This window comes from Neoarius graeffei, chromosome 8 (assembly GCF_027579695.1).
Source record: "Neoarius graeffei isolate fNeoGra1 chromosome 8, fNeoGra1.pri, whole genome shotgun sequence".
Lineage (NCBI taxonomy): Eukaryota > Metazoa > Chordata > Actinopteri > Siluriformes > Ariidae > Neoarius > Neoarius graeffei.
In genome coordinates, this window is record NC_083576.1 from 8,289,898 (window position 1) to 8,347,886 (window position 57,989).

The 57,989-nt window shown below is 42.9% G+C and overlaps 4 protein-coding genes across 5 annotated transcripts; 1 reads left to right on the top strand and 3 right to left on the bottom strand.

Moving 5' to 3' along the window:
- Positions 1-8,535: 8,535 nt before the first annotated feature.
- On the bottom strand, positions 8,536-14,187 carry LOC132890421 (uncharacterized). Its single transcript, XM_060927242.1, has 6 exons — positions 14,109-14,187; positions 13,504-13,845; positions 11,728-12,063; positions 9,469-9,582; positions 9,028-9,071; positions 8,536-8,908 (listed from the first exon to the last, which is right to left on the bottom strand). Exons 1-6 carry the CDS (start codon positions 14,179-14,181, stop codon positions 8,777-8,779), a joined length of 1,041 nt encoding a protein of 346 aa, XP_060783225.1. The 5' UTR covers positions 14,182-14,187; the 3' UTR covers positions 8,536-8,776.
- A 7,337-nt stretch (positions 14,188-21,524) lies between these two features.
- On the bottom strand, positions 21,525-30,510 carry LOC132890420 (uncharacterized). The gene is made up of 6 exons (XM_060927241.1): positions 30,420-30,510; positions 29,824-30,165; positions 28,018-28,353; positions 27,642-27,755; positions 22,033-22,076; positions 21,525-21,913 (listed from the first exon to the last, which is right to left on the bottom strand). Exons 1-6 carry the CDS (start codon positions 30,490-30,492, stop codon positions 21,782-21,784), a joined length of 1,041 nt encoding a protein of 346 aa, XP_060783224.1. The 5' UTR covers positions 30,493-30,510; the 3' UTR covers positions 21,525-21,781.
- Positions 30,511-36,616: 6,106 nt separating this feature from the next.
- Positions 36,617-43,045, bottom strand: LOC132890014 (uncharacterized). 2 transcript variants are annotated; one of them, XM_060926815.1, is made up of 7 exons: positions 41,394-43,045; positions 40,885-41,158; positions 40,430-40,774; positions 37,653-37,988; positions 37,277-37,390; positions 36,972-37,015; positions 36,617-36,852 (listed from the first exon to the last, which is right to left on the bottom strand). In XM_060926815.1, the coding sequence occupies exons 2-7, from the start codon at positions 40,991-40,993 to the stop codon at positions 36,721-36,723; spliced, it is 1,080 nt and encodes a 359-aa protein (XP_060782798.1). In that variant the 5' UTR covers positions 40,994-41,158; positions 41,394-43,045; the 3' UTR covers positions 36,617-36,720. The 2 variants fall into 2 exon arrangements, with proteins under 2 accessions (XP_060782798.1, XP_060782799.1); XM_060926816.1 differs by having other exon boundaries at positions 36,777-36,808.
- Positions 43,046-49,045: 6,000 nt separating this feature from the next.
- Positions 49,046-57,105, top strand: LOC132890017 (uncharacterized). Its single transcript, XM_060926818.1, has 6 exons — positions 49,046-49,108; positions 49,564-49,917; positions 54,623-54,958; positions 55,323-55,433; positions 56,414-56,457; positions 56,576-57,105. The coding sequence occupies exons 1-6, from the start codon at positions 49,063-49,065 to the stop codon at positions 56,705-56,707; spliced, it is 1,023 nt and encodes a 340-aa protein (XP_060782801.1). The 5' UTR covers positions 49,046-49,062; the 3' UTR covers positions 56,708-57,105.
- Positions 57,106-57,989: the final 884 nt, after the last annotated feature.

Genomic DNA, 57,989 nt, shown 5'->3' on the forward strand with positions numbered 1-57,989 from the left:
AAGCAGTGGTCATTGGTAAGTGGAGGATTTCCAGAAATCTTGAGAAGTAGTCTGACACGACAAGGTAAGTATGTTTTTTGTTTTCACACAAGTCAACAGCAAGTCTCTTCCAGGGCCAGTCGGGTAGAGGAGTTGAGATGAGGGGCTCTTTCCGCTGAGTAGGTTTCAACTCATGGCAGACCTGACATGACTGGACTTTCTGCTTGATTTCCCCTGAGATGCCAGGCCACCATACAGACGCATGGGCGCGCTCCCTGCATTTGGTCAGACCCTGGTGTCCGTCGTGAATGCGGTCCAGTGTGTCCTGTCTCAGCATGTCTGGAATCACCATTCGACTTCCTCTGGTGACAATGCCATTGAATTCAGACAGTTCATTCTTTATAGGAAAGTACTCATGTACAGCTGTTGGTACATTCCCTATGTACTCTGGCCACCCTGCTTTGATGTACTGCAACACTAGCTGTAGATTGGGGTCAGCCGCTGTGGCTATTTTAATGGCCTCCAGCCTGTTTGAGGTAGCCAGCATGTTGTCCACAATGGCGGCTATGTAGCACACCACCTCGCTGTGAGAGTCGCTCTCCTCTTGCTTGCACTGTAGTGGACTGCGTGACAGTGTATCCGCCACAGTCAACGTCTTTCCTGGCGCATATTCTGCAATTGGTTTGAATCTCATGAGCCTCATGAGTAGCCTTTGGCATCTTATTGGCACATTGTCCAAGTCTTTTTTGTTCATCAGGGGAACCAGGGGCTTATGGTCTGTGACAAGCTTGAAGTCTTCCAGACCACACAGGTACTTTTCGAATCTCTCACAGGTCCACACACTCGGCAAGCACTCCTTCTCAATCTGTGCATATCTGGTTTCTGCATCAGACAGTCGTTGAGAGCAGTATGCCACAGGTTTCCAGTCATTATCATGCAGCTGTAGCAGCACTCCGCCAATGCCATAACTGCTGGTGTCAGCTGAGACAGCAGTTGGTCTGTTCACATCATAGAACTTCAGGACTGGAGAGGTAGAGAGGTGTTCTTTGATCTTTTGAAACACCTCCTACTGGGCATGGTCCCACACCCAGGCTGACTTGGACTTGAGCAATTCATACAATGGCTGGCCTATTGTTGACAGGTTGGGTATGAATTTTCCCAGATAATTAAACATCCCCAGCACTCGTCTCAGCTCCTGGATGTTGTGTGGTGCTGGTAGCTCTCGGATGGCTCTGACTTTGTCAGGGTCGGGTCTCACCCCTGACTCGTTGATGACCAGGCCCAGGAAATGAAGCGTGTTTTGTCTGAACTTGCACTTCTCTCTGTTAAGCTTCAGACCGGCTGACTCGATTCTTTCCAGCACTTTGCTGAGGCACTGGTCGTGCTGTTCTGGCGTCTGTCCATACACCAGCACGTCGTCCATGAAGATAGCCACACCATCGAGGCCGCTGAGAGTCTCTGTCATTTTGCATTGGAAAATTTCAGGAGCACTTGTGATGCCAAACGGGAGCCTTTTGAAAGCGTACCTCCCAAAGGGCGTAATGAACGTGGTTAGCTTGCTACTTTCGGAGTGCAGAGGAATCTACCAAAATCCAGAGGCTGCATCAAGTAAGGTGAATGTTGTTGCACCACTGAGTTTTGCAGTAATCTCCTCTGCAGTAGGAAGGATGTATCTCTCTCTCCTTACAGCTTCGTTCAACCTCTTTAAATCCACGCAGATGTGCACCTTTCCATTCTTCCTTGGAACAGGCACCATGGGTGCACACCAGTCTGTAGGTTCTGTTACTGGCTCTATGATTTCATTCTCCTCCATTCATTTTAGTTCCTCCTGAACTTTTTGCAAAAGAGGTAAGGGAACTCGGCGAGAAGTGTGCACTGCGTATGGCTGAGCGTTCTCCTTTAACTTGATTTTAACTGGATCTGTTGTAAGAGTCCCATGCTCACCAAATGCCTTGTGAACTTCCTCAATGCGCTTCACCAGTCCATCATCATTGCAGTGTCTCTGCCGAGCAGGCTGTTTGCTGTCTGGCCGCTGATGACATACACTGGAAAGGAGTATGGCTTGCCTTTGTATTCGAGGTTGGCCATGAATTTCCCCAGACAGTCCAACTGACCGCCAGGGCTGCACAGTGTGACGTTGGAGGGCTCCAATTTCTTCTCTGGGACTAATTTGTTGAATGTCTCCACTCCCATTACATTTGTATCGGCGCCCGTATCAATCTTGAATTTGACCGGTGTTGCTCCAATTGTAAACTGTACTGTCCATAGTTCATCATTTTTCTTTGTGTTTGAAACTGCACCCAGGAAGAATTGTGTCTCCTCTGTCTCCTCAGTTACTTCTCTAACTGCTTTGCTGCGACATTTCCTTTCCCAGTGGCCCACTTTCCCACAATTATTGCATGTAGAATTCTTGGCTGGGCACATTTCAGGATATTTGTGTCTCAATTTCCCACATCTGCTACATTTTGCATCTCATTTCTGTCCATTTTCTTTTCGTTTAGGCTGCCATCTTGGCTTCCCTTTGCCTGATGCTATCCTGCATATCTCCTGCACTGAGAAGCATGCTTCCCCTTGCTGGTGCACCTGCAATGCTACCTCTTCAGACTGGCGAACTGTTTGCACTGTTTGGGCTAGTGTAAGATCAGCCTCCAACTGCAGCTTACGTGATAGTTCTTTATCAAGGATGCCCACAACAATACGGGCACGAATGTGTTCCTCTCTCTTTGCACTGAAGTCACAGTGTTCTGACATCTCATACAGCGCTCTGATAAACATTTCAGCCTTTTCCCTGGGCCAATGCGTTCTCTGGTAGAAGCAAGTGCGCTCGTGGATCACGTTTCGCTTGGGAAAGAAGTACTCGTCATATTTTCCTAATACTATGTCAAAGTCCTCTTCATCCCCCACCTCAGTGAAAGAGAATGACTTGAAAATGCTCTCGGCCTCAGAGACCATAGCATATATCAGCGAACTGACCTGTACTTATCCACCTTCTTTGTTCAATTTTGTAGCCAGACGAAACCATTGAAAACATTGCTTCCAGTCAGCCCACTCATTCTGATGATCGAAACTGAAATTCTCCAGTGGATTAAACTTGGCCATCTCCTGAACAAAGCGAAGTGTCCGTCAAAACTTCTGACACCATGTAAATAATCCAATTTCCACTCAAGGGTGTATTCCACAGTAGAATATTATATTGATGAATTCACTGGAACACATACAACACAGTTTGCTCACTCGAGGCACGCATTTGAATCTCACTCTGGTTATACTCAACAACTACACATGCGCAGTGGTGCTGAATTCCCTTAAAGCTGTATCACACCATTTATGGCACATGTAATCACATTATATGACACCTTCCACCCCCTGACTGCACCTAAAAATCCTGTCCATAAAAATTATGAACAGAATCTGAGACGAAGGGCAGCGCTGGTGGAGTCCAACACCCACCAAGAACACGTCTGGCTTACTGCCAGCAATGGGAACCAAGCTCTCACTCCATTCATAAAGGGACCTAATTGCCCATATCAGAGGGTCCGGCACCCCATTCTCCTGGAGCATGTCACACAAGCCTCCCTGAGGGACATGGTCGTATGTGTTTTCCAAGTCCACAAAGCACATGTGGACTGGTTGCACAAATGTCCATGAACTCTCCAGTATTCTTGAGAGGTTAAAGAATTGGTCCACTATTCCACAGCCAGGACAAAAAATGCACAGTTCCTCTTGAATCCAAGGTTTTACAAACAGACAAATTCTCCTTTCCAGTATCCTGACATAGACCTTCCCAGGGAGGCTGAGGAGTGTGATCCGCCTAAAGTTGAAGCACACCCTCCAGTCCCCGTCCTAAAGATGGGAACCACCACCCCACTCTGCCAATCCAGAGGTATTGTCCGTAACCTCCACACAATGTTGAAGAGGCGTGTCAACAAAGACAGCCCAACAATATCCAAAGCCTTTGGTTACTCAGGATGAATCTCGTCCACTCCTGGAGCCCTGATGCTGAAGAGTGTTTTACTGACCATAGCGACCTCAGCTCTAGTTGTGGACAAGTACTCCCTGAGTCCTTCAAATCTGCCTCCTCTAAAGAAGGTATGTCAGATGAGTTCAGAAGGTCCTCAAATTATTCCTTCTATCTGCTGACTATATCCCGAGTTGAGGTCAACAGCACTCCATCCCTGCTGTAAACAGCATGCACAAAGCACTTCTTTCTTCTTCTGAGTTGTCTGACATTTTGACAGAATCTCTTCGAGGCCAACCAAAAGTCTTTTTTATGGCCTCCTACCACATCTGAATTTTTGCTTCCACAACTGCTGCAGCCACACTCTGCTTGGCCTGTCAGTACCTGTCAGCGACTTCAGAGGTTCCACAACTTCCACAAGTTTCACAAACTTTCCCTCTATGGCAGGAAAGGAGTCTGAGCTGGTGCAGGAGGCAGAGAGAGGTTCCAGCTGGATATAGACAGGCTCACTCACATCAATGGACAGTACAGGCTCCAGAACGAAACTGCTGGAAACAGTCTAGACTCTATTCTAGAGTTGCCATCAGTGAGAGGTGGCAAGCAGGTGTGGGTTTACATATAGCCCCCCAGTCTGATGCCAGTACATTGGCATTCACCCTGGTGGATGAGAGAGTTGTCTCTCTGAGGCTTCAAGTTGGGGCACATGCTCTGACTGGTGTCTGCTTCTGCACTGAACACCAGTTCGGAGGATTTGGCCTTCTTGGAGGCCTTGGGTAGAGTGCTGGAAGGCACCCCTTTGGATGACTATCATTCTGCTCAGTGACTTTAACACTCACATGGGCAATGACAGTGAAACCTTGAAGGGTGTGTTTGGGAGGAACAGCCCACCCATCTGAACCCAAGTGGTGCTCTGTTATTGGACTTCTGTGCTAAGCATAGTCTGTCCATAACAACCACCATTTTCAAGCATTAGGTTGTTCATAAGTACACTGGGTACAAGAGCACTCGAGATTTTAGGTCAATGATTGATTTTGTCATCATATCATTAGACGTGCAGCAGTATGTCTTGGACACTTGGGAGAAGAGAGGAGTTGAGCTGTCAACTGATCCCCTGGGAGTGAGTTGGATCAGTTGGCAAGGAAAGCTACTGGACAGACCTGGCAAACCCAAACATCTAGTGCAGGTTGTCCTGGGAACATTTAGCATTGCTCCTTGTCAAAGAGATCTTCAACTTGTACCTTCAGCAGAACTTCTCCTGCATTCTGAAAGAGGCTGGGGACATTGAGTCCAAATGGACCATGTTCCATATCTCCACTGCTGAAGTGGCTGTATGAAATTGTGTTAGCAAAGCTATTGGTGCCAGTCATTGTGGCAAACCCTGAACCCAGTGGTTCAGACATGTTCAAACATCTCATCTTATTATCTCTAGCCACTTTATCCTGTTATAGAGGGTCACAGACAAGCTGGAGCCTATCCCAGCTGACTATGGGCAAAAGGCGGGGTACACCCTGTACAAGTCGCCAGGTCATCACAGGGCTGACACATAGACACAGACAACCATTCACACTCACATTCACACCTATGGTCAATTTAGAGTCACCAGTTAACCTAACCTGCATGTCTTTGGACTGTGGGGGAAACCGGAGCACCCAGAGGAAACCCACGCAGAGAACATGCAAACTCCGCACAGAAAGGCCCTCACCAGCCACGGGGCTCAAACCCGGACCTTCTTGCTGTGAGGCGACGGCGCTAACTACTACACCACCATACCGCCCCATGTTCAAGCATATTAACACAAACATGCATTAATATCCCGGTAACCACACATTCCCTGCATCTGGAAGATTTGCATGTGTAAGCAGATTGAAATTTTTATTGAAATATCAAGGTGTTCTTATTAAACCAGAGACCTTCAAAATTTGTGACTCAGAGACATATTCCAGATGAGCACACATCATGTAGACATCCCAGAGATGGACATGTATGTTTGCTTACAGTCATACCAATACACATTTAAATACTAATGTCATGATAAATTCATCTCAGCTCATTATCTGTAGCCGCTTTATCCTGTTCTACAGGGTTGCAGGCAAGCGGGAGCCTATCCCAGCTGATTACGGGTGAAAGGAGGGGTACACCCTGGACAAGTCGCCAGGTGATCACAGGGCATCATGATAAATTCCCATCTCATCTCATTATCTCTAGCCGCTTCATCCTTCTACAGGGTCGCAGGCAAGCTGGAGCCTATCCCAGCTGACTACGGGCGAAAGGCGGGGTACACCCTGGACAAGTCGCCAGGTCATCACAGGGCTGACACATAGACACAGACAACCATTCACACTCACGCCTATGGTCAATTTAGAGTCAGAAGTTAACCTAACCTGCATGTCTTTGGACTGTGGGGGAAACCGGAGCACCCGGAGGAAACCCACGCGGACACGGGGAGAACATGCAAACTCCACACAGAAAGGCCCTCGCCGGCCCCGGGGCTCGAACCCTGGACCTTCTTGCTGTGAGGCGACAGCGCTAACCACTACACCACCATGCCGCCCTCATGATAAATTATTTTATGATATATAAAATCCATTGTAAAAGAGTCCAGGTGCTAAACTGGACTGCCTGCAGCCCAGACCTGTCTCCCATTGAGGATATTTGGCACATTATGAAGAGCAAAATATAAGAAAGGGAACCCCAATCTGCTTAGCAACAGAAATTGTTTATCAGGCAAGAATGGGAGAACATTTCACTGCAATTGGTCTCCTCAACTCCAAAACATTTCCAGAGTGTTGTTAAAAGTAGAGGTGATGAAAACCATTGGTGCTAAAGAAGGCAGCTGGACTTGCTTGAAATTCTTGAAGATGTTTCACCTCTCATCCAAAGGGCTTCTTCAGTTCTGTATGACTAGTGGGGAGTTCCAGGTATTGTATTTATCCTCTAGTGGATGAAAAGCAACCCTAAGGAGACTCGTTGAGGTCGCATGGGTCGTTGAGTCATCCTGTAGGTGTAGGTCACTGGGTGCCAGGTGTGAACAGTGTCAGCAGCCTAGAGAGTCATTAGGGTAGTCTGTGGGTCATTGGCTCTCTCTATCATCATGTGCGTCATTGAAGTCATCTGAGTTTTGGTGTGGATGTGTATTCAGTTTTCTGGGAATTGTGCCAAGGACTGCATTGTAGGTGGCTGATAAATGGTGTCTCAGACCACCTCATTTGTTCAGTGATGTTTCAAAAGATGTTTCAAAAAAGTTGGGACAGGGGTATGTTTACCACTGTGATGCATCACCTCCATGTCTGTGAAGGTTCCCAGTCATCCAGGTCATGGTAAACTGTTGGTGCTAAAGAAGGCAACTGTACTTGCTTGAAATTCTTGAAGACATTTCACCTCACACTCTAAAGACATCTTCAGTTCTGTCTGACCAGTTCTATCACTGAACAGAGGAGGTGGTCTGAGACACCACTTATCAGCCACCTACAGTGCAGTCCTTGACACATTTCCCTTAAAACTGAATACACATCCACCCCAAAACTCAGCTGACTTCAATGATTCACATGATGGCAGAGAGAGCCAACGACCCACAGATCACCCTAAGAACTCTCTAGGCTGCTAACACCATTCACACCCGGTCTCCAGTAACCTACCTTCAACATGACTCAACAGCCCAGGTGACCTCAATGACTCTCCTTAGGGTTGCTTTTCATTCACTAGAGGATAAATACCTGGAACTCCCCACTAATCAGACAGAACTGAAAAAGCCTTTTGGACGAGAGGTGAAATGTCTTCAAGAATTTCAAGCAAGTCCAGTGCTTTCTTTAGCACCAATGGTTTACTGTGACTTGGATGATGGAGAACCTTCACAGACATAGAAGTGATGCATCACAGTGGTAAACATACCCCTGTCCCAATATTTTTTGAAACGTGTTATTGGCATCAAATTCAAAATTCCTTACTTTTTAAAGTTCATGTTTTAGCCATCATCATCATGATTGATGCTGATTATTTATAGGGGTGGAACTCTTGTACAAGCCCTTCGGGCTTCATTCCGTCCTTGCACGATTGTTCTTATGAGTGCTAAATAAATAAACCTAAACCTAAAATTAGCATTTTGATTTTCAAAAAACAGTACAATTAAAAATATATGTATGTATAATGTGTGCATTTTATGTCAGTCTCACTCCACCCATTTTCCAGTATGTCACAAAGTGAAATAATTGCATATACTCAGAAAGGTCAGCGAAAAAAAAAAAGGGTTGAAATGCAATCAACTTGAACTTCAACTTGAACACAATGGAGGTGTGATGCTCTCCAAATAGGAAAACAATGGCAAAGTGAGTGCTGAAAGATTCTTTTAGTCTTCTTCACATTGATGGAAAGGTTCAAGTTAAGTGATATTTAGATTCAACAGCACTGGCAGTAATGAAGCCTGGTTGTGTGTCATGGAACTGAACCCAGTTATTAATTAAACTTCATAGATTGTGAAACATTGGGGTGGGATTAGGATTTGGATAATGTTTTTCCTTTGGAAAATGAAATATTTTTGTTTTTAATGTGTTTTGTGTTTATTCAGGTTGCATTTGTTTTATTTTTGATTTATTTTGGTGATATGAAACAGTGAAGTGTGACAATTACACAAAAACAGAAGAAAGGGGGTAAATGCTTTCTCATGTCACTCCGAGACAGAACCAGTGTCCCAGTGTTTCAGTAATTTTGAAATTTCTTGATGATTCAGCTTTCAGCTTAAATTCAGTTTGAACAATTATTAATCATTCACAAAAACATATATCTACAGTCAAAATGAAACCTGATAACAGAATTAATAACATTGAATCAGATCAGAGATCAAATCTAAGTTACAGAATTATGTTGTACATCAGTATATATAGTATCTTGAGGTTGTTGTTTCTTTACTCTTCCTCTTTTGGCTCTCCTCTCACTGAAATGTAAGGCAGCGTAATTCAGCTCCACAGTGTCACAGTCCTGGAGGGATATGAGATTATTAGACTTTAGAATTATTCCACTTTTAATGCAAAAATGTGAAACTAATTACTTGTCTGTCTGCAGCATCATGTACGTATTCACATATCCTGAATATTTACCTGATTGAGGGTCTTGTCTGTCACAGAACCGTGTTTTAATCTCACTGTCGAGAAGAAAATGCAACACCAGTTTATCGCTGATAGATAACAGGAACTAACTTGTTTTGTGGATGTTCCACAGCATTTAATGTAACTATAATAAAGGAATAAAAAGTACAAAAAGTTGTTTTTATCAGTGAAAAAGGTAAATGTTGCAAATTGCTGTAGTATTAGAGGAATAAAACACTCAGGACACGATATTAGTGGGAAAACGTTGGGGCGATACCATGAACTCTGCTTTGTACGAGATATGTATGTTTAATAAACAGGAACTTGGTGTTTAAGATAACAATATAATAACTAATAAACTGGAGACTCATTGTATATAATGGAAATAATATAATTTTAAAATAACTTTAGAATTGTATAATAAGTTTAAGAAAATCTATAATGCAGACTCACCTCTGTTTCTTCCTTTACAGGTTATGATAAAGATCAAAGCAAAGTTCACAACCACACACACTCCCAAAGCTCCAGCGAGACAGATCACTACAGGATCCACGGCAGATTTCTCTGCTACACAGGAAATATCACAGGATTAAATATTGGCTCAGTATTTACTTCGATGCTAAACAAACTAATTTCTTCAGATAATTGAAAATGAGAGAGAATAATAATTTAAGATGTAGGTTTTGTTAAAAATTGAAATATCTGGAATGAAAAAACATCGAGAGGAATCAGCTGAGGCGGCTCGGGCATCTCTTTCGGATGTCTCCCTGGGGAGGTGTTCCAAGCATGTCCCCCCGGGAGGAGGCCCTGGGGAAGACCCAGGACACGCTGGAGGGACTATGTCTCTCGGCTGGCCTGGGAACACCTCGGTATTCTTCCTGAGGAGCTGGCCGAGGTGTCTGGGGAAAGGGAAGTTTGGGCTTCCATGCTCAGATTGCTGCCTCCGCGACCCGGTCCCGGATAAGCGGAAGAAGACGAGAGGAGACGAGAAAACATTGTGCCAAGTCTTATCGGATGGCCGGATACAAGTACATAGACATACAACCCCGATTCCAAAAAAAGTTGGGACAAATTACAAATTGTAAATAAGAACGGAATGCAATAATTTACAAATCTCAAAAACTGATATTGTATTCACAATAGAACACAGACAACATATAAAATGTCAAAAGTGAGACATTTTGAAATTTCATGCCAAATATTGGCTCATTTGAAATTTCATGACAGCAACACATCTCAAAAAAGTTGGGACAGGGGCAATAAGAGGCTGGAAAAGTTAAAGGTACAAAAAAGGAACAGCTGGAGGACCAAATTGCAACTCATTAGGTCAATTGGCAATAGGTCATTAACATGACTGGGTATAAAAAGAGCATCTTGGAGTGGCAGTGGCTCTGAGAAGTGAAAATGGGAAGAGGATCACCAATCCCCCTAATTCTGCACCGACAAATAGTGGAGCAATATCAGAAAGGAGTTCGACAGTGTAAAATTGCAAAGAGTTTGAACATATCATCATCTACAGTGCATAATATCATCAAAAGATTCAGAGAATCTGGAAGAATCTCTGTGCGTAAGGGTCAAGGCCGGAAAACCATACTGGGTGCCCGTGATCTTCGGGCCCTTAGACGGCACTGCATCACATACAGGCATGCTTCTGTATTGGAAATCACAAAATGGGCTCAGGAATATTTCCAGAGAACATTATCTGTGAACACAATTCACCGTGCCATCCGCCGTTGCCAGCTAAAACTCTATAGTTCAAAGAAGATGCCATATCTAAACACGATCCAGAAGCGCTGACGTCTTCTCTGGGCCAAGGCTCATTCAAAATGGACTGTGGCAAAGTGGAAAACTGTTCTGTGGTCAGACGAATCAAAATTTGAAGTTCTTTATGGAAATCAGGGACGCCGTGTCATTCGGACTAAAGAGGAGAAGGACGACCCAAGTTGTTATCAGTGCTCAGTTCAGAAGTCTGCATCTCTGATGGTATGGGGTTGCATTAGTGCATGTGGCATGGGCAGCTTACACATCCTGAAAGACACCATCAATTCTGAAAGGTATATCCAGGTTCTAGAGCAACATATGCTCCCATCCAGACGACGTCTCTTTCAGGGAAGACCTTGCATTTTCCAACATGACAATGCCAAACCACATACTGCATCAATTACAGCATCATGGCTGCGTAGAAGAAGGGTCCGGGTACTGAACTGGCCAGCCTGCAGTCCAGATCTTTCACCCATAGAAAACATTTGGCGCATCATAAAACGGAAGATATGACAAAAAAGACCTAAGACAGTTGAGCAACTAGAATCCTACATTAGACAAGAATGGGTTAACATTCCTATCCCTAAACTTGAGCAACTTGTCTCCTCAGTCCCAAGATGTTTACAGACTGTTGTAAAGAGAAAGGGGATGTCTCACAGTGGTAAACATGGCCTTGTCCCAACTTTTTTGAGATGTGTTGTCATCATGAAATTTAAAATCAACTAATTTTTCGCTTTAAATGATACATTTTCTCAGTTTAAACATTTGATATGTCATCTATGCTCTATTCTGAATAAAATATGGAATTTTTAAACTTCCACATCATTGCATTCCATTTTAATTTACAATTTGTACTTTGTCCCAACTTTTTGGAATAAGGGTTGTATATTAGATAGACAAATAATTATAATGCACTCTGGCATATCACTAAAACATGACGTGTGTTCTTACCCAAATGTACTCGAGTCCCGTTCCCAAAAATGATCTTCCCACACACGGCCACAGCGCAGTAGTAAGTTCCAGTATCATTGATGCTGAGGATGTTCTTGGAGAAGTCGTACACACAGGTGTGTGTAGAAGAGCCGCTCTCACACTGACGGCTGCTGTTGTGATGAGTGTAAATGATTTGAGGATGGGATTGTGGTGAAGCAGCTCTGAACCAGAGCACTTGGTGTTCTGCTGCTCTGCTCTCAGAGAGAACCGAGCACTGCAGAGTCACTGACGCTCCTGCAGGAACCGAGTCCAACACGCCGCTCTGGATCACTGACACTTTTACATCTCCATCACCTGTTCAGTGTGATAGAGATGGAGTGAGAGCTGAGTGTAATGTAATGTGCAGTCCAGAAAGCACCTGTTCTCAGTTACAGCATTTTATACCACAGTTGATCAGTCAGAATGCTTTGATTAATTTTCTATAACAGCAGCTCTGACAGTAGTGCAGCTGCAAATCACTGGATTATACAGGAGTAAGAAATTTTTTCTCATGCATGATCATTTTCGAGTTAAAAAAAGCTTTAAGATTTCAAATTTCGTAAAGTCTTCAGGATAGAGGAGTTTACATACTCTGGGTTCTCTTTGACATGAAAGGCAGCTGTTTTTTTTTTGTCTTATTAACTTCTCCAGAGGGGTGAAAGAGAGGTGGGTGAGGGAACGGCTGTTTATCGATGATAAAACATACTGTAATTGAGAACAAAAGTTAACTTGTTTTGAAGATTTTTGGACATAAAACTCTCCATGTCTGACATCATCACACCAACAGGTCATTGATTTTCCTATTAGAGCATGGCACAATGTTTTTATCGTTCATTTATTTCAACCATGAAGCAAAAAAATAAATAAATAACACAAATACAACCATATAACGATCTGTAATGAGAGACACTAACTTTGGTGGAAGAAATGAATCTAACATGGCACTGTTTACAATGCAAATACAGTAGCAGTCAAAAGTTTGTACACCCTTAGTCTACTCATTCATAGTTGTTTTTTTTTTTTTCTACTTTGTCAAACAACACTGGAGACATCAAAACTATCAAATTACAGCTGGAACATATGGAATTATGTGGTAAACAAAAAAGTGTTTAAAAAACAAAATTTGATATTTTAGATTCTTCAAATTATCCAGAGTTTACCTTGATGACACTTTGCACGCTCTTGGCGATATCTTAACCAGCTTCATGAGGTGGAACGTTTTTCAGTTACCAGATGAGTTTCTTGCTTTCTCAATGTGTTTGAGATCAAACAGTTAATAATAAATAATAAAAATGCAGTAAATAGCCCTATTCCACTCCACAACTGGTGTGTAATCCATATTATGTCAAGAACTGAACAAAGAAGTGAAGAGAAATGACATCCATCATGACTTTAAGACACGAAATGACTTTTAATGAATTAAAGTAAAGAACAAACCTTGAATTAGAAGGTGTGTCCAAACTTTTGACTGATACTGTATATAGTTTCACTGTGCGATGAATTAAATAGAGAGTTCATTGGTACACATACTGGATGTTGAAATTTGACACTATGTTTTCAACAGGTTAGAAAATGTTATGTCATAAAAATGGAGAATACATAAACATAAAATTTCTCATCTCGTACAACATTTAATTACTTACAGTCCAGTGATCATTAATGAAACAGGGGAAAAGATTCGGTGAGATCAAATTGGCTTAAAATGTATGCCTTTTTTATTATTTATTTGGTTTCAAAATAAATTAAAATTCTTACCTTTCACTGATAAAAAAGTTCCATTTCCAAACCTTGTTAAAAAATTTTTAAGTCCACAGTAATACATGGCTTCATCTGATACTTCCACTTTGGCAATTTTCAAATGGCAGCTCATTTTTTCTTTCTCGATACTGAATCTCGGTGACTTGAACTCATCTTCATAACTGGGTTCATGGATTAATGTGAGCATTACACGAGGCTCATGTCCTACTTTTTGCTTGTACCAAACAAAGGGTTGACTTGGATCATCTTTTAGGCTAAAGCAGTGTAGAGTCACGGTATCACCAACATCAGCAGTAATCATTGAGTTTGGTTGATTGATGCCATTTTCCTGTGCAGAAACTGTTGGGAGGAGAAAAAAAAACATGCATAAATGTACCAAAGGTTTATATTCTGTATGATACACAGGGGTAATAATAAAATGTTGCAAAATTATTCTAGCAAGAATGTTTTCTAGCAAGAAATAATAACCAAATAAACTGGCAGTTCAGTATATAATCCTATAAAACAGCCTGAACAATGATTTATTTACATTGTTATTATATTTGCATCAGTAATCCTCATTACAGTAACCTGCATTTGATCAGAAAACCATCCACACTTACCAATTTTATTAAAAAGCACCACTGTAATCCACACCCATGTCATCATCTTCAGTCTGAGCTCTGTGTACAACATGTCTCCTCTTGCTGCACTGGAAGATGGTCAAATTGATCACATGTCACTTTGTACCAAAGGTTTATGGTGTGAAACTCTGACATCACAGAATTTTCCACATATGGTCAAGACTAAAAAAGCTCACTGCAGAAGAAACCTTGCTGTGGCCTCAACTCACACCTTTCTGAAGCTTTCTTCAAACAGGAACTTAAACTCTTCAAAACTGACATCAAAAACTAAAAAAGCAGGAAATTAGGTTGATGAATTTTTTTGAAAATGTGTGTGTGTGTGTGTGTGTGTGTGTGTGTGTGTGTGTGTGTGTGTGTGTGTGTGTGTGAGTCTGTTTAAAAAATTGCAACCTCAAATCAGAAAAAATTGTGACAGTTTGTTGAAATTGAAATTACAACTGAAAATACTGATTTTGGAAATAACCTTTGACGTGTATTGGACTTAAAACAATATAGCAGCATATTTTTAATGCTTTACGTCATGAACTGTATTTTTTGTTTGTTTGTTTTGTATTGTTTTTAAATAAACACTTTTTCCAGTTTTGATTCTTCAGGTTATCTGGGACTTTTTAGTGGAAGACTATATACCTGTCCTGAAAAAGAGTGAGTGGCAGGAGATTGGCATTGATTTCCAGCAGAGGTGGAACTTCTCCAATTGCAGAGATGCAGCTGACAACAACCTCATTGTAATACAGGCTTCTGCCTCATCCAGGTCCCTGTTTCTCAATTACAAAGGCACCTTCTCCATCATAATGCTTGTTACTGTTGATGCAAGATACTGGCTCAGGGTGGTGGATGGAGGTCCCTATGTGAGAAACAGGCACATTCACCCTCTGTCATTTTGGAATGAATCTCCAGGCAGGGTGTGTGGATCTCCTGGCAGATAGTCTTCTTCCCAGTGCTGAACATCTTGGGCCAGTCCCACTTGTTTCTGTCAGAGATGAGGCCTTACCATTGGAGAAAGTCCCCTGATATCCATTTCCAGGATGTCAGGTCACAGTGCCAGTAAATGTTCAACTACCACTTTTCCTGAGCCAGGAAGCTTGTACAGAATGTTTTCAATATCAGAGACTATGGCCTCTGATTTGGAGGTTCTGATTCTCATCCCAGCCACTTCACACATGGCTGCAAACTGTCCCAGAGCATGCTGGATGTCACAGCTTGATGCAGCCAAGAGGACCACATCATCTGCAAAAAACAATCACACATTCCTGACATCCCCAAACCTGACACCTTCCACCCCCTGACTGCACCGAGAAATCCTGTCCATAAAAATTATGAACAGAATCTGAGACAAAGGGCAGCGCTGGTGGAGTCCAACACCCACCAAGAACACCTCTGGCTTACTGCCAGCAATGGGAACAAAGCTCTCACTCCATTCATACAGGGGCCTAATTGCCCATATCAGAGGGTCCGGTACCCCATTCTCCTGGACCATGTCACACAAGGCTCCCTGAGGGACATGGTCATATGTGTTTTCCAAGTCCACAAAGCACATGTGGACTGGTTGCACAAACTCCCATGAACTCTCCAATATTCTTGAGAGGTTAAAGAGTTGGTTCACTATTCCCCACTAAGTCCACTTGGTTGGTCCACTAAGGCCCTGATGCTGAGGAGTTTTTTTAATGACCTTAGCGACCTTAGCTCTAGTTGTGGACAAGTACTCCCTGAGTCCTTCAACTCTGCCTCCTCTAAAGAAGGTATGTCAGACAAGTTCAGAAGATCCTCAAATTATTCCTTCTATCTGCTGACTATATCCTGAGTTAAGGTCAACAGCACTCCATCCCTGCTGTAAACAGCATGCACAAAGCATTTCTTTCCCCTCCTGAGTTGCCTGACATTTTGACAGAATCTCTTTGAGGCCAACCAAAAGTCTTTTTTAATGGCCTCACCAAACTCCTACCACACCTGAATTTGTGCTTCCACAACTGCTGCAGCCATGCTCTGCTTGGCCTGTCAGTACCTGTCAGCTACTTCAGGGGTTCCACAACTTCCACAAGTTTCACAAACTTTCCCTCTATGGCAGGAAAGGAGTCGGAGCTGGTGCGGGAGGCAGAGAGAGGTTCCAGCTGGATATAGACAGGCTCACATCAATGGACAGTACAGGCTCCAGAATGAAACTGCTGGAATCAGGCTAGACTCTATTCTAGAGTAGCCATCAGTGAAAGGTGGCAAGCAGGTGTGGGTTTTCGCATAGCCCCCCAGTCTGATGCCAGTACATTGGCATTCACCCTGGTGGATGAAAGAGTTGCCTCCCTGAGGCTTCAAGTTGGGGCACATGCTCTGACTGGTGTCTGTGCTTCTGCACTGAACATCAGTCCGGAGGATTTGGCCTTCTTGGAGGCCTTGGGTGGGGTGCTGGAAGGCACTCCTTTGGATGACTATCATTCTGCTCAGTGACTTTAACACTCACATGGGTAATGGCAGTGAAACCTGGAAGGGAGTGTTTGGGAGGAACAGCCCACCCATCTGAACCCAAGTGGTGCTCTGTTATTAGACTTCTGTGCTAAGCATAGTCTGTCCATAACAAACACCATTTTCGAGCATTAGGTTGTTCATAAGTACACTGGGTACCAGAGCACTCTAGGTTTTAGGTAAATGATTGATTTTGTCACCATATCATTCGACCTGCAGCAGTAAGTCTTGGACACTTGGGAGAAGAGAGGAGCTGAGCTGTCAACTGATCCCCTGGGAGTGAGTTGTATCAGTCAGCAGGGAAAGCTACTGGACAGACCTGGCAAACCCAAACGTCTAGTGCAGGTTGTGCTGGGAACATTTAGCATCGCTCCTTGTCAGAGAGATCTTCAACTTTTACCTTTGGCAGAACTTCTCCTGCATTCTGAAAGAGGCCGGGGACATTGAGTCCAAATGGACCATGTTCCATATCTCCACTGCTGAAGTGGCTGTATGAAATTGTGGTAGTAAGGCTATTGGTGCCAGTCATTGTGGCAAACCCTGAACCCAGTGGTTCAGACATGTTCAAACATATTAATAAAAACATGCATTAATATCCCTGTAAGCACACATTCTGTGCATCTGGAAGATTTGCATGTGTAGGCAGATTGAACTTTTTTATTGAAATATCAAAGTGTTATTGGTAAACCATAGACATTCAAAATTTGTGACTCAGAGACATATTCCAGATGAGCATGCATCATGTAGACACCCCAGAGATGGACATGTAAATTTGCTTACAGTCATACCAATACACATTTAAATACTAATGTCATCATATATTATGTTATAATCTATAAAATCCATTGCAAAAGAGTCCAGGTGCTAAACTGGCCTGCCTGCAGCCCAGACCTGTCTCCCATTGAGAATATTTGGCACATTATGAAGAGCAAAATATAAGAAAGGGAAGCCCAATCTGCTTAGCAACAGAAATTGTTTATCAGGCAAGAATGGGAGAACATTTCACTTTCAAAACTACAGCAATTGGTCTCCTCAGCTCCAAAACATTTCCAGAGTGTTGTTAAAAGTAGAGGTGATGAAAACCATTGGTGCTAAAGAAGGCAACTGGATTTGATTGAAATTCTTGAAGACGTTTCACCTCTCATCCACAGGGCTTCTTCAGTTCTGTATGACTAGTGGGGAGTTCCAGGTACTGTATTTATCCTCTAGTGGATCAAAAGCAACCCTAAGGAGACTCGTTGAGATCGCATGGGTCGTTGAGTCATCCTGTAGGTTTAGGTCACTGGGGGCCAGGTGTGAACAGTGTTAGCAGCATACAGAGTCATAACAGTAGTCTGTGGGTCATTGGCTGTCTCTACCATCATGTGAGTCATTAAAGTCATCTGAGTTTTGGTGTGAATGTGTATTCAGTTTTCTGGGAATTGTGCCAAGGACTGCATTGTAGGTGGCTGATAAATGGTGTCTCAGACCACCTCCTCTGTTCAGTGATGTTTCAAAAGATGTTTCAAAAAAGTTGGGACAGGGGTATGTTTACCACTGTGATTCATCACCTCTATGTCTGTTATGGTTCCCAGTCATCCAGGTCATGGTAAACTGTTGGTGCTAAAGAAGGCAACTGGACTTGCTTGAAATTCTTGAAGACATTTCACCTCTCACTCAAAAGGCTTCTTTCAGTTCTGTCTGACCAGTTCTATCACTGAACAGAGGAGGTGGTCTGAGACACCACTTATCAGTGCAGTCCTTGACACATTTCCCTGAAAACTGAATACACATCCACACCAAAAACTCAGCTGACTTCAATGACTGACATGATGGCAGAGAGAGCCAATGACCCTAAGACCCTAAGATCACCCTAAGAACTCTCTAGGCTGCGAACACCATTCACACCCGGCCTCCAGTGACCTACCTTCGGCATGACTCAACAGCCCAGGTGACCTCAATGACTCTCCTTAGGGTTGCTTTTGATTCACTAGAGGATAAATATCTGGAACTCCCCACTAATCAGACAGAACTGAAAAAGCCTTTTGGACGAGAGGTGAAATATCTTCAAGAATTTCAAGCAAGTCCAGTTGCCTTCTTTAGCACCAATGGTTTACTGTGACCTGGATGATGGAGAACCTTCACAGACGTAGAGGTGATGCATCACAGTGGTAAACATACCCCTGTCCCAACATTTTTGAAACATGTTACTGGCATCAAATTCAAAATTCCTTACATTTTAAAGTTCATTTGTTAGCCATCATCATCATGATTGATGCTGATTATTAATAGGGGTGGAACTCTTGTACAAGCCCTTTGGGCTTCATTCCCTCCTTGCACCATTGTTCTTATGAGTGTTAAATAAATAAACCTAAACCTAAAATGTGCATTTTGTTTTTCAAAAAATAGTACAATTACAAATATATGTATGTATAATGTTTGCATTTTATGCCAGTGTCACTCCACCCATGTTCCAGTCGGTCACACAGTAAAGTCTTTGGATATACTCAGAAAGGTCAGTGAAAAAAAACCCAAAAGGGTTGAAATGCAATCAACTTGAAGTTTTTAAATGCCTGGTTTAAACACTACACTATTCTTAGGTCAGAATGGAGGTGTGATGCTCTCCAAATAGGAAAACAATGGCAAAGTCAGTGTCGAAAGATTATTTTCGTCTTCTTTTCATAATAATAATAATAATAATAATAATAATAATAATAAATTTTATTTGGCAGCGCCTTTCACAGCACTCAAGGACACTTTACACATAAAAAAAATAAATGAAATTACAACAAATATGCAGATTTAAAAAGATGAGTTTTGACTCTTGATTTAAACTGGGATAAAGAAACAATGTTACGGATGTCTGGTGGAAGAGAGTTCCAGAGCTGGGGAGCAGAGCGGCTGAAAGCTTTGTTCCCCATGGTGCTGAGGCGGGCGGATAGCATAGAGAGGTGAAGGGAGGAGGAAGACTGGAGGGAACAAGAGGGGGTGCTAATGCGGAGGAGATCAATGAGATAAGGGGGGGGTGAGGTTGTGGATAGCTTTGAATGTATAAAGAAGGATTTTGAACGTGATACGAAAATTGACTGGGAGCCAGTGGAGCTGCTGGAGGACGGGAGTGATGTGATGAAAGGAGGGGGTTCGGGTGATGATATGGGCTGCAGAGTTTTGGACCAGTTGGAGCTTATGGAGGAATTTGTGGGGAACACCGAAAAGGAGTGAATTACAGTAATCAATACGTGAGGTGACAAGGGTGTGAACTAGAATGGCAGTGGTGTGAGGAGTGAGAGAGGGGAGGAGACAATTAATGTTGTGTAGATGGAAATATGCAGACCGAGTGATGTTATTGATGTGGGAGTGGAAAGAAAGTGAGCTATCGAGGATGACACCCAGACTCTTAACCTGTGGGGAGGGGGACACTCTGGAGCTGTCTATGGTGAGGGAAAAACTGTCAACTTTAGATAGGGAGGATTCGGTGCCAGTAATAAGAAATTCAGTTTTATCACTGTTTAATTTGAGGAAGTTTGCGGTGAACCAGGATTTGATTTCAGAAAGGCAGTGGGTGAGGGAGGAGGGAGGGAGAGTGGAGTTCGGTTTACTGGAAAGATAGAGCTGGGTGTCATCTGCGAAGCAGTGAAAGTGGATACCATATTTACAGAAATATTGCTGAGGGGGAGGAGGTATATGATGAAGAGGAGGGGCCCCAGGACAGAGCCCTGAGGCACACCTGAAGTAACGGGGGAGGACTGTGAAGTAAAGGACTTGAGCTGAATGAACTGAGTGCAGCCGTTGAGGTAAGAGTGAAACCAGAGAAGGGGAGTGTGAGTGATGCCAGTGGAAGAAAGTCTACTGAGGAGGATGGGGTCAGAAATGGTGTCGAAGGCCGCACTCAGATCAAGGAGGGTGAGGATGGAAATCAAATCAGAGTCAGATGCCATGAGGAGGTCATCTGTAATCTTTATCAGGGCTGTCTCTGTGCTGTGGTGGGGACAGAAACTGGACTGGAATTGTTCATATAGGCTATTTTGGGTAAGATGGGTGTGGAGCTGAGAAGCAACAGTTTTCTCTAAAATTTTGGAGATGAAAGGAAGATGAGAAATGGGGCAAAGATTATTAAAGTTATTAGGATCTGAACCAGACTTCTTCAGGATGGGGCTGATGGCTGCAGATTTGAAGAGAGTGGGGACAATTCCAGAGGACAGTGAGAAGTGGATAATAGCTGATATAAGGGTGAGCAGAGAGGGGAGGCAGGATCTGACCAGAACTGTAGGGAGGGGATCCAGTTGACATGTAGAAGGCTTGGACTTGATGATGAGCTCGGATATTACTGAGGGACGAGGGAGTTCAAAGGTGGAAAATGAATGACAAAGCAAAAGAAATTCAGAGGAGGGGAGGGGTGAGGTTGTGGAACCAAGATGCTGGTGGATTTTCATGACCTTTACATTGAAGAACCAGAGGAGAGAATTACAGGTGTCTGTGGAGTAGAAGTGGGGGGGTAAGGAGTCAGGGGGTGGATGATGCTGTTAAAGACGGAAAAGAGAGTCTTTGTGTCGCCTGCATTAGAGCAGATAAGTCCAGAGTAGTATTGTGATTTAGCATGAGAGATGGAGTCCTAATAAAGAGATAGCTGAGCAGTATACATGTCTTCGTGGATGGTAAGACCAGATTTCCTGTAGAGTCTTTCAAGCTGTCGATTTTTGGATTTCATGGGACGGAGATTGGGAGTGAACCAGGGAGTGAACCAGGGAGCAGGAAAGGTTCAAGTTAAGTGATATTTAGGTTCAACAGCACTGGCAGTAATCAAGCCAGGGTGTGTGTGTTGTGTAACAGAATGCAGTTATGTATTAAATTTGGTTGATTGAGAAACTTGGGGGCGGGCTGATTAGGATTTGAATAACTTTGTTCCTTTGGAAAATAAATAAATGAATTCAAAAACTGCATTTTGTGTTTATTCAGGTTGCATTTGTTTTATTTTCAGATATGTTTTGGTGATATGAAGCAGTTAAGTATGAGAATTACAAAAAAACAGAAGAAAGGGGGAAAAATGCTTTCTCATGTCACTCCGAGACAGAACCAGTGTTCCAGTGTTTCAGTGATTTTGAAACTTCTAGATCATTCAGCTTAAATTCAGTCTGAACAATCATTAATCATTAACAAAAACAGTCAAAATGAAACCTGATAACAGAATTAATAACATTGAATCAGATCAGAGATCAAATCTAAATTACAGAATTATGTTGCACATCAGAATATATAGTATCTTGAGGTTGTTGTTTCTTTACTCTTCCTCTTTTGGCTCTCCTCTCACTGAAATGTAAGGCAGCGTAATTCAGCTCCACAGTGTCACAGTCCTGGAGGGATATGAGATTATTAGACTTTAGAATTATTCCACTTTTAATGCAAAAATGTGAAACTAATTACTTGTCTGTTTACAGCATCATGTATGTATTCACATATCCTGAATATTTACCTGATTGAGGGTCTTGTCTGCCACAGAACCATGTTTTAATCTCACTGTCGAGAAGAAAATGCAACAACAGTTTATCACTGATAGATAACAGGAACTAACTTGTTTTGTGGATAACACAAAAGTAATTAATTACTGTTTATATTAAAATGGTATACAATGCCAATTTGTTGTATATAACTGTGGCAGTGGGGGCGTGTTCAAGCTTCAGTCTGTGACCAGAGGGCGGAGTCAGGGAAGGTAAGTGGCAGAATCACTACACCTGATGTCAATTAACCTGTGTTTGTGTGTCTTCCCAGCGACCACGACCTATATAAGGAGAGAGAGAGCAGAGGAAGTGAGCTCTCTCCCCAACCAGACGACTTGTGTGTGTGTGCGCGAGCGTGCATGGCTGGGAGAGTGGATTATTGCATCTGAAAAGAGCAAAATAAAACAGTTTTGAACTTTATTCTGGCCTGCCGTCTTTCTGTGCTCCTCCACCTCTTATGAACTGCTACAGTGGTGCCGAAACCCGGGACCGGGCAGAGGAAAAGAACAGCTCCATGGAGTCCTCCCCCTTCGCTGACCTGGTCCACACCCTCGCCACGGCCCAGCAGAGCCAGCACCAGGCGCTAGTCACCCTCCGGAAGGAGCAAGAGCACTGGTTCGAGGCCCTGGTGTTGGCGCAGCAGGAAGATCGACAGGCGTTCCGGCACCTCCTCGCGTCGGCGGGGTCCACCACCTCCACCACCGCGGGCCCTTCTCCCCTCACCCTAACTAAGATGGGCCAGCATGACAACCCCAAGGCCTTCCTCATGCTCTTCGAGCAGGCAGCAGAGGCCTCGGGCTGGCCGGTGGAACAGCGCGCAGAGCGCCTCCTCCCCCTGCTAACGGGCGAGGCGCAGCTGGCCTATGCGGACCTTCGCCAGGCCGTCCTCCAGCAGGTGGGGCGCACCCCCGAACAGCAGCGACAGCATTTCTGCACTCTGCGTCTGGAGGAAGTCGGCCGGCCGTTCGCGTTTGGCCAGCAGCTCCAGGATGCCTGCTGGCGGTGGTTGAGGTTCGGCAACCACAAAGCCAAGGGAATCATCGATCAGGTGGTGCTGGAGCAGTTCATTGCCCGCCTACTAGAGGGGACTGCAGAGTGGGTCGAGTGCCACCGCCCAGCGTCACTGGATCAGGCCATCGAGTTGGCAGAGGACCATTTGGCGGCTGTTCCAACGACAGGACAGCAGACATCCTCTTCTTCCCTCTCCTCTCTCTCTCTCTATCCCCTCCTGTGTCTCATCCTTGCCTCGTTTCCCCACCTCAGAGGTGGGGGCCAGCCCCACCCCAGCCAGCCCGTCGCACCCATGGTGCCCTCACGTTTTTCCCCTTCTGTGTCTGTCTCTTCCCCCTCCCAGGTGAGTGAGCCCCAGAGCGCCGGTGCAGAGAGGAAGCCCGGGCTGGTTTGCTGGCACTGCAGGGAGCTGGGCCACCTCCAACAGCAGTGCTCAGCAATGGAAGTGGGCATGGTGGTTCGGATCCCCGATGCGCCAGGAGCCGTCCTCAATCGGGCCGGAGCATATCGCATACCGGTGAGTATCCAAGGGGATACATATCAGGTGTTGGTGGACTCTGGCTGTAATCAGACCTCAATTCACCAAAGCCTGGTGCAAGACGAGGCATTGGGGGAGCACAGGGGGTGAAGGTGTTGTGTGTGTGCACGGGGATGTTCACAGCTACCCTTTAGTGTCGGTCCACATTTTTTTCAGAGGGGAAAAATTTAGAGTAAAGGCGGCAGTTAATCCTCGCCTCACCCACTCAATAATTTTGGGGACTGATTGGCCGGGATTCGGGGAGTTAATGATCCATTTAGTGAAGAGTGGGTCCTGCCATAGTTCAGCAGGGGGAAGTCCCGGTGTCGCATTGGCGGGAGCAGCTGTCATAGAGCCATCTACGTCATCTCCACGCCAGAGTGAGGAGCCGCAGGCTCCTCCTCCCTCTCTCGGGGAATCCCTCGCGGATTTTCCGTTAGAGCAATCACGAGATGAGACTCTGCGCCATGCGTTTGACCAAGGGAGAGTAATCGATGGTCAAACGCTCCAGCCAAACGCCACCCCGTCCTTCCCCTATTTTTCTATTATGAAGGATAGGTTATACCGAGTGACGCAGGACACTCAGACTAAAGAGCAAGTCACACAGCTTTTGATTCCAAAGAGCCGCCGGCTATTCCAGGCAGCTCACTTTAATCCCATGGCTGGACACTTAGGGTAGGATAAGACACTAGCCTGACTAATGGCCCGGTTCTATTGGCCAGGGATTCGCGGCGATGTCCGTAGGTGGTGTACGGCGTGCTGCGAATGCCAGTTAGTAAATCCAGCGGCCATTCCAAAAGTGCCTTTGCACCCTCTCCCATTAATTGAGACCCCGTTCAAGAGAATTGGGATGGATCTCGTCGGGCCATTAGATTGGTCAACACGAGGGTACTGCTTTATTTTAGTTCTGGTGGACTATGCAACGCGATACCCAGAAGCAGTGCCTCTTCGCAATATCTCAGCATGCAGTGTTGCAGAAGCACTCTTCTGCATCATCTCCCAAGTTGGAATCCTGAAAGAGATTCTGACTGACCAAGGCACCTTGTTTATGTCACGCACACTGAGCGAACTGTATGGATTATTAGGAATTAAGCCCATCTGCACCAGCGTTTATCACCCACAAACAGACAGTTTAGTTGAATGGTTCAATTGCACCCCTCAAAAATATAATTAAAAAATTCGTTAGTGAGGACACACATAATTGGGATAAATGGCTTGAACCCTTGCTATTTGCAGTGTGAGAGGTCCCCCAAGCCTCCACGGGGTTCTCCCCATTCGAATTGTTATATGGGCGTAAGCCGCGTGGCATTCTAGATGTGCTGCAAGAAAATTGGGAGGAGGGACCTTCACCAAGTAAAAATGAAATTCAATACGTTATTGACCTGAGTGCAAAACTCCACACAGTCACACACCTAACCCAGGAGAATTTGCGGCAGGCCCAAGAATGGCAAACCCGCCTGTACGACAGGGGTACGTGCCTTAGGGAGTTCGCACTGGGAGATAAAGTACTCATACTGTTGCCCACATCGAGCTCCAAATTGATCGCCAAGTGGCAAGGACCCTTTGAGGTCACACCGCGAGTCAGGGACGTCGACTACAAGGTGAGGCGAATGGACAGGGGTGGGGCACTACAGATTTACCACCTTAATCTGCTCAAACTCTGGAATGAGGAGGTCCCCGTGGCATTGGTGTTGGTGGTTCTGGAGAAGGTGGAGCTGGGGCCGGAGGTTCAAAAGGGAGCATTGGCATTGCGTACCTCTCCGGTCCCCTGTGGAGACCACCTCTGCCTGACCCAACTCACGGAGATTGCCCAGTTGCAGACCAAGTTTTCGGATGTGTTCTCGTCCCTGCCCGGCCGCACCGACCTCATAGAGCACCACATTGAGACGCCCCCGGGGGTGGTAGTGCGTAGCCGCCCTTACAGGCTACCCAAACACAAGAAAAAAGTGGTTCGGGAAGAACTCGAGGCCATGCTCGAAATGGATATCGTCGAGGAGTCCCACAGCGACTGGAGCAGCCCAGTGGTCTTGGTACCCAAGGCCGACGGGTCAGTCCGGTTCTGTGTAGACTATAGAAAAGTCAACGCGGTCTCTAAATTCGACGCGTGCCCAATGCCTCGTATTGATGAGTTGCTTGATTGACTAGGCATGGCTTTCTTTTACTTGACACTGGATTTGACAAAGGGTTATTGGCAGATCCCCTTGACTCCATTATCCCGAGAAAAAAATGACCTTTTCCACGCCGTTCGGTTTACACCAGTTTGTCACACGTCCTTTTGGGCTGTTTGGGGCACCCGCTACATTTCAGCGGCTGATGGATAGGGTCCTCCGCCCCCACGCCACGTATGCGGCCGTGTACGTCGACGACATCATTATTTATAGTAATGACTGGCTGCGGCACCAACAACACCTGAGGGCTGTCCTTAGGTCGCTGAGGCGGGCGGGTCTCACAGCCAACCCGAAGAAGTGTGTGATTGGGTGGGTGGAAGTACGGTATGTGGGCTTCCACTTGGGCAATGGGCAGGTGCGTCCCCAAATTAAAAAGACAGCAGCAATTGCGGCCTGCCCGAGGCCCAGGACCAAAAAGGGGGTGAGACAGTTCCTGGGGCTGGCTGGCTACTAGCGTAGGTTTATACCTAATTATTCAGATGTGATCAGCCAGGGGCGGCATGGTGGTGTAGTGGTTAGCGCTGTCGCCTCACAGCAAGAAGGTCCTGGGTTTGAGCCCCGGGGCCAGCGAGGGCCTTTCTGTGCGGAGTTTGCTTGTTCTCCCCGTGTCCGCGTGGGTTTCCTCCAGGTGCTCCGGTTTCCCCCACAGTCCAAAGACATGCAGGTTAGGTTAACTGGTGACTCTAAATTGACCGTAGGTGTGAATGTGAGTGTGAATGGTTGTCTGTGTCTATGTGTCAGCCCTGTGATGACCTGGCGACTTGTCCAGGGTGTACCCCGCCTTTCGCCTGTAGTCAGCTGGGATAGGCTCCAGCTTGCCTGCGACCCTGTAGAAGGATAAAGCAGCTAGAGATAATGAGATGAGAATGAGATGATCAGCCAGCTGACTGATCTCACTAAAAAGGGAGCACCAGATCCGGTCCAGTGGATGGAGCAATGCCAGCAGGCATTCTCTGAGGTGAAGGCTGCACTGTGCAGAAGGCCACTGTTACACTCCCCTGACTTTTCTCTCCCCTTTATGTTGCAGATGGATGCGTCGGACAGAGGGCTGGGGGCCGTTCTGTCCCAGGAGGTGGAGGGGGAGGATCGCCCCATGCTGTACATAAGTAGGAAGCTGTCGGTGCATGAGGGGCGCTACAGCACCATCGAAAAGGAGTGCCTGGTGATCAAGTGGGCAGTCCTCGCCCTCCGCTACTACCTCCTGGGGCACCCTTTCACCCTCTGTTCGGACCACACACCCCTCCAGTGGCTCAACTGCATGAAGGATGCCAATGCATGGATCACCCGTTGGTATCTGGCACTCCAGCCCTTTAATTTCAAGGTGGTCCACAGGCCAGGGGCGCAGATGGTCATGGCGGACTTCCTCTCCCGTCGGGGGGGGGGGGGGGGGGGGGGAGTTGGCTGCAGGCCGGACAGCTGCCCAGCCTGAGTAGGGTGGTGGGGGTATGTGACAGCGGGGGTGTGGTTAAGCATCAGTCTGTGACTGGAGGGCGGAGTCAGGGAAGGTAAGTGGCAGAATCACTACACCTGATGTCAATTAAGCTGTGTTTGTGTGTCTTCCCAGCGACCACGCCCTATATAAGGAGAGAGAGAGAGCAGAGGAAGTGAGCTCTCTCCCCAACCAGATGACTTGTGTGTGCGTGCGTGCGTGCGTGCGTGCGTGCATGGCTGGGAGACTGGATTTTTGCATCTGAAAAGAGCAAAATAAAACAGTTTTGAACTTTATTCTGGCCTGCTGTCTTTCTGTGCTCCTCCCCCTCCTACAAATTGCTACAATAACAAAATAACTAATACACTGGTAACTTATTGTATATAATGGAAAAATATAATTTTAAAATAACTTTAGATTTGTATAATAACTTTAATAAAAGCCATAATGCAGACGTACCTCTGGTTCTTCCTTGACAGGTTATGATAAAGATCAAAGCAAAGATCACAACCACACACACTCCCAAAGCTCCAGCGAGACAGATCACTACAGGATCCACGACAGATCTCTCTGCTACACAGGAAATATCACAGGATTAAATATTGGCTCAGTATTTACTTCTATGCTAAACAAACTCATTTCTTCAGATAATTGAAAATGAGAGAGAATAATAATTTAAGATGTAGGTTTTATTAAAAATTGAAATATCTGGAATGAGAAAACATTGTGCCAAGTCTTATCGGACGGCCCGATACAAGTACATAAACATATATTAGACAGACAAATAATTACTACACACTCTGGCATATCACTAAAACATGACACAACTTCTTACCCAACTGTACTTGAGTCCCGTTCCCAAAAATGATCTTCCCACACACGGCCACAGCGCAGTAGTAAGTTCCAGTATCAGTGATGCTGAGGATGTTCTTGGAGAAGTTGTACACACAGGTGTGTGTAGAAGAGCCGCTCTCACACTGACGGCTGCTGCTGTGATGAGTGTAAATGATTTGAGGATGGGATTGTGGTGGAGCAGCTCTGAACCAGAGCACTTGGTGTTCTGCTGCTCTGCTCTCAGAGAGAACCGAGCACTGCAGACTCACTGACGCTCCTGCAGGAACCGAGTCCAACACGCCGCTCTGGTTCACTGACACTTTTACATCTCCATCACCTGTTCAGTGTGATAGAGACACTGTAATGTACATTACAGTGTAATGTAATGTGCAGTCCAGAAAGCACCTGTTCTCAGTTACAGCATTTTATACCACAGTTGATCAGTCAGAATGCTTTGATTAATTGTCTATAACAGCAGCTCTGACAGTAGTGCAGCTGCAAATCACTGGATTATACAGGATTAAGAAATTTTTCTCATGCGTGATCATTTTTCATGTTCAAAAAAAACTTTAAGATTTCAGATTTCGTAAAGTCTTCAGGATAGAGGAGTTTGCATACTCTGGGTTCTCTCTGACATGAAAGGCAGCTGGGTTTTTTTGTCTTATTAACTTCTCCAGAGGAATGAAAGAGAGGTGGGTGAGGGAACGGCTGTTTATCGATAATAAAACATACTGTAATTGAGAACAAAAGTGAACTTGTTTTGAAAATTTTTGGACATAAAACTCTGCTTCATGTCTGGCATCATCACGCCAACAGGTCATTGATGATTTTCCTATTACAGCATGGCACAATGTTTTTATCGTTCATTTATTTCAACCATGAAGCAAAAAAAAAAAAAAAAAACACACAAATACAACCATATAACGATCTGTACTGAGAGTCACTAACTTTGCTGGAAGAAATGAATCTAACATGGCACTGTTTACAATGCAAATACAGTACCAGTCAAAAGTTTGTACACCCTTGGTTTACTCATTCATAGTTTTTTTTTTTTTTGTATTTTCTACATTGTAGAACAACACTGAAGACATCGAAATTATGAAATAACAGCTGGAACATATGGAATTATGAGATAAACAAAAAAGTGTTTAAAAAACAAAATATATTTGATATTTTAGATTCTTCAAATTATCCAGAGTTTACCTTGATGACCCTTTGCATGCTATTGGCGTTATCTTAACCAGCTTCATGAGGTGGAATGTTTTTCAGTTACCAGATATGCCTCATTAAGAGTTAATTAGTGGATGAGTTTCTTGCTTTCTCAATGTGTTTGAGATCAAAGAGTGAATAGTAAATAATAAAAATGCAGTAAATAGCCCTATTCCACTGCACAACTGGCGTGTAATCCATATTATGTCAAGAACCACTCAACTAAGTAAAGAAAAATGACATCCATCATGACTTTAAGACATGAAGTATCTTTTCATTAATAAAAGTAAAGAAAAAAACTTTGACTGATTTATATATACCGTATATATTACTCAACAATGAATTAAATAGATTTCTTTGGTATACATACTGGATGCTCAAATGCATATGATATTTTTAACAGGTTAGAAAATTTCAAGTCATACAAATGGAGAATACATTCACATTAAAGTTCTCAGAGCCCTGTGATCTCGAATGAAACAGACTAAAAGAGTCTGAGAAATCAAATTGACTTTAAATGTATCTGGGGTTTTTTTTTCATTTATTTGGTCTCAAATTGTATAAAATGGCAACTAGGTATGTACATTAAAGTGCTTACCTTTCACTGATAAATATGTTCCTTTTCCAAACACACTAAACATTTTTAGAAGTCCACAGTAATACATGGCTTCATCCGATCGTTCCACTTTGGCAATTTTCAAATGGCAGCTCATTTTTTCTTTCTCAATGCTGAATCTTGGTGACTTGAACTCATCTTCAAAATTGGGTTCATGTTGAACTGTAACCATTGCATGAGGCTTATGCCCTACTTTTTGCTTGTACCAAATTAATGGTCCACTTTGATCTTCTTGCAGGCGAAAGCAGTGCAGAGTCACGTTTTCACCAACATCAGCAGTGATCATTGGGTTCGGTTGATTGATGCCATTTTCCTGTGCAGAATCTGCTGATAGGGGCATAAAACATGCATAAATGTACCAAAGGTTCATTTTACCAATCATATACAGAGATTGTCACTAGGATAATCATAAAATGTTGTAAAAGTAGGTTTCAAGCAAATCTGGATTTCCTTTTTTTTTTCTCTCTCTCTCTTGCAAGGAATCATAACCCAATGATTTATTTACAATGTTGTTATATTTGTGTCAGTAACCCGAATTACAGCAACCTGCATTTGATCAGAAAAGCATCCACACTTACCAATTTTATTAAAAAGCACCACTGTAATCCACACCCATGTCATCATCTTCAGTGTGAGCTCTGTGTACAGCATGTCTCTTCTTGCTGCACTGGTATATGGTCAAACTGATCACATGTCACTTTGTGCCAAAGGTTTATGATGTGAAACTCTGACATCACAGAATTTTCCACATATGGTCAAGACTAGAAAGCTAGCAGCAGTAGAGAACTTGCTGTGGCCACAACTCACACCTTTCTGAAGCTTTCTTCAAATAGGAATTTAAACTCTTCAAAACTGACATCAGAAACAGAAAAGCAGGAAGTGAGGTGGATAAAAAAAAATTGAAAATGTATGTGTGTGTTTTAGTCTGTGGAGAAAATTACTCCAAGTCACCAAAAGTTGAGATGCTATGTTGAAATTGAAATTACAACTGAAAACAATGATTTGTAAATAATCTTTGACCTGTATTGCACTCAAAACAAAACAAAAGCATATTTTTGATGCTTTACCTCATGAATTATATTGTCTTTGCTTGTTTGTTTGTTTGTTTGTTTTAATAAACCCCTTTTCCAAATTTGATTCTTGCAACACATTAAAAAAGTTGGGACAGTAAAGCATTTATTTACCACTTTGTAATGTTGCTATTCCTTCAAAGATGTGAAGTATAGTGCCCAGTTTTGCCCAGGTGATTTCAGACTGTTTAGTAGAAGACTTTATGCCTGTCACTCAAAAGAGTGGGTGGAGGGAGATTGTTGTCGATTTCCAGCAGAGGTGGAACTTTCCCAACCGCGGAGGTGCAATTGACAGCAAGCACATTGTTAGCCAGGCTTCTGCCTCATCCAGGTCCCTGTTTTACAACTACAAAGGCACCTTCTCCATCATCTTGCTTGTCACTGTCAATGCAAGATGCCAGTTCAGGGTGGTGGATGTAGATGCCAAAGGGAAAACAGTGACAGAGGCACACTCACCTTCTGTCATTTTAGAAGGAATCTTGAGGCAGGCTGTCTGGATCTCCCTGAAGATAATCTTCTTCCCAGTGTTGAACATCTTTGGCCAGTTTCACATTTTTTTGTGGGGTATAAGGCCTTACCATTGAGGAAAGACCTCCTGTGTCTATTTCCAGGATGTCAGCTAACAGCCCCACAGTGAGTATTTAACTACTGCTTGTCCTGAGCCAGGCAGATAGTACAGAATACTTTCCATATCCTTGCAGTTCAGTGGAGGATATACCACCATGTGAATGCCATGAGCCCTGAAAATATAGACAGGTTGGTGGAAGCAACAGTTACCCTCCACAACTACATTCAATGGGAAAAGGCAGATCAACCAGATTACTGGCCTCTTTGAGAGTCTGAGACCCCAGTTACTGTGCCCCAGAACTTCCCAGAGCAGAAGCTAACAATTATTCTTCACTGGCTCTTGCTGTGATGGAGATGCATTCCTGCTACTTCTCCTTTGCTGCTGGTGAAGTTCCATGGCAGCACAGATTGGCATGAATGATGAAAACAAACAGACTCAAGTAAAAGTAAGTATGTCCAGCAGAATGTGCAGTTGAATATGTAAATATCTCACTGTCCATCTACATAACAATGTCACCCTGATGCAATCCTGATGTCCCAAAACCATATGCCTTCCACTCCCTGACTATGCTGAAAAATCCTTTCCATAAAAATTATAAACAAATTCTAAGACAAATGGCATACCTGGCAGAGTCCAACACCCACTGAGAAAAAGTCTGACTTACTGCTGAGAACATGAACCAAGCACTCGGTCCATTCATACAGGGACCTAATGGTCTATATCCATGGGCCCAGGACCCCATACTCCCAGAGCAGTTCTTTACCTACCTCAATGACCTCAGTTCTAGTTATGGACAGGTCCTCCCCCGAGTCCTTCAAGTTTGCCTCCTCTATGGAAGGTATGTCAGAAGGGTTCAGGAGATCCTTGAAGTATTCCTTCCATCATCTGACTATATCCCCAGTTGAGGTCAACAGCACTCCATGCCTGTTGTAAACAGCATGGGCAATGTACTGCTTTCCCCTCCTGAGTCACTTGACAGTTTGCCAGAATCTCTTCAAGGCTAACCAAAAGGGTTTTTTCCATGACCTCACCAATCTCCTCCCACACCTGAGCTTTTGCTTACACAACTGCAACAGCTACACTCTGCTTGGCCTGTCAGTACCTGTCAGTTGCTTCAGGCATTCCAAAACTTCCACTAACTTACCCTCTATGGCAGGAAAGGAGCCTGAGCTGGTGCAGGAGGTAGAGAGGTACTGGCTAGATATAGTCGGGCTCGCCTCAATGCATGGTACTGGATCCAGAACCAAACTCCTGGAAAGAGGCTTGACTCTACTCAATTCTGGAGTTGCCCTCAGTGAGAGGCAGCAAGCAGGTGTGGCTTTTCTTGTAGCCCCCATTCAGTGCCAGTACATTGGAGTTCACCCTGGTCAATGACAAAGTTGCCTCCCTGAGGCTTCAAGTTGGGGCACATGTTCTGACTGTTGTCTGTGTTTGTGCACCAAACACCAGTATTTGGCCTTCTTGAAGGTCCAGTATTTCAGTATTTCAGAGTATTTGGCCTTCTTGAAGGCTTTGCATTGGGTGCTGGAAGGCACCCTTTTGGGTGACTCTATCATTTCTGTGAGAGGACTTTAAAACTCATGTGGGCAAAGACAGTGAAACCTGGAAGGATGTGATTTGGAGGAATGGCCCACCCGAGCTGAACCTGAGTGGTGCTCCATTATTGGACTTCTGTGCTAGGCATAATCTGTCCATAACAAACACCATGTTTGAGCAAAAGGATGTTCATAAATATGCTTGGTACCAAAGCACTCTACATCTTACAGTGGTGCTTGAAAGTTTGTGAACCCTTTAGAATTTTCTATATTTCTGCATAAATATGACCCAAAACATCATCAGATTTTCACACAAGTCCTTAAAGTAGATAAAGAGAACCCAGTTAAACAAATTAGACAAAAATATGATACTTGGTCATTTATTTATTGAGGAAAATGATCTAATATTACATATCTGTGAGTGGCAAAAGTATGTGAACCTCTAGGATTAGCAGTTAATTTGAAGGTGAAATTAGAGTCCGGTGTTTTCAATAAATTGGATGACAAATCAGGTGTGAGTGGGCACCCTGTTTTATTTAAAGAACAGGGATCTATCAAAGTCTGATCTTCACAACACATGTTTGTGCAAGTGTATCATGGCACGAACAAAGGAGATTTCTGAGGACCTCAGAAAAAGCGTTGTTGATGCTCATCAGGCTGGAAAAGGTTACAAAACCATCTCTAAAGAGTTTGGACTCCACCAATCCACAGTCAGACAGATTGTGTACAAATGGAGGAAATTCAAGACCATTGTTACCCTCCCCAGGAGTGGTCAACCAACAAAGATCACTCCAAGAGCAAGGCGTGTAATAGTTGGTGAGGTCACAAATGACCCCAGGGTAACTTCTAAGCAACTGAAGGGCTCTCTCACATTGGCTAATGTTCATGAGTCCACCATCAGGAGAACACTGAACAACAATGGTGTGCATGACAGGGTTGCAAGGAGAAAGCCACTGCTCTCCAAAAAACTTGCTGCTTGTCTGCAGTTTGCTAAAGATCACATGGACAAGCCAGAAGGCTATTGGAAAAATGTTTTGTGGACGGCTGAGGCCAAAACAGAACAATTTGGTTTAAATGAGAAGCGTTAAGTTTGGAGAAAGGAAAACACTGCATTCCAGCATAACAACCTTATCCCATCTGTGAAACATGGTGGTGGTAGTATCGTGTTTTGGGCCTGTTTTGCTGCATCTGGGCCAGGACGGCTTGCCATCATTGATGGAGCAATGAATTCTGAATTATACCAGGGAATTCTAAAGGAAAATGCCAGGACATCTGTCCACGAACTGAATTTCAAGAGAAGGTGGGTCATGCAGCAAGACAACGACCCTAAGCACACAAGTCATTCTACCAAAGAATGGTTAAAGAAGAATAAAGTTCATGTTTTGGAATGGCCAAGTCAAAGTCCTGACCTTAATCCAATCAAAATGTTGTGGATGGACCTGAAGCGAGCAGTTCATGTGAGGAAACCCACCAACATCCCAGAGTTGAAGCTGTTCTGTATGGAGGAACGGGCTAAAATTCCTCCAAGCCGGTGTGCAGGACTGATCAACAGATACCGGAAACATTTACTTGCAGTTATTGCTGCACAAGGGGGTCACATCAGATACTGAAAGCAAAGGTTCACATACTTTTGCCACTCACAGATATGTAATATTGGATCATTTTCCTCAATAAATAAATGACCAAGTATAATATTTTTGTCTCATTTGTTTAACTGGGTTCTGTTTATCTACTTTTAGGACTTGTGTGAAAATCTGATGATGTTTTGGGTCATATTTTTGCAGAAATATAGAAAATTCTAAAGGGTTCACAAACTTTTAAGCACCACTGTAGATCGATGATTGATTTTGTAGTTGTATCATCAGACCTGTGACGGTATGTCTTGGACCCTCAGTTGAAAACTGGAGCTAAGCTGTCAACTGATCATTACCTTATAGTGTGTTGGATCAGATGGCAGGGGAAGATGCTGGACACACCTGGCAAACCCAAAAATATAGTGCTGGTGTGCTGGGAAGGTTGAACAGAGCCCCCTGTCAGAGACATCTTCAAGTCATATCTCCAGCAGGACTTTGCCTGCATTCCAAGAGAGGCTGGGGACATTGAGTTTGCATGGATCATGTTCTGTGCCTCCAATGCTGACTGGCTGTATGGAGCTGTGGTCGCAAGGTTGTTGGTGCCAGTCATGGCAGCAACCCCCAAGCAGGCTCCAGTGGACTCCAGTGGTTAAGGGAATTGTCAAGCTGAAGAAGGAGGCCTTCCAAGCCTAGTTGGCATTATGTAAATGTATGTGTAAGAAGAGAACATATCCATGTAAATGTATGATTTATGTACATTATTTGAAGTGTTACATTTTTATACAGTATACAATTATCATTGGGGTGGCACAGTGGTGTAGTGATTAGCACTGTTGCCTCACAGCAAGAAGGTCCAGGTTCGAGCCCTGTGGTTGGTGAGGGCCTTTCTGTGTGGAGTTTGCATGTTCTCCCCGTGTCTGCGTGGGTTTGCTCCTGTTTCTCCCACAGTCCAAAGATATGCAGGTTAGGTTAACTGGTGACTCTAAATTGACCGTGAATGTGAGTGTGAATGGCTGTCTGTGTCTATGTGTTGGCCCTGTGATGACCTGGTGACTTGTTCAGGGTGTACTAATTTTTTATTATTTTAGTCTACTTCACATTGATGGAAAGGTGCAATTTAACTGGTATGTGGGTTCAACAGGCAGCACAGTGGTGTAGTGGTTAGCACTGTCACCTCACAGCAAGAAGGTTCTGGGTTTGAGACCAGTGGCTGACAGGGACCTTTCTGTGTGGAGTTTGCATGTTCTTCCTGTGTATGTGTGGGTTTCCTCTGGGTGCTCCGGTTTCCCCCACAGTCCAAAGACATCTGGATTAGGTTGATTGGCCATTCTAAATTGCCCACAGGTGTGTTTGTGTACCCACCAACAGATGAGGGTTTGGGTCCCTCTGGTGTGCTATAATCTCATCTCATCTCATTATCTCTAGCCGCTTTATCCTTCTACAGGGTCGCAGGCAAGCTGGAGCCTATCCCAGCTGACTACGGGTGAAAGGCGGGGTACACCCTGGACAAGTCGCCAGGTCATCACAGGGCTGACACATAGACACAGACAACCATTCACACTCACATTCACACCTACGGTCAATTTAGAGTCACCAGTTAACCTAATCTGTATGTCTTTGGACTGTGGGGGAAACCGGAGCACCCGGAGGAAACCCACGCGGACACGGGGAGAACATGCAAACTCCACACAGAAAGGCCCTCGCCGGCCCCGGGGCTCAAACCCAGGACCTTCTTGCTGTGAGGCAACAGCACTAACCACTACACCACCGTGCCGCCGGTGTGCTATAATCACCCAAGAGAATTCTGGGAAGCTAGTTGATATCTTCCTGGATCACTGACCCTCAAACATGAAGGTGGCAACAGACAGACAGACAGACAGTAGGTTTGATAGCACTGGCAGTAATCAAGCCTGGGTGTGTGTCATGTAATTGAATCCAGTTATGAATTAAATTTGATTGACTGAGAAACTGGGGGGGGATTTGGATAACTTTTTTTCCTTTGGGAAATGAAATAATTCAAAAACCATATTTCATGTTTATTCAGGTTGCCCTTGTTTTATTTTAAGATTTGTTTTGAAGATATGAAACCTGATAACAGAACTAATAACATTGAATCAGATCAGAGATCAAATCTAAGTTACAGAATTATGTTGTACATCAGAATATATAGTATCTTGAGGTTGTTGTTTCTTTACTCTTCCTCTTTTGGCTCTCCTCTCACTGAAATGTAAGGCAGCGTAATTCAGTTCCACAGTGTCACAGTCCTGGAGGGATATGAGATTATTAGATTTTAGAATTATTAGACTTTTAATGCAAAAATTGTGAACTAATTACTTGTCTGTTTACAGCATCATGTATGCATTCACATATCCTGAATATTTACCTGATTGAGGGTCTTGTCTGTCACAGAACCATGTTTTAATCTCACTGTAGAGAAGAAAATGCAACAACAGTTTATCGCTGATAGATAACAGGAATTAACTTGTTTTGTGGATGTTCCACATCATTTAATGTAACTATAATTAATGAGTAAAAATTAAAAAATGTTTTTTAATGAAAAATATAGTATACATTGCCAATTTGTTGTATATAGCAAAATAATAACAAATAAACTGGTGACTCGTTGTATATAATGGAAATAATATAATATTAAAATAACTTTAGAATTGTATAATAATGCAGACTTACCTCTGTTTCTTCCTTTATAGGTTATGATAAAGATCAAAGCAAAGATCACAACCACACACACTCCCAAAGCTCCAGCGAGACAGATCACTACAGGATCCACGGCAGATCTCTCTGCTACACAGGAAATATCACAGGATTAAACATTGGCTCAGTATTTACTTCTATGCTAAACAAACTCATTTCTTCAGATAATTGAAAATAAGATAGAATAATAATTTAAGATGTGGGTTTTATTAAAAATTGAAATATCTGGAATGAGAAAACATTGTTCCAAATTTTATCGGACGGCCTGATACAAGTACATAGACATATATTAGACAGACAAATAATTACTATACACTCTGGCATATCACTAAAACATGACACGTGTTCTTACCCAACTGTACTTGAGTCCCGTTCCCAAAAATGATCTTCCCACACACGGCCACAGCGCAGTAGTAAGTTCCAGTATCAGTGATGCTGAGGATGTTCTTGGAGAAGTCGTACACACAGGTGTGTGTAGAAGAGCCGCTCTCACACTGACGGCTGCTGTTGTGATGAGTGTAAATGATTTGAGGATGGGATTGTGGTGAAGCAGCTCTGAACCAGAGCACTTGGTGTTCTGCTGCTCTGCTCTCAGAGAGAACCGAGCACTGCAGAGTCACTGACGCTCCTGCAGGAACCGAGTCCAACACGCCGCTCTGGTTCACTGACACTTTTACATCTCCATCACCTGTTCAGAGTGATAGAGACGGAGTCATATGGAGTGTTTATATTTAGACCTTGATAATAAATATATTCCATAAATCAGACTCAAGAGACCTGAGGCATAATGTTTATTGCATTTTTTTTCCAAATTACAGCAATCAAATATACAACTTTTCACATCAGCACAAATTTGTGTTTTTCATATCAATTTATCAGCTACACATATTGTTTTATAATGCAAGCTTTAATTAACTGGAACCCTCCTATCTCGAATAGAACAGAATACATGCACTGATCAGATCCATTCCCGCATTAGAAATTTAAAGTGTGGATCAAGTGTTAAAATAATGACATCTTGATGAAAATGACTAATTAAGATAAAATATGACATGAATTCAAATTAATGTGTTATGTAATTTAAATAGATTATTATATTACAATCAGTCAAAATAATGAGCAAGCACTTGACAGCTCTTTTTTTTTTGTACCTGAGGTTACATTCCGCAAAGAAAGCTTATGGCATGGCATGCAATTCTGTTTTTAGTGATCATCCAATGTTCAACTGGATTGATCCTATTAAGACTTGTAGAGGTGCTGTCACAGAAATGTATAATAATCTACTCAGTAGTGTTCGTAAGCTTTTAAAGACACTGTCAAGGTTGGATTTGGAGCTTTCTTAGTTAGGATTCCACCCAGACTGGGAAACAATGTGGTCAAACCTTTGCCTTACTTCTAAAAACCTTTGTCATGTCTCATCTCATCTCATTATCTCTAGCCGCTTTATCCTTCTACAGGGTCGCAGGCAAGCTGGAGCCTATCCCAGCTGACTACGGGCGAAAGGCGGGGTACACCCTGGACAAGTCGCCAGGTCATCACAGGGCTGACACATAGACACAGCCTTTGTCATGTACGGTACATATTCATTTTAAGACTATCCATTATTTCTACTATACGCCTTACAAACGATATCTCATAAAACTTGTTCCAAAATCCATATCGCAGCATCTGTAACACTGACATGACTAATACATTTCTACATATGTTTTGGGACTGTCTAATGATTCAACACTTCTGGAACTATGTCATTCATATGTTACATGATCTTACAGGACTATATTTTGACTTGGATCCCTGTTTATTATGACTTAATGATGATTCAAAGTGCCAATTTTCTTTACGTGTCAAAAGATTGTTAATGGCAGGGTTTACAGCTGGATTAAAAAAAGAAAAAACTATATTACAGCAATGGATACACCCACGTACAAACTTGAAGCAATTTGGAAAGTCTCATTCCATTATATAGTTTGCCTTGAGTGTACAACTGCAAATATTAAGAAGGCAAAGGCAACCACTGGAAACATCTGGATGAATATAGCCATGACCCTTAAAGAGCTTCTTTGAAGATTCTAGTCAACATGAGTTTGCTGCCACTGTTTGTTAAGTCTGATCGGGGCACCATTGGGGAAAATGTTAGGACAATTCTAAAGGCCCAGCATTGACAGAGGGCCCTTAGAGGACAATATTAACACTATTACCATGTGTAAGTTAAATTAATTTTTAAAAAATAATAATTTTGTCTCTTAAAACGAGCAAATACAACAACCTTCTGGTTTGGTTTTCTATTTTCTGCAAAATTATTACAATAGATTGTCTTTATATTTCACCCCTCTCCCTATTCATTACATACTACAGTCTTGCATAGGCAGAGCCAGAGTGTGACACCGTATTAGGTTTGTTGCTTTCCAATCCAGCACTAACATCAGCTGCATACAGTAGAAACAGAATTGATGGTGAACCATCAGTAGATTGATACCATCACGAAGATCTGGTTACCAGAAATGTAAGGGGGGTGGGGGGTGTCAATACTATGTATGTTCTTTCATAAGGCCCAAAATTTCTAGCGGCAGCCCTGAGTGTGATGTGTTCTGTGTTTTCTTTTCTTTTTCTTTTTTTTCCATTGTCAGTTGTATGCTCTCTCTGTCTAAGATGTGTTTTTACTGCAAAATGATAATAACAAAACATTCTCATTCTCATCCCATTCTCATTATCTGTAGCCGCTTTATCCTGTTCTACAGGGTCGCAGGCAAGCTGGAGCCTATCCCAGCTGACTATGGGCAAAAGACGGGGTACACCCTGGACAAGTCGCCAGGTCATCACAGGGCTGACACATAGACAACCATTCACACTCACATTCACACCTACGCTCAATTTAGAGTCACCAGTTAACCTAACCTGCATGTCTTTGGACTGTGGGGGAAAACCGAGCACCCGGAGGAAACCCACGCGGACACAGGGAGAACATGCAAATTCCGCACAGAAAGGCCCTCGCCGGCCACGGGGCTCAAACCCGGACCTTCTTGCTATGAGGCGACAGCGCTAACCACTACACCACCATGCCGCCCCATAACAAAACATAATCACAAAAAAAAGGAAATATTCAGCTAATTACAAACATATTAAACTTACCTTTCACTGATAAAAATGTTCCATTTCCAAACACTGTTGTAAAATCTCTCAGTCCACAGTAATACATGGCTTCGTCTGATTTTTCCACATTCGCTATTTTTAAATGGAATCTTGTTTCTTCTTTCTCGATGCTGAATCTCAGTGACTTGAACTCATCTTCAAAATTGGGTTGGTGATGAACTGTGACAATTACACGGGGCTCCTGTCCTACTTTTTGCTTGTACCAAATAATGACTCCGGCGCCATCCTCTCGCAGTTTAAAGCAGTGCAGAGTCACGTTATCACCAACATCAGCAGCGATCATTGAGTTCGGCTGACTGATATCATGTGTCTGTGTAGAATCTGCTGTTAGGAATTAAAGAACAAACTTTATTTTCCCTATAATACACAGAGATTGTCAATAGTGCACTAAGTGCCTTTGATTAGAAACAATCAAAACCACCACGGACACTTACCAGTTTTATAAAAAAGCACTATTATGATCCACATCATCATCTTCAGTGTGAGCTCTGTGTACAGCATGTCTCCTCTTGCTCCACTGTCAGATGGCCAAACTGAGCACATCTCACTTTGTACCAAAGGTCTATGACATGAGGTTCTGACATCACATGTAGTTTCCTACATACACTACAGACTAACAATTTAGCAGCAGCAGCAGCAGCAGCAGGTACCTGACTGTGGTTCCTCCTCTCACTTTTCTGAATCTTCCTTCAGATAGGATCTGAAACTCTTCAAAAATGACATCAAAAACAAAACAAGGAAATTTCATGGGCGACGCCATTTTTAATTTTCCCTTTTTGTTTTGCTTTTTCTTGTCAGATTATTCAGCAAATTGATATCTATTAATATTTTTTGCAACCCTGTGACCGATATTCAGACAAATTTGTTTTAAGAGTATGATTTTTTTTTCAGTCAATGTACCTAATAAACTGTCAAGTCAATGAATTAAATTATAAAGTTTCACCTGATATATCATGAAGAGAAAGGCATGCTGGAGGCAGAAGCAAGTTTGGACTTGTTTATAATTAACCCCATCAACATCAAATGAACATTTCAGCATAGAGCAATTCAAACAAGGTCCTGGATGCAAAAATATCAAGAGATAAGACTGAAATTTGTCATGAAAAAACACAACTTGGTTAGGAGACACATTACAGGCATTTAGCAGATGCTCTTATCCATGTATAACATACCCAGAGCAGCCTGGGTACCTTGCTCAAGGGCACTTCAGCCATTCCTGCTGGTCTAGGGAATCAAACCAGCAACCACTTGGTCCCAAAGCTGCTTCTCTAACCATTTGGCCATGACTTCACATCAAATGTGTGGTTAAATGCATGATTATGCAAATAGAAAAAAGGTATGTCTTTTTAGTAACATAATCACCTGTGGCAGTGACATGCACTGGCTGCAGTGGTTCTGAGATACATAGTCCTGTTATGTTGTTATCAGGAAACTTACTTTTCAAGCAAAGTTCAGCCGTGCAGTTCATGGGTGAAGTTTGGCATTAACTCTGGAAACCAGCACATCAGCCTCGGATGTGGGCGTTGAACTGGAAGCTGTTTCACCAGCCTCAAATGTGGGTGTTGCCCTGGGAGCTGTTTCATGGCCCTCAAACATGGCACTGAACTGGGAGGTGTCTCATTGGCCTTGGATGTGGGGGTTGACCTGGGAGCCATTTCACTGGCTTCAGATGTGGACGCTAAACTGGGAGGTGAGTCATCAGTCTCGGATGTGGACTTGGATGTGGAGTCCGACCAAGCTTCTGCTCATGCCCCCCAAAAAAAATTCAGGGGAAGACAGCTGTTCTTGGGAGGAGCAGCTTGCAGACGCAACCCAGCATGGCGGAACTCTATTTGAGGTCCCACTACTCTTCCTGGAACTGCCTGAGCCGGGCCACCTGACACATACAGAAATCTGTTGATTCAAAGAAAGTTAACAAAAAGTGAGACACCAAATCACTTTATAGGCAAACAGTACTGACTGCAGTGGTTCTGCAAAACATAATCATGTTATTTTGTCATCAGGAAGCTTACTTTTCAAGCAAAGCCTATACGTTCGGACCTGACATGAACTTTTCAAAGCCAAGTTTGTTTAGCAAACTTTATTTTTCTGTCCATACAATAATACACTTTTGAATGATCTTGCATTAATAATTGTAACAAATGACTCTAATGACTCTAATTCGGGAGAGACTCAGAGTAGAACCATTGCTCCTCTACATCGCAAGGAGTCAATTGAGGTGGTTCGGGCACCTTGTTAGGGAGGCTCTCTGGGCATGCCCCACCGTGGGGAGACCCCAGGGCAGATCCAGGACACGCTGGAGAGATTACATCTCTCGGCTGGCCTGGGAACACCTTGGTAGGTATTCCCCCGGAAGAGCTGGTGGAGGTGGCCGGGGAGAGGGAAGTCTGAGCAGCTCTGCTTAGGCTGCTACCCCCATGACCCAGTCCCAGGTAAGTGGCAGAAGATGGATGGATGGACTCTAATGACTCCTTATGGGTGAGGTCAAGTATTTTATACTTATGAAGATAAAATAAGATTGAAAAAATGGTTTTCAATCTTATTGAAATAGCCAATCTTGTGGTTAAGCTTCAGCTCACACACAGATACCCTGACATTCTCCTGTAGATTTTAACCATGGCTATTAACCATGGCTATTATGGCTATTTAACCATGTTTAATATTAATTCCATTCTTAAAAATATATTGCACAAAATGATAAAAGATAATTTCATCAAAATTATTTGAACAATCATCTTGAATCAAGGTCATAATGTTTCAGCAACCAAAAGTTTCTGTCTCCACATTATTATTTAGTGGATTAGTTTACCAAATAAACAGGAGAGCAAGTTACTGAACTTACAGGACGGCTCGCCCTTTATTTATTTACGACTGATGAGTTCTGTATTAATGCACCATCAAATTCTACAAGAGAATGTCAGGGTATCTGTGTGTGAGCTGAAGCTTAAACACAAGTGGGTCATGCAGTAAGACAGCGGGCCGAAGCACACACGTAAGTCTACGGAAAATGGTTAAAGCACAAACTTTCCAGCACCACTGTAAACACATATAGTGGTTATTAAAGATCTGGGAAGCTCATCTCATTATCTCTAGCCACTTTATCCTTCTACAGGGTCGCAGGCAAGCTGGAGCCTATCCCAGCTGACTATGGACGAAAGGCGGGGTACACCCTGGACAAGTCGCCAAGTCATCACAGGGCTGACACATAGACACAGACAACCATTCACATTCACACCTACAGTCAATTTAGAGTCACCAGTTAACCTAACCTGCATGTCTTTGGACTGTGGGGGAAACCGGAGCACCCAGAGGAAACCCACGCAGACACGGGGAGAACATGCAAACTCCACACAGAAAGGCCCTCACCGGCCCCGGGGCTTGAACCCAGGACCTTCTTGCTGTGAGGCGACAGCGCTAACCACTACACCACTGTGCCGCCCCGATCTGGGAAGCTGAATCATTTAATGATTAAATAATTAATAAAATGAATAATGTAGTGTTCTTTTGCCCTTCAGACTCTTTCAGTTGCAGGAACAATCCACTGGACATCCTGGATAATTAAACACATCCCTCAATTTGAAAATTGCTTCATACTCATCATATATTTTTACATTGTGTTAGACTTGAGGTCAACCTGAGACCCATACGTGTCTCCAGAGTCTTCTTGTCTTCCACAAGCTCCTGCTCTCCAGCTTCCGTTTTAGCCATAAGAGCTTTACTGAGCAGTCAGCGTTCCAATTCATCTGAAAGGTGTTCAAGGGCATCAAGTTATTCCACAACAACCTCAGCATTTACAGATGTTGCTTTGTGCACAGGAGCATTGTCGTGCTGGAACAGGTTTGGGCCTCTTAGTTCCAGTGAAGGGAAATTGTAAAGCTCCAGCTTACAAAGACATTCTGTACAATTGTGTGATTAAAACATTGTGGTAACAGTTTGGGGAAGAACCGCATCTGGGTGTGATGGTGAGGTGTTCATGTACAGTACCTTTGATGATATAATAGTGTTCCTAGGAGCCATTTTAACAAGTTAAAGGCCATTAGTGTTCCTAAGAAGCCTTAAAGAAGTCACTACAAGTTCTCTCATCCACTGCTGACTGTGAGCAACCTCTCTCTCTCTTTATCTACAGTATCTACCCATCTCTCTATCCATCTCTCCCTCTGTCCATCTACCCATATCTCTTTCCCACTCTCACTCTCTCTTTCTCTATCTATCTACCCATCTCTCTCTATCCATCTCTCCCTCTCTCCATCTACCCATCTCTCTCTCTCTCTCTCTCTCTCTATTTATAATGTTTATTAGGGAAACTGAACCAAGCACATAAAGTCTTGTGTTAGAAGTAGTATTATTCAGCTTTCCATTAAAATAATGGCACAGAACAATCGGCTTCAATCAGCATCAAGAGTAACAGCGTTCAGACCAAAACCAGGTGAGTCGAGTCAAATTATATCATTCAGTATGTATTTACAGATTTTTTTTATTGTCCTACAACAACAACAATACTCTTTGTTTTAATGCCAGTGTTCAGATGTTCATAGAAAAATGATTATTATCTATATATAGACTTAAATATGGATTTTGAAATAACTTCACTGTAACTGATATTAATTTATATTAGTGTAACCTTTTTACACAATTTATCATTAAAATGAATACATTAAGCTTTAGGCATGTCTAATACCTGTTTTTTTTCTGAATTATGATCACGAACATGTGCAAAATGTCTGTGTGGATGTGGGTGGAGTTTTATTCAGGCCTTAATGTGGCTCCTCCTTCAGCACTGTGTAACACTAACCAATCACAATCTCTCTCTCTCTCTCTCTCTCTCTCTCCCCACCCACCCCGTCTCAGCAACACCATGATACCAAAGACTCAGAACTGATAAACTAAAATGATCTTTCATCATCTACAGCATGTGCTGCAGGTTTCAAAGTTTTTTTTTTTTTTAAATAAGGTTGAATGAATTATGATCAAAGAAGTGAAAATAGTAGTTGAAGTGAATTTGACAGTGTTTCATACACAAATATATTATTTCCTTATAGTTTCCTGAATCAAATTATGCAAATTAATCTAAATGTATTCAGGGTAAATATACACACTGCAGTGGAGGCAGAAATCTTTACATTTAGTTTTACAATTATTAACAAAGTGGTCTTTATTCCAGTTATGCAAAGTTTGTGTGTGTGTGGGTGTGCGCGCGTGTGTGAAAGGTGTTGAGGTCTGTGTCTGTGGTTTTGTAGCTCTGTTTGTCTCTTTGCTCCTTCACACACTGCAGCTCTGAGTGTTTCATCTCTGCAGGCCGCTCTGACCGCCCGAGTTGCTTTTCTCACAAACACCATCAGGTTCTCGCCTCTCAAACTTTCCACAGGATGTGCGGTTATTTTTTTTCTCTCAGACCACGCTGTTGTTTTTCAGACACGATGCAAAATTAGAAACATCTTCATAGCCTTGATATAGATGTGTGATATTTTAACTCCTCTCTTCTAAAGCACCAGATTTCACTTTAATCTGCTCTAAACACACAGCAGCATGGTCACGGAGTTTATAAGTCGTCAGATAGAATGTTATTTACACACTCAGTTACTCAGATTCACTTCATCCTCATGATGATGAGCTTAAAAATGGAGTTTTATTTACATCATTATTGTCAATTTACACATTGCATACCTCTGTGTGTGTCATTTGCTGCATGCAGATTTTTTTTTTTTGCTAATTTTATTGTTTTGCTGTTCAGTATAAATCTGTGTGCTCGGGTAAACAGGAAGGCACAGCGAGCAAAACCCACACTGACTGTTCCACACCACTCTCAGCTTTAACTTTCCACACCAGACCTGTGTGTGCATTCTGTGTGTGCTGAGGGACGGTGAAGGGGAACGAGCTTCTTATGAGACCCAGAGCTGTGAAAGGTCACATGTCTGACTTGTTTATAGAGCCAAGTGCAAAAGTTTGCATCCCCTAAGGTTTTTGAATAAATTGAAATGTATCTCTGTTTTACCAATTATTTGCAAATATGTTTGATCTTAACACATTTCCAAATGAAATAAACTCCAAAATTAAAAATAAAATTTGGATTCATCCTACAAGAAGAAAATAATCCAAAACAAGGGAAAATAAACAACAGTAAAGGATCCTTTAACTGACAGAATCCAGTTATTCAGAACAGAAGAAAGAGGCCTTAAAGGCAAAACTGGGCAGTTCAGTGATTAGAGAAGATTTACATCACACGCTGGAAGAGAAATGCAAACTTCTGAACTGATATTCAGGGGGTTTTTGCCACTTTTTTTTTTACATTTTTTTAAATTTTCTCCCCAGTTTGGCCCACAAATTCCCACCCAAAGGCCATCAGCTAAAATCAGTTGTCGTGCTGAGAGGAGATGTTAATATTAAACACGCTGCTGATCCCCAACATGTCTGTTCATGTCTCAGTGAAAAACAGGCACTCAAAATTTTCACCCCCTCCACGTGTCAGGCCGAGATCCAGCAGCAGCTCAGCACCCTGCAATGAACTTCCTGATTTGAGGCTTGTGGGCGGAGCTTCTTATAATCCACCAGATCAAAAGATTTTCACTTTTTCACTCATCAGCTGCCGAGTCGCCGCAGGACACAAAGATCATTCTTCATCTGTCCTGATCTCATTAAATACTTTGGGAAATAATCAACTTCAGGCTGGTAACAGTAACTCCTGACAGTTCATTTTAATATTTCAGTTTTGAGTCTTCAGTATTAAAGAGTGGGTGAGATTCGGGGTGGAGCGAGCGAGAGAGAGAGAGAGAGAGAGAGAGAGAGAATTTGATTGGTTCGAGTCACAGAGTGGTGAAGGAGGAGCCGCATTAAGGCCTGAATAAAACTCCAGCCGTATCAACACAAAAGTCTCACATCTCTTCATGATCATAATTCAGAAAAAGAGGGATGAGATTTTCCTAAATCTTTGGTCGTTGGTCAAAGTCAGGAATCAGTCGAGGAAGAAGGAGCTTGTAGAGGTTTGTAAGGGTTTTTCAAGGGTTCTTTAGAATATTAAGAGCTTTTATCTTCATAAAAGTGCTGCTACTAGGAACCCTTACTGAGAGACAAATACTCAGCTGGACTTTTACACTGTATACACTATATGGCCAAAAGTATGTGGACACCCTCCCCTCACATCCATGTGTAGTTTTCTCTAAACTGTTACCACAAAGTTGGAAGCACACAATTGTACAGAATGTCTTTGTACGCTGCTGTAGGATTTACAATTTCCCTTCACTGGAACTCAGAGGCCCAAAGACCTCAAGTGTCCTGTACAGAGCCCTGACTGAACTCAACCCCACTGAACTGAACCTCAAGGCCAATTTATGCTGACAACCCAGTCCTCGCAGACAGCGTCGCAGATGGCATCTGTGAAGCCCCCCCCATTTGCAGACGCTCTGCGCGCACTTCTCAAAAATTGTGACCACCGCAGAAGCCTCGCAGACAGCGTGGCAGACAAGAGGGCTCTGATTGGTCCACTCTACATCCGCTGTACACGCACTTCCGCTTCCCTACTTTCCCGGTTTGGTTTGTTTTCACGACCACCATTTTTAAAAACATGAGCGAAGATGGAGCAGCACGAAGAGCGGTTGATCGAGGAAGTGAGGAAGTACGTACATCTATATGACTCCAGTTCTAGTCATTATCAGTAACCGGAGGATAAACACTCCACTAACCACACCCACCAACTACTCCTAGCGATTTCACGACTTCGCGCCCCCTTGCGTTGTGGCGGTGAATAACATCGCGCACGCTTATTACTCCCCGCTCAACGATAAATTACAACTGTCTGCGAAAAGCTATCTGCGAAAGCCTTGTCGCAAGAGCATGCAGAGCCCTTCAGGCCTCTTCACCAACATCAGTGCCTGATCTCAGTGATGCTCTTGTAGCTGAATGAACACAAATCCCCACAGCCACGCCCTCAAATCTAGTGGAAAGCCTTCCAGAAGAGTGGAGGTTATTATAAGAGCAAAGAAGGAATAAATCTAGAATGTGATGATTGGGTGTCCACATACTTTTGCTCCTATTGTGTACAGTATATGGTCAGCTGAGCATCACACACATTTCATATGTGGTTCTTAACCCAAACTGCTGGAAGGCAGAAGCACAGAATTGTCCAGGATGCGTTTCTCTGCTGGAGCACTAACATTTCCCTTCACTGGAACTAAGAGGCCCAAACCTGTTCCAGCCTGACAATGCCCCCGTGCACAAAGTAAGGCTGAAAAAAGGCTGAAGTTGGTGAAGAAGAGAGCCATTAAAGGAGAACATGGAAAGATTGAAGAAAGTTTCCACCAACAAACAAAGTGCAAGATAAAGTTAGAAAAGACAGAAAATATTTATTGATATATTTTTTTTAATTGTATTTTTGAAGAGGATGTTGAAAGAGTTGTGAAGCGTGTGACCTTGAGGAGGGGCCACAGCCTACTATCTACTGCTCTGCTTTCTAGTCTAGATTTGTGTCTCAAAAAAAAAAATTTCCCTGGAAATCTGTGATGTCAGAGATGTGATGTGATGTGACACCATCAGTCTTTGCCCAAAGTGAACAGTGCTCAGTTTGACCTTCGATCAGTGCAGCGAGAGGAGACATGCTGTACACAGAGCTCACACTGAAGATGATCACACTGATGTGGATCACAGTGATGCTTTTTAATCAAACTGGTAAGTGTGGATGGTTCATTATGTTTCTGCTCATCAGTGTGCTGCTGTAATAAGGATTACTGACACAAAAACAGTCTGTGATCTTAATATTACGGGGTTGTGTCTGGATGAAAAGCTGTTTTAAGGGAAATCAGATTTTTTTAAATCTTAAATTGCTCCTTTGAAAGATTTTTCACCTTGAAATTTCATGATGAAACATAGAAACAATACACATTTCTGTGCAAAACAAACACAAACACACTTTACACATCTCCTCTCTGACCTCCAGTCGCTGGTTACACTGGAAATTCAGTTTATTCAGCACATTGCATTGAGCTTCATAATGTCAGTAAGATTTAATGCTCATGTTATCTCATGTTACTCACAATATTACACCAATCTCTGTGAATTACTGGAAGAAAAAATCGTTTTATCCCTTTTTTGTTCATGTTTCATTCTTTAACCATTTATATTAGATTCTGCACTGATAAATGATCTCAATCAGCCGAACCCAGTGATCGCTGCTGGTGTTGGTGAGAACGTGATTCTGCACTGCTTTCAAAAGCGAGAGGATAACTCTAGAACCATCGCTTGGTTCAAGCAAAAAGTCGGAGAGGTGCCTCAGGTATTGGTGACATTTCAACATGACCTCAAATACAAAGATGAGTTCAAGCCACCAAAATTCAACATCGAGAAAGAAAATGAAACGGGCTTTCATTTGAAAATTGTTAATGTGGAACCATCAGATGAAGCCTTGTATTACTGTGGACTTTTTTATTATTGTGGACTTTTATCAACGTTTGGAAAAGGAACCTTTTTATCAGTGAAAGGTAAGAATTTTATTTTGCATGAGGTGAGAATGTGTGTGTTGAGGTTTTCTCTGTTTATATGACTGAAGCGATCGCTCTATTGGCAGGAGATTGTGATTTGGAGTTTGCTCAGATTAAAATGAGCACTTTAATATCTTACACTGTAGATGTGATTTAACTACATTTGGAAATATCTTTTGTGCTGCTGTCTGTGAAGATTCTCAGTCATCCAGGTCATAGTAAATTGTGGGTGGTAAACGAGAGCAACTGGATTTGCTTGAAAGCACTTCAGAACTTGCTTGAAAGCAATTCAGAACTGCGGGTATCCCAACTGGGCTTTCCTCAAGAGCAGAAAAAGGTACATAACGGACAAGGAGGATAACAGGAACAAACGCAAGAACATTGTCATTCCCTACATTTCTGGTCTATCTGAGAAACTCAGGAGGATCTTCTACAAACACAACATTCCGGTACATTTCAGACCCAGTAACACCTTGAAGCAGAAACTGGTCCACCCTAAGCACAGAATAGCCAGACACAAACAGGACAACGTAGTGTATGCCATTCAGTGCAGTGAGGAATGTACAGTGGGGCAAAAAAGTATTTAGTCAGCCACCAATTGTGCAAGTTTTCCCACTTAAAAAGATGAGAGAGGCCTGTAATTTTCATCATAGGTACACTTCAACTATGAGAGACAGAATAGGGGGAAAGAATCCAGGAAATCACATTGTAGGATTTTTAATGAATTAATTGGTAAATTCCTCGGTAAAATAAGTATTTGGTCACCTACAAACAAGCAAGATTTCTGGCTCTCACAGACCTGTAACTTCTTCTTTAAGAGGCTCCTCTGTCCTCCACTCGTTACCTGTATTAATGGCACCTGTTTGAACTCATTATCAGTATAAAAGACACCTGTCCACAACCTCAAACAGTCACACTCCAAACTCCACTATGGCCAAGACCAAAGAGCTGTCAAAGGACACCAGAAACAAAATTGTAGACCTGCACCAGGCTGGGAAGACTGAATCTGCAATAGGTAAGCAGCTTGGTGTGAAGAAAGCAACTGTGGGAGCAATTATTAGAAAATGGAAGACATACAAGACCACTGATAATCTCCCTCGATCTGGGGCTCCATGCAAGATCTCACCCCGTGGGGTCAAAATGATCACAAGAACGGTGAGCAAAAATCCCAGAACCACATGGGGGGACCTAGTGAATGACCTGCAGAGAGCTGGGACCAAAGTAACAAAGGCTACCATCAGTAACACACTACGCTGCCAGGGACTCAAATCCTGCAGTGCCAGACGTGTCCCCCTGCTTAAGCCAGTACATGTCCAGGCCCATCTGAAGTTTGCTAGAGAGCATTTGGATGATCCAGAAGAGGATTGGGAGAATGTCATATGGTCAGATGAAACCAAAATAGAACTTTTTGGTAAAAACTCAACTTGTCGTGTTTGGAGGAGAAAGAATGCTGAGTTGCATCCAAAGAACACCATACCTACTGTGAAGCATGGGGGTGGAAACATCATGCTTTGGGGCTGTTTTTCTGCAAAGGGACCAGGACAACTGATCCGTGTAAAGAAAGAATGAATGGGGCCATGTATCGTGAGATTTTGAGTGAAAACCTCCTTCCATCAGCAAGGGCATTGAAGATGAAACATGGCTGGGTCTTTCAGCATGACAATGATCCCAAACACACCGCCTGGGCAACGAAGGAGTGGCTTTGTAAGAAGCATTTCAAGGTCCTGGAGTGGCCTAGCCAGTCTCCAGATCTCAACCTCATAGAAAATCTTTGGAGGGAGTTGAAAGTCCGTGTTGCCCAGCGACAGCCCCTAAACATCACTGCTCTAGAGGAGATCTGCATGGAGGAATGGGCCAAAATACCAGCAACAGTGTGTGAGCACCTTGTGAAGACTTACAGAAAACATTTGACCTCTGTCATTGCCAACAAAGGGTATATAATAAAGTATTGAGATGAATTTTGTTATTGACCAAATACTTATTTTCCACCATAATTTGCAAATAAATTCTTTAAAAATCAGACAATGTGATTTTCTGGATTTTTTTTTCCCTCTCATAGTTGAAGTGTACCTATGATGAAAATTACAGGCCTCTCTCATCTTTTTAAGTGGGAGAACTTGCACAATTGGTGACTGACTAAATACTTTTTTTGCCCCACTGTATGGACTCATATATTGGTGAAACAAAACCGCTTCACAGGCGCATGGCTCAACACAGGAGAGCCATTTCCTCAGGCCAGGACTCCGCTGTCTATCTTCATCGTCACAACAAAGGACACTCATTTCAGGATTGCAATGTATGCATTTTAGCCAGAGAGAATCGTTGGTATGAGCGAGGAGTTAAAGAAGCCATTTTTGTCAACCTGGAATGGCCATCACTGAACAGAAGTGGGGGTATAAGACATCATTTACCAAACTGCAAAAAATAAAAATCTTAGGAAGTTTATTTGTCTATTTTCAAGTCAAAACATCTAGCCACCCTTATTATAAGACATAATTGCCCAAAAAGCAAAACCTCATTTAGCTAGAAAGGCCAGTTTTTAGACAGTCCATCTTGAAAATCTTGTATAGACAAAATGTCTTGAAAAAGTCTTATTTGGAGCACCTTTGAATATAAAACAAGTTGTTTTTTTTTTTTAAACAAGTACATTTTGGACATTTGTCAAATGCGGTTCATCTTGTTTCAAGAAAAAAAAAAGTACCATATGCTTGGTTTGGGAATAAATGAACTTTACTGAAATCTTTGAATCTAGTGCCCCCAAAATACATTGTAGTGGCTCAGGTGGATAAGGCACCATGCCATAAATCTGGGGATCTGGGTTTGATTCTGACCTGAGGTCATTTCCCAATCTCTCCCCCACTCATTTTCTGTCTCTACACTGCGCTATCCATTAAAGGTGGAAAAGGCCCAAAAAAAATCTTTAAAAAAAATGACTTGAATGGCTAAATGTAAGAAGTACGATCTTGTTATAAGAACTATTTTGATTATTTTGAGCTAATCAGATCTCACATAATAAGTTCCCCAATCTTATTTTGGAATTATTTCATCTAAAAACAGGTTAGATTTTTCATCTTTAAGAAATCTTACCAAGTCAAATTTGACTAGTTCCATTGGCAGATTTTTTTCACCTGATTCAAGCAAATATGCTTTGTTTTAATATTTTATTTCTTATTTTTGAAAGGCCATTTTTTGCAGTGCAGCAACCTACAATGCAGTCCTTGGCACACTTCCCAGACAACTGAATATGCACCAAAACCCAGCTGTTTTCAGTGACTACGTTGACATGCACATCCAAATCGAGCTGCTGTCGGTAATCGAGCTGAAGGTCCCAGCAGGGTGCCAGAGAAATCCAATCGTACATGCACACAACTGAAATCGGGCTATTGTGTGAGGTGCATTGTGCACCCGAGCCACAGGTGGCGCAACATGCCCCATCATGTTGGTACACTTCCGGTTGTCGTCATGAAGAAGAGCTATTCAAGAGTGTAAACAAAGTTATCAGTTCCATGTTCTCCATTGCGCGTTTTTCTCCCGTCCATGAATTTTAATATATTCAACTCCTTAAGCTGAATGAGCATGAACTCTGTCTCCTCATTGCTCCAGAAGTGCATGTTTCTGCTTGCCTGTGGCAGTGGGGGCGTGGTCAAGCGCCGGTCTGTGACAGGAGGGCGGAGCCAGGGAAGGTGAGTGGCAGAACGACGGTACACCTGACGGTAATTAGCCTGTGTTTGTGTGTCTTCCCAGTAACCGCGCCCTATTTAAGGAGGCAGAGGGAGAACAGAGGGGAGAGCTCATCCCGGGACTAGAACACAGCGCGCGCGTGTGTGTGTGTGTGTGTGTGTGTGTGTGTTTCTCTCAAGAATAAAAGTAGGCTGTTAAACTGAAAAGTCTGACAATAAAAAGCCTATTAGTACCAGAAGCTTTGTCCTGCCGTCCTCTGTGCTCCACCCACACTTCAGAGAGCTCTACATCACCATTTTATCTTCTTCGTTTGTTCCTCCTGACCTCTTCTGCTGCTCGCTACTACTGTTGTCATGCCGACCGAGGCTGTTGTGTTTCCCGCTTGTGGTCTCGTCACTCGTCACTTCCGGAAGTAGCTCGACAACTAGCTCGATAGGGTATACATGCACAAAGTAGCTCGGCAGAAATCGCATAAACTAGGTCGTGTAGCTCGATTCCAAGAAATCAAGTTCGGTTCAATTTCAGCCGAATTAAGGTGTATACATGGCATTTTGAACTTCGATTTCAGTCGAGCAACGGCAGAAATTCGATTCTCTCTATGTGCATGTAAACGTAGTGAGTGACTCACAGGAGGACAGAGAGATCCAACAATCCATTGATCACCCCAATGACTCTCTAGGCCGTTTACACCCAGACCCCAGTGACCCACACCAACAGGATGACTCAACGACAACTTAGGATCGCTTTTCATCCATGAGAGGATAAATACCTGATACTCCCTATTAGTCAGACAGAACTGAAGAAGCCTTTCGGATGAGAGGTGAAACGTCTTCAAGAATCTTCAAGCAAGTCCAGTTGCCCTCTTTTACCACCCACACTTTAGTGCTGCTGTTCTAAAAAAAAATAATCAACACATTCTAATCAGTTAACACTGAGAATTCAAGTGTGGGATAAAATGCTGGAATTTTTGTACTCCAAAACAAACCAAACTAAGATCTCACCCCGTCTCTATCACACTGAACAGGTGATGGAGATGTAAAAGTGTCAGTGACCCAGAATGGCGTGTTGAACTCGGTTCCTGCAGGAGCGTCAGTGACTCTGCAGTGCTCGGTTCTCTCTGAGAGCAGAGCAGCAGAACACCAAGTGCTCTGGTTCAGAGCTGCTCCACCACAATCCCATCCTCAAATCATTTACACTCATCACAGCAGCAGCCGTCAGTGTGAGAGCGGCTCTTCTACACACACCTGTGTGTACGACTTCTCCAAGAACATCCTCAGCATCACTGATACTGGAACTTACTACTGCGCTGTGGCCGTGTGTGGGAAGATCATTTTTGGGAACGGGACTCGAGTACAGTTGGGTAAGAACACGTGTGAGGTTTTATCAGTAACTCGGACGACATCAGAGTTATTTTATCCACTTTAAGTCGATAACATCATCCATTAGATTCTGGCACAATGGTGTCTAATCACAAAGATTATTTATTTATTTATTTTACAATACATACATATCAAATCTTTATTCTCTCTTTTTCTTAATGACTTGAAATTGATTGTATTATGAAGCCACATGACCAGAGGTCGAAGGTGGATGTGGTGGAAATTCCAAACCCATCAATTTTATGTTCTGGTTTCTTTATCTCTTTACATCATCGCTCAGAGTGTATCAAGTTATGTCTGCATGTTGTACCGATATTTAATCCTGTGATATTTCCTGTGTAGCAGAGAGATCTGTCGTGGATCCTGTAGTGATCTGTCTCGCTGGAGCTTTGGGAGTGTGTGTGGTTGTGATCTTTGCTTTGATCTTTATCATAACCTATAAAGGAAGAAACAGAGGTGAGTCTGCATTATGGCATTTATTAAAGTTGTTATATTCTTATAAATATAAATATTTTAACATTACACCAACTAGCCAAAAGTATCTGGACACCCAACCATCACACCCATCAGAGCACCCATCGTTTAACATTTTAAAACCCTGGGCTTTAACGCAGAGTTGGTCCTCTTTTTACTCTTATAATAATCTCTAATCTTCTGGAAGGCTTTCCACTCGATTTTGGAGTGTGTCTGTGGGGATTTGTGTTCATTCAGGTACAAGAGTGTGAGTGAGGAGGTCTGGGGTGCAGTCAGTGTTCCAGTTCAGTGGGGTTGAGTTCAGTCAGGGCTTTGTGCAGGACATTCGAGTTCTTCCACTCCATGTCTTCATGGAGCGTGCTTTGTGCACAGGAGCATTGTCATGCTGGAACAGTTTTGGATCTCTTAGTTCCAGTGAAGGGAAACTGTAATGCTCCAGGACACAAAGACATTCTGTACAATTGTGCGCTTCTGATATTGTTTCAACAGCTTGAGGAAGAACCACATGATCAGGTGTCCACATACTTTTGGCTTTATTGTGTATATTACTCCTATTATATACAGGACACCGAATGGATGGTTTATGAGTTATTAGATCACAACTTCCATCAAATTGACAAAATGCCCAAAGTTCCTGTTCATTAGATATCCTGATGTGGTATGAAGCGGAGCTACTGTTCCCACCTCATCATCTCCTGAAGTGTTTTATTCCGCTTATACCACAACTCACCTCTTATCTTTACCTCTGACTGCGACAAAGTGTTCACACTGGAGACTCCTTCCAGAAATGTTCTAGAAACATCTCCTCACGTACAATTTCACCATCTCAACAATTACACACACGTTTTTAAATCTGTTTATGAAGAACCAAAAAGTGTGACCATAAAATAAAAAATAAAAAGTGTGTCTCACTATAGAGACGTCCTCTGATCTGTCCATAAAACACATTTTGTTCTCAACAGTGAAGCTCAAACAAAGTTCTGTGATGGACAAAACCCCGAATCAGGTAAATATTCAGCATGTGTGAGTCCGTTACTTAATAAACGGACAAACGATTAGTTTTTGTACTAAAAGTGTAATAATTGAGATCTCTGTTCTTTGTAATTTCGTATCTGTTCCTCCAGGACTGTGACACTGTGGAGCTGAATTACGCTGCTTTACATTTCAGTGAGAGGAGAGCCAAAAGAGGAAGAGTAAAGAAACAACAACCTCAGGATATTATATATTCTGATGTACAACGTCCTTCTAAGACTTAGAGTTTAATGATGAAAAGCCGCAGTATGGAAGGAATAAAACAACCTGAGTGTGTCTCACTGGAGTTGATTATATTTCTATAACAGCACATCCTGAAGTGTTTTATTTCTGATTTACTGCAGCAATTTCAAATGATTACAGTTTTGTTTTGTTTTCATTGTTACTGTTGCATCCTTTCATCATTTTGTACTTTAACCATCAAAAGCCAGGACATTTCTGGTCACATGACTAAAAAATTGAAGCAATATACAGGAGCTGTTAGAGAAATGCCTAACATCTCATTGTTGTTGTTGTTGTTGTTGTTGTTTTGCTGACAATTTTGATTCACTGACTTTAACCGAGTAACACTGAAAGTAACAGAGTTGAACATGGAATTAGAAAATACACAAAAAAAATGTTTAACTCCAGCATCCATGATAATGGCATGATGATGTTAAACACTCTAACAATTAACTAATGATTTAATTAATAATTTATTTGTCATTTATAACTTGTGCCAAAGAGTTTGTGTTTTCACAGTGATCTGGTGAGTCAATATTACAATATGACTCGAAATAAAGGTGGAAAAAAACAAGACTTTTCTTCAGGATGATCTTCAGGAAGTTTGAGTTCAATAGAGACTGTGACTAAAGTCAAAGCATGAGCTGCTATAAACCGGGATGTCTGGTCACTGTACCCTATAGATCTGGAACGGTAAAAGATAGAGAATGACGCTTAGTGAGGAAAAGTTGTGCCCTGAACAAAATAATAATAATAATAAAAAAAAAAACCTGACTGAAAAATTCATGAAAAATTACAGAGTTATAAGTGATTGAAAAAAATCCCATTTTTCATGGATCATTCTGGTTCAGTGATCCAGATCAGCACCAAAAGTCACAGCAGCTTAATTCAGCCCAGAGGTTTCTTCATGTGAAATTTGTGAATGATTGGTTGAAACCTGAGGGAAAAATAGCATCCGACAAGACATTAGGATAATAAAAATAACAATAATAATAATAATAATAATAATAATAATAACTAGCTAGAGAGTGGAACTAAAGTCACAGTAATTTGCGCTAGCTGTTACAAACCGGGACGTCTGGCCACTGTACCCTATAGATCAGGAACAGTAAGAGATAGAGAATGACACTTAGTGAGGAAAAAGCCTATTTTTCATGGATCATTCTGGTTCAGTGATCCAGATCAGCACCAAAAATCATAGCAACTTCATTCACACAAGAGGTTTCTTCATGTGAAATTTGGTGATAATTGGTTGAAACCTGAGGGAGAAATAGCATCCGACAA

Coding starts and splice junctions, on each gene's coding strand:
- LOC132890420 (XM_060927241.1), bottom strand. CDS start 30,492: ATGCTGTACACAGAGCTCACACTGAAGATGATGACATGGGTGTGGATT. Junction 28,354..29,823: donor AACATATTTATCAGTGAAAG/GTAAGCACTTTA, acceptor CACACTGAACAG/GTGATGGAGATGTAAAAGTG. Junction 21,914..22,032: donor CAGACAAGACCCTCAATCAG/GTAAATATTCAG, acceptor ATATCCCTCCAG/GACTGTGACACTGTGGAGCT.
- LOC132890014 (XM_060926815.1), bottom strand. CDS start 40,993: ATGTGCTCAGTTTGGCCATCTGACAGTGGAGCAAGAGGAGACATGCTG. Junction 37,391..37,652: donor CGGGACTCAAGTACAGTTGG/GTAAGAACACGT, acceptor TTTCCTGTGTAG/CAGAGAGATCTGCCGTGGAT. Junction 37,016..37,276: donor CTATAAAGGAAGAAACAGAG/GTAAGTCTGCAT, acceptor TCTTCTCTACAG/TGAGATTAAAACATGGTTCT.
- LOC132890017 (XM_060926818.1), top strand. CDS start 49,063: ATGATCACACTGATGTGGATCACAGTGATGCTTTTTAATCAAACTG. Junction 49,109..49,563: donor GATGCTTTTTAATCAAACTG/GTAAGTGTGGAT, acceptor CATTTATATTAG/ATTCTGCACTGATAAATGAT. Junction 55,434..56,413: donor CTATAAAGGAAGAAACAGAG/GTGAGTCTGCAT, acceptor TGTTCTCAACAG/TGAAGCTCAAACAAAGTTCT.
- LOC132890421 (XM_060927242.1), bottom strand. CDS start 14,181: ATGTTGTACACAGAGCTCAGACTGAAGATGATGACATGGGTGTGGATT. Junction 13,846..14,108: donor GGTGCTTTTTAATAAAATTG/GTAAGTGTGGAT, acceptor TCCTCCCAACAG/TTTCTGCACAGGAAAATGGC. Junction 9,583..11,727: donor CGGGACTCGAGTACATTTGG/GTAAGAACACAC, acceptor TTTCCTGTGTAG/CAGAGAAATCTGCCGTGGAT.